Raw genomic sequence first — 71735 nt, 5'->3', positions numbered from 1 at the left:
TGGGACTGCTGGTGAGTGGAACACAGCTTCTGCTCCAGTCCAATCACGCGGGACCTGAGACTGCTTTGGTTGGGGAGGCAGAAATCCGGCCTACGTAGGGCCACAAGCCTCTTCCGGTCAGAAAAGCACCGGGGCAGCTAGGGCGCAGGGTCGGCTGACACTCGCCAGCTACCCACAACACCCGCCACAGGATCTTAAGACTTCTGGTGAGTGGAACACAGCTTCTGCTCCAATCCAATTGCACGCGGGACCAGAGACTGCATTAGTTAGGGAAGCAGAAAACCGGCCTAAGTAGGACCACAGGCCTCTTCCGGCTGGACCAGCACCGGGGTACCACCAGCTACCCACGACCCCCGCCCAGGATTTTGAGACTGCTGGTGAGTGGAACACAGCTTCTGCTCCAATCTTTAAACAGTGACAACGAAAACAACTAACCCCAGAGATTACCAGATGGCGAAAGGTAAACGTAATAATCTTACTAACAGAAACCAAGACCACTCACCATCATCAGAACACAGCACGCCCACTTCGCCCAGTCCAGGGCACCCCAACACACCGGAAAAGCTAGACATGGATCTAAAAGCATATCTCATGATGATGGTAGAGGACATCAAGAAGGACTTTAATAACTCACTTAAAGAATTACAGGAGAACATGGCTAAAGAGTTACAAGTCCTTAAAGAAAAATAGGATAACACAATCAAACAGGTAGAAGTCCTTAAAGAAAAACAGGAAAACACATCCAAACAGATGATGGAAATGAACAAAACCATACTAGACCTAAAAAGGGAAGTAGACACAATAAAGAAAACCCAAAATGAGGCAACACTGGAGATAGAAACCCTAGGAAAGAAATCTGGAACCATAGATGCGAGCATCAGCAACAGAATACAAGAGATGGAAGAGAGAATCTCAGGTGCAGAAGATTCCATAGAGAACATCGGCACAACAATCAAGGAAAATGTAAAATGCAAAAAGATCCTAACTCAAAACATCCAAGAAATACAGGACACAATGAGAAGACCAAACATACGGATAATAGGAGTGGATGAGAATGAAGATTTTCAACTCAAAGGACCAGCAAACATCTTCAACAAAATTATAGAAGAAAACTTCCCAAATCTAAAGAAAGAGATGCCCATGAACATACAAAAAGCCTACAGAACTCCAAATAGACTGGACCAGAAAAGAAATACCTCCCAACACACAATAATCAGAACAACAAATGCTCTAAATAAAGATAGAATACTAAAAGCAGTAAGAGAAAAAGGCCAAGTAACATATAAAGGCAAGCCTATCAGAATTACACCAGATTTTTCACCAGAGACTATGAAAGCCAGAAGATCCTGGACGGATGTTATACAGACACTAAAAGAACACAAATTCCAGCCCAGGCTACTATACCCAGCCAAACTCTCAATTAACATAGATGGAGAAACCAAAGTATTCTATGACAAAACCAAATTCACACATTATCTCTCCACGAATCCAGCCCTTCAAAGGATAATAACAGAAAAAAACCAATACAAGGACAGGAACCACGCCCTAGAAACAACAAGAAGGTAATCCCTCAACAAACCTAAAAGAAGACAGCCACAAGAACAGAATGCCAACTTGAACAACAAAAATAACAGGAAACAACAATTACTTTTCCTTAATATCTCTTAATATCAATGGACTCAACTCCCCGATAAAAAGACATAGACTAACAAACTGGCTACACAAACAAGACCCAACATTTTGCTGCTTATAGGAAACTCATCTCCTAGAAAAAGATAGACACTACCTCAGAATGAAAGGCTGGAAAACAATTTTCCAAGCAAATGGTAACAAGCTGGAGTAGCCATTCTAATATCTGATAAGATTGACTTCCAACCCAAAGTCATTAAAAAAGACAGGGAGGGACACTTCATACTCATCAAAGGTAAAATCCTCCAAGAGGAACTATCAATCCTGAATACCTATGCTCCAAATACAAAGGCAGCCACATTCATTAAAGAAACTTTAGTAAATCTCAAAGCACACATTGCACCTCATACAATAATAGTGGGAGACTTCAACACACCACTTTCACCAATGGACAGATCATGGAAACAGAAACTAAACAGGGACACAGTGAAACAAACAGAAATTATGAATCAAATGGATCTGGCAGATATCTACAGAACATTCTATCCTAAAACAAAAGGATATACCTTCTTTTCAGCACCTCATGGTACCTTCTCCAAAATTGACCACATAATTGGTCACAAAAAAGGCCTCAACAGATACAAAAATATTGAAATTGTCCCATGCATCCTATCAGATCACCATGGACTAAGGCTGATCTTCAATAACAAAATAAATAATAGAAAGCCAACCTTCACGTGGAAACTGAACAACACTCTTCTCAATGATACCTTGGTCAAGGAAGGAATAAAGAAAGAAATTAAGGACTTTCTAGAGTTCAATGAAAATGAAGCCACAACATACCCAAACTTATGGGATGCAATGAAAGCATTTCTAAGAGGAAAACTCATAGCTCTGAGTGCCTCCAAAAGGAAACTAGAGAGAGCACACATTAGCAGCTTGACAACATACCTAAAAGCACTAGAACAAAAGGAAGCAAATTCACCCAAGAGGAGTAGACGGCAGGAAATAATCAAACTCAGCGGCGAAATCAACCAAGTGGAAACAAGAAGAACTATTCAAAGAATCAACCAATCAAGGAGCTGGTTCTTTGAGAAAATCAACAAGATAGATAAACCCTTAGCCAGACTCACTAGAGGGCACAGGGAAAGCATCCTAATTAACAAAATCAGAAATGAAAAAGGAGACATAACAACAGATCCTGAAGACATCCAAAACACCATCAGATCCTTCTACCAAAGGCTATACTCAACAAAACTGGAGAACCTGGATGAAATGGAGAAGTTCCTAGACAGATACCATGTACCAAAGTTGAATCAAGATCAGGTTAATGATCTAAACAGCCCTATATCCCCCAAAGAAATAGAAGCAGTCATTAATAGTCTCCCAACTAAAAAAAGCCCAGGACCAGATGGGTTTAGTGCAGAGTTCTATCAGACCTTCAAAGAAGATCTAATCCCAGTTCTTCACAAACTATTCCACAAAATAGAAACAGAAGGTACTCTACCCAACTCATTCTATGAAGCCACAATTACTCTGATACCTAAAGCACAAAAAGACCCAACAAAGATAGAAAACTTCAGACCAATATCCCTTATGAATATTGATGCAAAAATCCTCAATAAAGTTCTTGCTAACCGAATCCAAGAACACATCAAAACAATCATCCATCCTGACCAAGTAGGTTTCATCCCAGGGATGCAGGGATGGTTCAATATACGGAAATCCATCAACGTAATCCAGTATATAAACAAACTCAAAGACAAAAACCACATGGTCATCTAGTTAGATGTGGAAAAAGCATTTGACAAGATCCAACACCCATTCATGATAAAAGTCTTGGAAAGATCAGGAATTCAAGGCCCATACCTAAACATGATAAAAGCAATCTACAGTAAACCAGTAGCCAACATCAAAGTAAATGGTGAGAAGCCTGAAGCAATCCCTCTAAAATCAGGGAATAGACAAGGCTGTCCACTTTCCCCATACCTATTCAACATTGTACTTGAAGTCCTAGCCAGAGCAATTCGACAACAAAAGGAGATCAAAGGGATACAAATTGGAAAAGATGAAGTCAAAATATCACTTTTTGCAGATGATATGATAGTATATATAAGTGACCCTAAAAATTCCACCAGAGAACTCCTAAACCTGATAAACAGCTTCGGTGGAGTAGCTGGATATAAAATTAACTCAAATCAATGGCCTTTCCCTACACAAAGAATAAACAGACTGAGAAAGAAATTAGGGAAACAACACCCTTCTCAATAGTCACAAATAATATAAAATATCTTGGCGTGACTCTAACTAAGGAAGTGAAAGATCTGTATAATAAAAACTTCAAGTCTCTGAAGAAAGAAATTCTAGAAGATCTCAGAAGATGGAAAGATCTCCCATGCTCATGGATTGGCAGGATCAACATTGTAAAAATGGCTATCTTGCCAAAAGCAATCTACAGATTCAATGCAATCCCCATCAAAATTCCAACTCAATTCTTCAACGAATTACAAAGTGCAATCTGCAAATTCATCTGGAATAACAAAAAACCTAGGATAGCAAAAACTCTTCTCAAGGATAAAAGAACCTCTGGTGGAATCACCATGCCGGACCTAAAGCTTTACTACAGAGCAATTGTGATAAAAACTGCATGGTACTGGTATAGTGACAAACAAATAGACCAATGGAATAGAATTGAAGACCCAGAAATGAACCCACACACCTACAGTCACTTGATCTTCGACAAGGGAGCTAAAAACATCCAGTGCAAGAAAGATAGCATTTTCAACAAATGGTGCTGGCACAACTGGTTGTTAACATGTAGAAGAATGTGAATCGATCCATTCCTATCTCCTTGTACTAAGGTCAAGTCTAAGTGGATCAAGGAACTTCACATAAAACCAGAGACACTGAAACTTATAGAGGAGAAAGTGGGGAAAAGCCTTGAAGATATGGGCACAGGGGAAAAATTCTTGAATAGAACAACAATGGCTTGTGCTGTAAGATCGAGAATTGACAAGTTGGACCTCATGAAACTGCAAAGCTTCTGCAAGGCAAAAGATACCATCAATAAGACAAAAAAAAACCACCAACAGATTGGGAAAGGATCTTCACCTATCCTAAATCAGATAAGGGACTAATATCCAATATATATATATAAAGAACTCAAGAAGGTGGACTCCAGAAAGTCAAATAACCCCATTAAAAAATGGGGCTCAGAACTGAACAAAGAATTCTCACCTGAGGAATACCGAATGGCAGAGAAGCACCTGAAAAAAATGTTCAACATCCTTAATCATCAGGGAAATGCAAATCAAAACAACCCTGAGATTCCACCTCACACCAGTCAGAATGGGTAAGATCAAAAATTCAGGTGACAGCAGATGCTAGCAAAGATGTGGAGAAAGAGGAACACTCCTCCATTGTTGGTGGGATTGCAAGCCTGTACAACCACTCTGGAAGTCAGTGTGGCGGTTCCTCAGAAAATTGGACATAGTACTACCGGAGGATCCCATAATACCTCTCCTGGGCATATATCCAGAAGATGTCCCAACCGGTAAAAAGGACACATGCTCCACTATGTTCATAGCAGCCCTATTTGTAATAGCCAGAAGCTGGAAAGAACCCAGATGTCCCTCAACAGAGGAATGGATACAGAAATTATGGTACATTTACACAATGGAGTACTACTCAGCTATTAAAAAGAATGAATTTATGAAATTCCTAGCCAAATGGATGGACCTGGAGGGCATCATCTTGAGTGAGGTAACACAATCACAAAAGAACTCACACAATATGTATTCACTGATAAGTGGATATTAGCCCAAAACTTAGGATACCCAAGATATAAGATACAATTTGCTAAACGCATGAAACTCAAGAAGAATGAAGACCAAAGTGTGGACACTGTGCCCCTTCTTAGAATTGGGAACAAACACCCAGGGAAGGAGTTACAGAGACAAAATTCGTAGCTGTGATGAAAGGATGGACCATTTAGAGACTGCCGTATCCAGGGATCCATCCCATAATCAGCTTCTAAATGCTGACACCATTGCATACACTAGCAAGATTTTGCTGAAAGGACCCAAATATAGCTGTCTCTTGTGAGACGATGCCGGGGCCTAGCAAACACAGGAGTGGATGCTCACAGTCAGCTATTGGATGTATCACAGGGCTCCCAATGGAGAAGCTAGAGAAAGTACCCAAGGAGCTAAAGGGATCTGCACCCTATTGTTGGAACAACATGATGTACTAACCAGTACCCCGGAGCTCTTGTCTCTAGCTGCATATGTATTGAAAGATGGCCTAGTCGGCCATCACTGGAAAGAGAGGCCCATTGGACTTGCAAACTTTATATGCCCCAATATAGGGGAATGCCAGGGCCAAAAGAATGGGAATGGGTGGGTAGGGAAGTGGGGGGCGCTATGGGGGACTTTTGGGATAGCATTGGAAATGTAATTGAGGAAAATATGTAATAAAAATATTAAAAATTAAAAAAAAAACAACAGTTCCTGAAGAAATCCAAAACACCATCAGATCCTTCTACAAAAGGCTATACTCAACAAAACTGGAAAACCTGGATGAAATGGACACATTTCTTGACAGATACCAGGTACCAAAGTTAAATCAGGTTCAGGTTAATGACCTAAACAGTCCTATATCCCCTAAAGAAATAGAAGCAGTCATTAATATTCTCCCAACCAAAAAATATCCCAGGACCAGATGGGTATAGTGCAGAGTTCTATCAGACCTTTGAAGTAGATCTAATTCCAGTTCTGCACAAACTATTCCACAAAATAGAAGCAGAAGGTACTCTACCCAATTCATTCTATGAAGCCAGAATTGCTCTGATACCTAAACCACGGAAAGACCCAACAAAGATAGAGAACTTCAGACCAATTTCCCTTATAATATCGATGCAAAAATACTCAATAAAATTCTTTCTAACCGAATCCAAGAACATGTCAAAACAATCATCCTTCCTGACCAAGTAAGTTTCATTCCAGGGATGCAGGGACGATTGAATATACGGAGATCCATCAAGTAATCCACTATATGAACAAACTCAAAGACAAAAACCACATGATCATCTCGTTAGATGCTGAAAAAGCATTTGACAAAAGTCAACAACCATTCATGATAAAAGTCTTGGAAAGATCAGGAATCCAATGCCCATACCTAAACATGATAAAAGCAATCTACAGCAAACCAGTAGCTAACATCAAAGTAAATGGTGAGAAACTGGAAGCATTCCCACTAAAATCAGGGACCAGACAAGGCTGCCCAATTTCTCCCTACCTATTCAACATTGTACTTGAATCCTAGCCAGAGCAATTCGACAAGAAAAGGAGATCAAGGGGATACAAATTGGAAAGGAAGAAGTCAAAATATCACTTTTTGCAGATGATATGATAGTACATATAAGTGACCTTAAAAATTCCAGAGAACTCCTAAACCTGATAAACAGATTCAGTGAAGTAGTTGGATATAAAATTAACTCAAACAAGTCAATGGCCTTTCTCTACACAAAGGATAAACAGGCTGAGAAAGAAATTAGGGAAACAACACCCTTCTCAATAGTCACAAATAATATAAAATACCTTGGCATGACTCTAAGGAAGTGAAAGATCTATAGGATAAGAACTTCAAGTCTCTGAAGAAAGAAATTAAAGAAGATATCAGAAGATGGAATGATCATCTCCCATGCTCATGGATTGGCAGGATCAATATAGTCAAAATGCTTACCTTGTCAAAAGCAATCTACAAATTCAATGCAATCCCCATCAAAATTCCAACTCAATTCTTCAACGAATTAGAAAGGGCAATCTGCAAATTCATCTGGAATAACAAAAAATCTAGGGTAGCAAAAACTCTTCTCAAGGATAAAAGAACCTCAGGTGGAATCACCATGAATGACCTAAAGCTGTACTACAGAGCAATTGTGAAAAAAACTGCATGGTACTGGTTTAACGACAGACAAGTAGACCAATGGAATGGAATTGAATACCCAGAAATGAACCCACACACCTATGGTCACTTGATTTTTGACAAGGGAGCTAAAACCATCCAGTGGAAAAAAGACAGCAATTTCAACAAATGGTCCTGGCACAAATGGAGGTTATCATGTAGAAGAATGCGAATTGATCTGTTCCTATCTCCTTGTACTGGGGTCAAATCTAAGTGGATCAAGGAACTCCACATAAAACCAGAGACAGTGAAACTTATAGAGGAGAAAGTGGGGGAAAGCCTCGAAGATATCAGCACAGAGGAAAAATTTCTGAATAGAACAGCAATGACTTGTGCTGTATGATCGAGAATCGACAAATGGGACCTCATAAAATTGCAAGGTTTCTGTAAGGCAAAAGACACAGTCAATAAGACAAAAAGACCACTAACAGATTGGGAAAGGATCTTTACCTATCCTAAATCAGATAGGGGACTAATATCCAATATATATAAAGAACTCAAGAAGGTGGACTCCAGAAAATCAAATAACCCCATTAAAAAATGTGGCTCAGAGCTAAACAAAGAATTCTCAACTGAGGAATACCGAATGGCTGAGAAGCACCTGAAAAAAATGTTCAGCATCCTTAATCATCAGGGAAATGCAAATCAAAACAACCCTGAGATTCCACCTCACACCAGTCAGAATGGGTAAGATCAAAAATTCAGGTGACAGCAGATGCTAGCAAGGATGTGGAGAAAGAGGAACACTCCTCCATTGTTGGTGGGATTGCAAGCCTGTACAACCACTCTGGAAGTCAGTGTGGCGGTTCCTCAGAAAATTGGACATAGTACTACCGGAGGATCCCATAATACCTCTCCTGGGCATATATCCAGAAGATGTTCCAACCAGTAAGAAGGACACATGCTCCACTATGTTCATAGCAGCCTTATTTATAATAGCCAGAAGCTGAAAAGAACCCAGATGCCCCTCAACAGAGGAATGGATACAGAAAATGTGGTACATTTACACAATGGAGTACTACTCAGTTATTAAAAACAATGAATTCATGAAATTCCTAGGCAAATGGATGGACCTGGAGGGCATCATCTTGAGTGAGGTAACTCAATCACAAAAGAACTCACATGAAATGTATTCACTGATAAGTGGATATTAGCCCAGAAACTTAGAATACCCAAGATATAGGATACAATTTGTGACGCACATGAGACTCAGGAGGAAAGAAGACCTGGGTGTGGAAGCTTTGCCCCTTCTTAGAATTGGGAGCAGAACGCCCATGGAGGGAGTTGCAGAGACTAAGTTTGGAGCCTAGACAAAGGTGTGGACCATCTAGAGACTGCCATATCCGGGGATCCATCCCATAATCAGCCTCCAAACGCTGACACCATTGCATACACTAGCAAGATTTTGCTGAAAGGACCCTGATATAACAGGGTCTTGTGAGACTATGCCGGGGCCTGGCAAACGCACAAGTGGATGCTCACAGTCAGCTATTGGATAGATCACAGGGCCCCCAATGGAGGAGCTAGAGAGTGTACCCAAGGAGCTGAGGGGATCTGCAACCCTATGGGTGGAACAACAATGTGAACTAACCAGTGCCCCCCTGAGCTCATGTCTCTAGCTGCATATGTATCAGAGGATGGCCTGGTCGGCCATCAGTGGAAAGAGAGGCCCATTGGTAATGCAGACTTTTTATGCCTTGGTACAGGGAATGCCAGGGCCAGGAAGTGGGAGTGGGTGGGTGGAGGAGTAGGGAGAAGGGTGTGGGGACTTTTGGGATAGCACTGGAGATGTGAATGAAGAAAGTACGTAATAAAAAAAATGAAAAAAAAAAAAGAATGCATCCATGGCATCTAGGAAAGAGATATGAGAAGCCCCTGAGGGGATAGGGAATTAGAGTGTATAAAGATTAGCTACAAGAGGATTGACAGAAACCACTGTCGAATTAATGCCCCTGAGATCTTGAACTAGGTGATAAGTTCCATTAGGTTTCTTATCTGCTAGTAAATTGATGTTAAAGGGTGAAGAGGTAGGATGGAGGCGTTTTTCTCTTAAAAGATCAGAGTTGATAGGCTTAAGTCTCCTGAGGGTCTGGAGAGGAGTGTATTGAACTTGGGTGATGTAGCAGGAATAGTCCAATAATTGAATGAAAACAGAATGATGTTTAGGAACTGAGGGGTTCTGGACACCCCAGATTCTGGAGTCTACCTGAGAAGCTGGCAAAGGAAACTTGTTAGTGTTAGTAGGGTAAATGACTAGGAGGTTGAAGGGAGGTGCTGCATGTAAGCCTGGGTTTAGCCTAATGGGGTCAAAAGAAATAGAAGACCCATCTTAGCTAGAAGATCCATTCCCCAAAAGGGGTCAGGACACATTGGCACTATCAAAAAGGAATGGGTGAGACAAAGACCCCTAAAAGTGCAACTAAGTGGTGGGGCTTTGTGAGCAAGGTAAGCTTGTCCTCTTCACCTCATAATAGGGGAACAAGAAGGAGAGGTGGGTTCAAAAATTCTGCCAGAACCAAGTAAGTGGCCCAAGTGTCCATGAGGAAGGAGATGGGTCACCCAGATACCATGATGACTACCCAGGTCTCCCTGCTGGTGATCGATGTAGTCTTGTCAAGGGAGCTTGGACCTCTTCTGTTGTCCATAGCCAAGCCTAGAATGGCAGCTGGAGGGCTACCTGGGAGTGATGTCTCCTGTCTTGAGTGGCTTAATGGCTATCAATATCATAATAACCCTCCTACTAGCACCTTGGACATGGCCCTTTTGTCTTGAGTGGGTTTGGGCAAACCCTTGCCCAATGACCTTGTTGGCCCCATGTGTAGCAGGAACCTGGTGCTACCTGATTGAATCTTTGAAGACCAGGAAGCCTGGACAGTGGCTGGGACTTGTCACACAGCTTTGCCAGCATATGGTATTTTTGTCTGCAGCGTTTTTCATATCTCTGATTGTATACTTTGAAGGCCAGTGCCAAGACTTCTGCCTGTGGAATTGGAAGTTCCCTCTCTTAGTCTCTAAATTTGGCTTTAATGTCAGAAGAGTTCTGGGGAAAGATGTAGGTCATCAGGAGTTTCTTACCTTCTGGGTTTTCAGTGCCTAAGTTAGTGTATTGTAATAGGGCCTTTGTAAAGCACTAGAAAAGTTGAGACAAATTTTGTGGTTTTTCCTGGATGACCTCTTGGAGGTTTTCAAAATTTACTGCTTTTAGGGCTGGCCTACAGAGACTGGCCAGGAGACAGATTCTGAATCTATTTCTGGCTAACGTACTACTGGGGAATTTTAATTCTTTTGAGGATCCTAGTCAGCTACCATCTCAGGTCCAATTGGATCTGTTTAATGAGTCTTATCTGCATGTATTCTTGCCTGTTGTCAAACTTGCCTGTACTGGTCAGGAAGTAAATTATTAGTGAGAATCATATGTACATTAGGGAAAAGTAATAAGATTGAGTAATATACTGAAATTCTTTATTAAAGGCAGAGGATTAGAGGTATAGGATCCCAGTCTGTTTTCTTAGAAAGTTCACTTAGTGAGAAAGGGACATGCACTTTGATTAGACCATCTAACCCAGCAACCCTTAAAGGAAGAATTGATGCTGGGTTAGAATGGGCGGGAGGGAGAATTAGGTGGTTTAGCTGTAGACTTAGAATGAGTGGTGAGACGGCTGAAATTGGTTGCCAGTGCAGGATGATTGGAGTGGCCTGGTCTAGGAGAAGGGGAGGAGTCTGGAGAGGTTGAGCAAGGAGGCTCTGAGGAGGTCTGCTGAGAAGAGGAATCTGAGGAGAGTGGGGTTTTACAAGTTGTAGAGACAAGTGTGTAGCTGTAAGGGGGCCATTGTTAGCTGGATCTAGGACTGTAGTGTCATCTGGTAGAGGTTTCATATAGTGAAAAAGTTGAGTTGGGGAACGAGAAGAACAGAGAGAAGGTTTGATACAAAGATAGGTAAAAGCTTTGGCATAAGGGATGTCTTTCCACTTGCATTATACATGAAGATCCCTTAAAATGGCAGAACCAAATGTCCCATTAAGTGGTCATTTGGAGCCATTGTCTAATGGGTACTGAATCTAGACTTTATTGCAAAAGCCAGTAAAGAACATGCTTCCATGGCTTCTGCATCAGCTCCTGCTTTCTGACCTGCTTGAGTTCCAGTCCTGACTTCCCTTGGTGATAAATATCACATGTTAGTTTTAGAAATTTGAGATTTTCCAGGAGACATTCCAGAGGGGAACCTCAGAAAAGGCTGAAGACAACAAGATGCCCATTGGGTGGTGAGGATGTTATAGAAGTGTCTTAGTCAGGGTTTCTTTTTTTATTTTTTTAAGATTTTTTTTATTTTTTTTAATTTTTAATATTTTTATTACATATTTTCCTCAATTACATTTCCAATGCTATCCCAAAAGTCCCCCATAGCGCCCCCCACTTCCCTACCCACCCATTCCCATTCTTTTGGCCCTGGCATTCCCCTATATTGGGGCATATAAAGTTTGCAAGTCCAATGGGCCTCTCTTTCCAGTGATGGCCGACTAGGCCATCTTTCGATACATATGCAGCTAGAGACAAGAGCTCCGGGGTACTGGTTAGTTCATCATGTTGTTCCAACTATAGGGTTGCAGATCCCTTTAGCTCCTTGGGTACTTTCTCTAGCTTCTCCATTGGGATTAGTCAGGGTTTCTATTCCTGCACAAACATCATGACCAAGAAGCAAGTTGGGGAGGAAAAGGTTCATTCGGCTTACACTTCCATACTGTTTATCACCAAGGGAAGTCAGGACTAGAACTCAAGCAGGTCAGAAAGCAGGAGCTGATGCAGAAGCCATGGAGGCATGTTCTTTACTGGCTTGCTTCCCCTGGCTTGCTCAGTCTGCTCTCTTATAGAACCAAGACTACCAGCCCAGAGATGGTCCCACCCACAAGGGGCCTTTGCCCCTTGATCACTAATTGAGAAAATGCCTTACAGTTGGATCTCATGGAGGCATTTCCTCAACTGAAGCTCCTTTCTCTGTGATAACTCCAGCTGTGTCAAGTTGACACAAAACTAGCCAGTACAAGAAGTATTGGTACTTGCCAGCCGAGAAAAAATTCAATAACTAATAAATAGCAGCCAGGTCCAGATGAACTGGGTCTTCAAGCATATGCTAGTGGCTAGTGAGTCCATGACCAATAGGAAAAAAAAAAAGTTTAGCTATGCTTAGGATTTCTGTAAGGCAGCCAGAGGAAACTTCTGAGATCAGAAAAGATCAGTGTGCTCTCAGGGATGGCCAGAGAGGGAGGGGTCACCAAAACGGCTTCAGAGAAAGAGAGAAAATCACCCTAGGGTCGAAGTCCTAAACTGGGGCATCAGCTAGGAGGCACTCAGAGGGAACTTAGAATGTTCATCCCCTATGCCTGTTGAGGGTGTCCAAACCTTTTTGGGCCCTGCCCATAGAACAGAATGAACCTTAAGAAATCTATGGATGCTTGTGCAAATATTTTGGCGATCCGCTGGCAGGAAAAGTGAGATTGTATAGCTGGCAGACCTGTTGGGATGAGGTCCGGTCTGTGGGGCTTAACCCACGTGGCAATAGCCATCTGCCATGGTGGAGTTCCCTGTGCCCCACAGCAGCAGCTGCAGTGTGGGCTATGGAGGCACAGACCTTCCTGTGTGGTCACTAGCACGTCCCAGGTTTCAGCACCAATGATAATTGAAAACAGCATATTCCTGGACAGATCATGCCAAAGCAGGATAGTTCACACTTTGGGGGGTCTTTATTAAAAGACGGGAAGAAGAGAGAGAGACAGAGAGAGAGAGACAGAGAGAGAGAGAGAGAGAGAGAGAGAGAGAGAGAGAGATCAGGTTCCTGTCTTTTATTCAAGCCTTGACATAGGTAATGCAGGGGATGACTTGCAAATGATGCAGGTAAAGCAAGAGGGTGTGTGATTGTTGCCGTGGCAATGGACACAGGAGGGTACTGTCCCATAGGGATGACATCATTGATGAATTAAGAGGCTGTCCGTGATCAGTTTCTGATGCTAACACAGCCCAGCTTCAGTGTTGCTCAGCTATGTATCCACTCCCTGTCTCCATTGATGTACTGCTCAGTGTGCACAAATGCAGCTGTTTCTATCAGAAAGCCAAAAGGACCTTACATTCTGAAAGGTGCAAAGCCATTTAGCGTTTTCTTGCTTTTATCCACTTTAACTTTAAGGGTCTTGCCTTCAAAAAGCAAAATATCCATTAAAGTCTTTTCACAGACAAGGGAATTTGCTACAAACCCCTAGCGAGTCCTGCCAACTTCTAGAAGATCCAGAATGATGCTTCTCTTGCGGGACTAAACTTCATGTCATTCCTACAACATTCACCAGTGATCTTGAGCATCATCCAAAAACAAGTTTATAATACATAAAAATATGGATTATTAAAAATAGTTGTTTGAGGACAGGGTCTGAGGAGCCCAGCATCAAAATGAAGTGTGTTGATTTCATGGTACAATTAATAGGTCAAATGCTATCCTTGGATAATCATCAAATAATTATTACTTGTGGATATTTTAAATCATTTTCATATGTGTGTATGCATGTTAAATATCATTTGATTATATTAATACATAGATACATGTGTGTAAAGGGTGAAGGTAAAGTGTTTTCTTCAATGACTCTATTTTAAAATTATAATTATTATAATTTAATTATATTTATTTTATGTGTATGGTGTTTTTCCTCTATGTACTATGTATATGGTGCTATAAAAATCAAAAGAAGGTACTATATCCAAGGGAACTGAAGTTTGAAAAGGTAATCAAAGAACTTTAATTTGATTTGTTTTGTGCATCTTCATGGAGAAGCAAATCCAGGAATTTTTTCTCTCATTGGTTCTTGGTCTTTTTATCTATGTTTTCTCGCAGCATCTGACTTTAGGAAGACCACAATTGCTGATCAGTTTAAAACCGCTAGTGCATGCACTCCAGGCATATGCCTCCACTGGTCACGCATGTTACTGGATTGTTGATTTTTTGGGGCAAAGGCTGGAAGATAAGTAAGAAAAACACATGTTTAGAGCTGAAAGCCACAGATCAGAAATACAGTCCAGTATGCTATTATCTTGGGAAAATCCCCAGCAGCCTTCCTCCTGTCCTCAAAACTGGGATATCTGTTTGAGCAGGACTGAATCCAGTTCTGGCCAGTGATGCTGTGTAAAGGAGTGCTGGTTTCCCTAGGACCCAAATGATGAAGGGTCTGTTCCACCGCTGACTGATTCGAACTTTCAGGTCCATCAGGCTAGATCTCAGTAAGGATTCTCTGTGAGTCCTCAGCTGCTTCACAGCAGCCCTGCCTCTACTTCTCCACTGCTACTATCAGAAACAGCCACTGGGTATGAATGTGTAAGACCATTTGTGCCATTTGTGCAGACACATACAGAGGCTAGAGGTTGGCATAAGTTGTGCTCATCAATTGTTCTCTGCCTCACTTTTTGAAACAGAGTCTCTCACTGAACCTGGAACACACTGAGTGGGTTTGTCTGGCTGGTTGGCCAGTGTGCCTCTGGGAGCCTTCTTAGTGCTAGCATCACAGATGTGCACCAGAAGCTCTCTCTGCTTCTTCATGAACACCGGGATCCAAAGTCAGATCTTCATACTTGCACAACAAGCACCTTTGGTCTCTGAGCCATCTTCCTATTTTTAACTAAGGCATTTGAACTTCCAGGTACCTATTTTAAATGAAGTATTTGACCCAAACTCGCTGTATAGGAGTTGCTTAATTATAACGATACCTAAGTAACTTACAATGGAAATCAAAAGTAAAAATGAACTTTTAAAACAGTTTTTAATATCTAAAATTAGGTCTTAATCTCATCTTTCCTTCTTCTCTGCTCCCTCCTTCTTTACATTTATATAAATGTCAGACAGAGTAAGTGTTTAGGTATCTCATGGACACAGATGCGCCTCTGTAAACCTGAACCCACTAACAGAATTAGTGAAATTATGTTTTGATCTCTATAACTTCTGTTTGATGCAGCTTCAAACATTTGCTTCATGTTCTCTCTTACTTGTTTAGCTCCCTCCCTTGAGCTATGAATCCCTTTTTCTCTGATTGCCTAATGTCAAGGATGAAATACAACATGGAGCCTAGAAACACAGCTCAGCTATTAGGAGTGCATACCACTCCTGCAGAAGACCTGAGATAAGTTCTTATTACCATATCAGGCAGCCCATATGTGCCTACAGCCCTTTCTCTGAGAGATTAGATGTCCTTTTATGGTCTATGTGAGTAAAGTATTGATTGGCACATACCCATACACAGATCCATATAGGTACACATAATTTAAAAGACTATAACTCTTTTCCACAAAATAAAATTTAGGGACAGTTTGGGAAGCTGTAATCCAATGCCTCCCTGCACTCTGAGCCTCATTACCCCTATAGACAGTGTGTGCTTCAGGGTCGACCATAGTGGTAGGGGGAGAGGACATTCTCAAAAAGAGCCTAGGCTGGTTATTCTGAAGGAATCTCTAGAGTGATTAGAGACTCTACTCTTTAAAAATAAAGGCTTCTAAATGAATACTTTTTTTCCATAAGAAACATTCTTCATGTTATTGTTTTTGAACTACCTATAAGAAACCCATTTTATAATCTTAAGCTGAGCACCAGGAGTTAGGAAATTGAAGCCATGTGACTCAGTTCAGCTGAAACTGAGTCTACCTTAGACTCCTTTAAGGTCAAAAGAAAGATTCCTTGGTTTGTATTTGCAGTCACACAATATACATTGTCTAAAATATGCTTTGAAGAAATAGAAAAAGGGGAAAATAAGAAGGGTAGAAGGAAAAATATAAACACACACAGATACAGACAGAGACAGAGACCAAGACAGACACAGAGAGATGGCCCATACACAGAGAGACATGCATTCACTCACACACACACACACACACACACACACACACACACACACGCACGCACGAACGCACGCACGCAAGCACGAGCTCGCGTGTGCGCACACACACATACACACATGCACAGATAGAGAGAGACAAACAGACAGACAGACACAGACACAGAGACATAAAGACACAAAGTCACAGAGAGAGATGCAAACACAGAGAAACAGAGAAAGGTACATAGAGAGGGAGACACCAGAGACAAACACAGAGATACACAGGCACACACAAGATGTAAGGTACTGTCTCTCATTTCAGTGTGGGATCACCCTGTTCCCCTGACTCACCTGCAAGTGGAGACAGCAGCACCAGGAGAAATATGAAGAGAAGGCAATGGATCCTCATGACTGAAGCCTGGTGAGGTGCAGAGATGCAGAGGGACTTGAGCTCAGTGTCTTATACAGTGCCAGGATTCTACACCAACTAGCATCCAAGGAATTACAATTATGAAATACACAGCACCTTATCTCTCTTGTCAAAGTGGCCCTTTGAGAGCACACTCAGAGTCTCTTATGCAAATGTGAGGGTCCCCAGATGATTTCTTCCTGCATTGCTCACCAAGAGCAGCTTCCTGCCCTACTTCTTAGGTGAGAGGGACCCATGCTGTCCTGGAACAGACTTACTGGTTACAATTGGACCTTATTTGCCTATACCTCAGACATTTGACTTAGTCATCTCAGAGTCTGGCAATAGGCTTAGTCCTCAGAGGGACTAATTTCACATAGATCCATTAGGTCTTGGGCACAGTCAGCTGGTGGATGCACAGAAAGTGAGCCAAGTCAAGGTTCCCCTTTTTGACGGTAGTACATGGGTGTAGTCTCGTAGATTTCTCCAAGTTACTGCTCAATATTGAAGTTCATGTACTACTAAAAACCTCAAGCAATTCACTATCCACCCAACATGATGGACATGGAGTCAGATATGTGTGCGGTTTCTTGTTTCAGATAAAACAATGAGTTGTTAACATGTTGCCTGAACATGGGACCCCATTTTCATGTAAAAAAAAACCAAAATAAAACAGTGAATAGCTAGTTCTAATCACAAGATGATGGGCAACTGTGGAACTTGCTAGCCTTTGTGCCTGTGGTTTGCCACTGTCTGAAATAAAGTGGGTATCAGAGGTGAGGGGTCAAGATGCTTTTTGGAATCGTCTTTAAGAATCCACAACAGTGGAACTCCAGTCCTTTACACCATCTCCCTGTTTCTCCTGCTCAAACCTCAAACCTGAGGGAGGCCATGTGGCTTGACTCTGAGTGAGGTCTCTTGTAAATTCCATAACCCAGCTATTTATTTTTATCCTAGAAAACCACTGACAGTTATCAAGCCATAATTCATGGCAAGAGCTGAGGATCTTGTAAGGGAAAATATGTTACATGAATCAGGATTTCTTGTTCCCTACAGGAAGATTAAACAAATAACCACATAAGCAGATAGCTATAATTTATGAACAGTCTGTTCTATGGAATTCGCAAAAAAAAGAGATTTGAAAATGGAGAGTGAAGAGTTTGGAACCACAGTAGAAAGTCCTACTCCCACCAGTGTGCTCTGAAAACCCACTGTATTGGGCTTGATAGCTTTTTTTGAAGTTTGTAGAACATGATTTTAATATTTTCAACTATTAATATTCAAACAAACAGAAAGATTATTTAAGATACATTTCATTTTATGTCTCCCTTTCCCATTTCTGATTTTATTAATTTGGATAATGTCTTTGTGGCTTCTGGTTATTGTGGCTAAGGGTTTATCTATCTTGTTGATCTTCTCAAAGAACCAGACCCTGGTTTTGTTGATTCTTTGTATAGTTGCTTTTGTTTCTATTTGGTTGATTTCAACCCTGAATTTGACTATTTCCTGCCATCTATTCCTCTTGAGTGTATTTGCTTCTTTTTGTTTAGAGCTTTCAGGTGTGTTGTCAAGCTGCTAGTGTAAGCACTCTCCCGTTTCTTTTTTAACGCACTTAGAGCTATGAGTTTTCCTCTTACCATTGCTTTCATTTTGTCCCATAAGTTTTTGTATGATGTGTTGCTATATTCATTTCTAAAAAGCCTTTACTTTCTTTATTTCTTCCTTAATCAAGTTACCATTGAGTAGTGTGTTGTTCAGCTTCCATGTGTATGTGTGATTTCTGTTGTTTTTGTTGGTATTTAAGACCAGCCTTAGTCAGTGGTGATATGATAGGGTGCATGGGATTACTTCAGTCTTCTTGTATCTGTTGAGACCTGTTTTGTGGTCAACTTTGGTGAAGGTGCCATGAGTTGCTGAGAAGAAGGTATATTCTTTTGCTTTAGAACATTTTGAAATGTTCTATAAATATCTGTTAGATCCATTTGGTTCACAACTTCTATTAGTTTTCCCATGTCTCTGCTTGCTTTCTGTTTCCATGATCTGTCCATTGCTGAGAGTGGGGTGTTGAAGTCTCCCACTATTTTTGTGTGGGATATGATGTATGCTTTGAATTTTAGTAAAGTTTCTTTTATGAATGTGGGTGCGCTTGCATTTGGAGCATAAATGTTCAGAATTGAGAGTTCATCTTGGTAGATTTTTCTATGACCAGAATGAAGTGTCCTTCCTTATCTTTTCTAATAAGTTTTAATTGAAAGTTGATTTTATGCAATATTAGAATTTCTACTTCAGCTTGTTTCTTGGGATCATTTACTTGGAAAATTGTTTTCCAACCTTTTACTCTGAAATAGTGTGTATCTTTGTCACTGAAGTACATTTCCACTTTGGAGCAAAATGCGGGGCCCTGTTAATATATCAAGTCTGTTAGTCTATGTCTTTTTATTGGGGAAGTGAATCCATTGATGTTAAGAGATATTAAAGAAAAGTGATTGTTACTTCCTTTTACTTTTATTTTTAGAGGTGGAATTATGATTGTGTGGCAATCTTCTTTTGGATTTGTTGAAAGATTATTTTCTTGCTCTTTCTAGGGTTTAGTTTCTCTCCTTGTGTTGATGTTTTCCATCTATTATTCTTTGTAGGGCTGGATTTATGGAAATATATTGTAGTATAAATTTGTTTTTGTCATGACATATCTTGGTTTCTCTGTCTATGATAATTGAGTTTTTTGTTGGATATAGTAGCCTGGGCTGGCATTTGTATTCTCTTAGGGTCTGTATGACATCTGCCCAGGATCTTCTGGCTTTCATAGGCTCTTTTGGGAAGTCTGGTGTAATTCTGATAGGGTCTGCCTTTATATGTTACTTGACCTGTTTCCCTTACTGCTTTTAGTATTCTTTCTTTGTTTGTGCATTGGGTATTTTGACTGTTTTGTGACAGGAGGAATTTCTTTTCTGGTCCAATGTATTTGGAGTTCTGTAGGCTTCTTGTAGGTTTATGTGCATCTCTTACTTTAGGTTAGGGAAGTTTCTTCTATATTTTTTAAAGATATTTACTGGCCCTTTAAGTTGGGAATCTTCACTCTCTTCTATACCTATTATCCTTAGCTTTGGTCTTCTCATTGTGTCCTGGATTTCCTGGATGTTTTGGGTAAGGAGCTTTTTGCTTTTTACATTTTGTCTGACTATTTTGACACTTTCTAATGGTATCTTCTGCACCAGAAATTCTCTCTTCTATCTGTTATATTCTATTGGGGATACTTGCATCTGAGACTCCTGATCTCTTTCCTAGATATTCTAACTCCAGGGCTGTCTCTTTTTGTGATTTCATTATTGTTTCAATTTCTATTTTTAGATCTTGGATGGTTTAGTTCATTTCTTCGCCCTGTTTGGTTGTGTTTTCCTGTGATTCTTTAAGGGACTTTTATGTTTCCTCTTTAAGGGCTGCTAGCTGTTTACCTACGTTCTCCAGTATTTCTTTAAGGGAGTCATTTATGTCCTTCTTTGTTAATTTTTTTTTAAATTAGATATTTTCTTCATTTACATTTAAATGCTATCCCGAAAATCCCCTAACCCTCCCCCAACTGTGCTCCCCAACCCACTCAATCCCACTTCTTGGTCCTGGCATTCTCCTGTACTGGGGCATATAATTTTCACAAGACCAAGGGCCTCTCCTTCCAATGATGGCCAACTAGGCCATCTTCTGCTACATATACAGCTAGAGACATGAGCTCTGGGGGGTACTGGTTACTTCATATTGTTGTTCCTTCTAGAGGGTTGCAGACCCCTTCATCTCCTTGGGTACTTGCTCAAGCTCCTCCATTGGGGTCGCTATGTTCCATCCAATAGATGACTGTAAGCATCCAATTCTGTATTTTCCAGACACTGGCATAGCCTCACAAGAGACAGCTGTATCAGAATCCAGTCAGCAAAATCTTGCTGGCATATGAAATAGTGTCTGAGTTTGGTGATTGTTTAAGGGATGGATCCCCGAGTGGGGCAGTCTCTGGATGGTCCTTCCTTCCATCTCAGCTCCGAATTTTGTCTCTGTAATTCCTTCCATGAATATTTTGTTCCCCATTCTAAGGAGGAAAAAGTATCCACACTTCGGTCTTCCTTCTTCTTGATTTTCAGGTGTTTTGCAAATTGTATCTTGGGTATTCTAAGTTTGGGGGCTAATATCCACATATCAGTGAGTACATATCATATGAGCTCTTTAGTGATTGGGTTACCTCACTCAGGATGATGCCTTCCAGAACCATCCATTTACCTAAGAATTTCATAGATTCATTGTTTTTAATAGCTGAGTAGTACTCCATTGTGTAAATGTAGCACATTTTCTGTATCCATTCTTCTGTTGAGGGAAATCTGGATTCTTTCGAGCTTCTGGCATTATAAATAAGGTTGCTTTGAACATAGTAGAGTATGTGTATTTATTACAAGTTGGAACAGCTTCTAGTTATATGCCCAGAAGTATTGCTGTATCTTCCGGTAGTACTATGTCCAATTTTCTGAGGAACCTCCAGACTGACTTCCAGAGTGGTTGTACAAGCTTGCAATCCCACCAACAATAGAGGAGTATGCCTCTTTATCCAAATCCTTGTCAGCATCTGCTGTCACCTGAATTTTTAATCTTAGCCATTTCTGACTGGTGTGAGGTGAAATCTCAGGGTTGTTTTGATTTCCATTTCACAAATGATTAAGGATATTAAATGTGTTTTAAGGTGCTTCTCAGCCATTCAGTATTCCTCAGTTGAGAATTCTTTGTTTGGCTCTGAACCCCATTATTTAATGGAGTTATTTGATTTTTTGGAGTCTATATTCTTGAGTTCTTTGTATATATTGGATATTAATACCCTATCAGATTTAGGATTGGTAAAGATCCTTTCTCAATCTGTTGGTGGCCTTATTGTCTTATTGACAGTATCTTTTGCCTTACAGAAGCTTTGCAATTTTATGAGGTCCCATTTGTTGATTCTTGATCTTACAGCACAAGCCATTGGTGTTCTGTTCAGGAATCTTTCCCCTGTGCCCATATCTTTGAAGATTTTCCCCACTTTCTTCTCTATATGTTTCAGTGCCTCTGGTTTTATGTGGAGTTCCTTGATCCACTTCGACTTGAGCTTTGTACAAGGAAATAAGAATGGATCAATTCACATTCTTCTACATGCTAACTGCCAGTTGAGCCAGCACCATTTCTTGAAAATGCTGTCTTTTTTTTTCCCACTGGATGGTTTTAGCTCCTTTGTCAAAGATCAAGTAACCATAGGTGTGTGGGTTCATCTCTGGGTCTTCAATTCTATTCCATTGATCTACCTGTCTGTCACTGTACCAGTACAATGCAGTTTTTATCACAATTGCTCTGTTGTACAGCTTTAGGCCAGAGATGGTGATTCAAACAGAGGGTCTTTTAGTGTTGGGAAGAGTTTTTGCTATCCTAGGTTTTTTGTTATTCTGGATGAATTTGAACATTGCCCTTTCTAATTCTGTGAAGAATTGAGTTGGAATTTTGATGGGAATTGCATTGAATCTGTGGAATGCTTTTGGCAAGATAGTCATCTTCACTCTATCAATTCTGCCAATCCATGAGCATGGAATATTTTTCCATCTTCTGAGATGTTCTTCGATTTCTTTCTTCAGAGACTTGAAGTTTTTTTTTTTATATTTTTATTACATATTTTCCTCAATTACATTTCCAATACTATCCCAAAAGTCCCCCATAGCGCCCCCCACTTCCCTACCCACCCATTCCCATTCTTTTGGCCCTGGCATTCCCCTATATTGGGGCATATAAAGTTTGCAAGTCCAATGGGCCTCTCTTTCCATTGATGGCCGACTAGGCCATCTTTGGATACATATGCAGCTAGAGACAAGAGCTCCAGGGTTCTGGTTAGTACATCATGTTGTTCCAACAATAGGGTTGCAGATCCCTTTAGCTCCTTGGGTACTTTCTCTAGCTTCTCCATTGGGAGCCCTGTGATACATCCAATAGCTGACTGTGAACATCCACTCCTGTGTTTGCTAGGCCCCGGCATCGTCTCACAAGAGACAGCTATATTTGGGTCCTTTCAGCAAAATCTTGCTAGTGTATGCAATGGTGTCAGCGTTTAGAAGCTGATTATGGGACGGATCCCTGGATACAGCAGTCTCTAAATGGTCCATCCTTTCATCACAGCTACGAACTTTGTCTCTGTAACTCCTTCCCTGGGTGTTTTGTTCCCAATTCTAAGAAGGTGCACAGTGTCCACACTTTGGTCTTCATTCTTCTTGAGTTTCATGCATTTATCAAATTGTATCTTATATCTTGGGTATCCTAAGTTTTGGGCTAATATCCACTTATCAATGAATACATATTGTGTGAGTTCAATACCTCTCCTGGGCATATATCCAGAAGATGTCCCAACCGGTAAAAAGGACACATGCTCCACTATGTTCATAGCAGCCCTATTTATAATAGCCAGAAGCTGGAAAGAACCCAGATGTCCCTCAACAGAGGAATGGATACAGAAATTATGGTACATTTACACAATGGAGTACTACTCAGCTATTAAAAAGAATGAATTTATGAAATTCCTAGCCAAATGGATGGACCTGGAGGGCATCATCTTGAGTGAAGTAACACAATCACAAGAGACTTGAAGTTCTTATCATACAGATCTTTCACTTCCTTAGTTAGAGTCACACTACGGTATTTTATATTATTTGTGACTATTGTCAAGAGTGTTGTTTCCCTAATTTCTTTCTCAGCCTGTTTATCCTTTGTGTAGAGAAAGGCCAATGATTCGTTTGAGTTAATTTTATAACCAGCTATTGCACTGAAGCTGTTTATCAGGTTTAGGAGTTCTCTGGTGGAATTTTTTAGGATCACTTATATATATACTATCATATCATCTGCAAAAAGTGATATTTTGACTTCTTCCTTTCCAATTTGTATCCCGTTGATCTCCTTTTGTTATCTAATTGCTCTGGCTAAGACTTCAAGTCCTATGTTGAATAGGTAGGGGAAAAGTGGGCACCCTTGTATAGTCCCTGATTTTCGTGGGATTGCTTGAACTTTCCCTTCATGTAGTTTGAGGTTGGCTACTGGTTTGTTGTATATTGCTTTTCTTGTTTTTAGGTATGGACCTTTAATTCCTGATCTGTCCAAGACTTCTATAATTAATGAGTGTTGCATTAGTCAAATGCTTTTTCTGCATCTAATCAGATGATCATGTGGTTTTTGTCTTTGAGTTTGTTTATATAGTGGATTACATTGATGTATTTCCGTATATTAAACCATCCCTGCATCCCTTGGATGAAGCCTACTTGATCATGTTGGATTATTTTTTTGATTTGTACTTGGATTGGGTTTGTGAGAATTTTATTGAGTATTTTTGTATCGGTATTCATAAAGGAAATTGGTCTGAAGTACTCTTTCTTTGTTGGGTCTTTATGTGCTTTAGATAACAGAGTAATTGTGGCTTCATAGAATGACTTGGGTAGAGTACCTTCTGTTTCTATTTTGTGGGATAGTTTGAGGAGAATTGGAATTAGGTCTTCTTTGAAAGTCTGATAGAACTCTGCTCTAAACCCATCTGGTCCTGTGATTTTTTTGGTTGGGAGACTATTAATGACTACTTTTATTTCTTTAGGGGATATGGGACAGTTTAGATCATTATTCTGATCCTGATTTAACTTTGGTACCTGGTATCTGTCTAGGAAACTGTCCATTTCATCCAGGTTTTTCAGTTTTGTTAAGTATAGCCTTTTGTAATAGGATCTGATGATGGTTTGGATTTCCTCAGGTTCTGTTGTTATGTCTCCTTTTTCATTTCTGATTTTGTTAATTAGGATACTGTCCCTGTGCCCTCTAGTTACTCTGGCTAAGGGTTTATTTATCTTAATGATTTTCTCAAAGAACCATCTACAGGTTTGGTTGATTCTTTGTATAGTTGCTTTTGTTTCTATTTGGTTGATTTCAGCCTTAAGTTTGAATATTTCCTGACATCTACTCCTCTTGAGTGTATTTCCTTCTTTTTGTTCTAGAGCTTTCAGGTGTGCTGTCAAGCTGCTAGTGTATGCTCTCTCCAGTTTCTCTTTGGACATACTTAGAGCTATGATATTTCCTCTTACCATTCACTGCTTTCATTGTGTCCCATAAGTTTTGGTATGATGTGTTGTAATTTTCATTAAATTCTAAAAAGCCTTTACTCTCTTTCTATATTTCTTCCTTTATCAAGTTATCATTGCTAGAGCATTGTTAAGCTTCCTTGTGTATGTGTGTTTTCTGTTGTTTTTGTTGGTATTTAAGACCAGTTTTAGTCAGTGTTGATCTGATAGAATGCCTGGGATAATTTCAATCTTTTTGCATCTGTTGAGGCCTATTTTGTGACCAATTATATGGTCAATATTGGAGAAGGTACCATGAGGTGCTGAGAAGAAGGTATGTCCTTTTGTTTTAGGATAAAATGTTCTGTAGATACCTGTTAAATCCATTTGCTTCACAATATTTGTTAGTTTCAGTGTGTCTCTGTTTAGTTTCTGTTTCCAGGATCTGTCCATTGATGATAGTGGAGTGTTGAAGTCTCCCACTATTATTGTGTGGGGTACAATGTGTGCTTGGAACTTTACTAAAGTTTCCTTAATGAATGTTGATGCCCTTGCATTTGGAGCATAGATATTCAGAACTGAGAGTTCATCTTGGAAGATTTTATCTTTGATGTGTATGAAGTGCCCCTCCTTGTCTTTCTTGATAACTTTGGGTTGGAAGTCATTTTTGTTCAATATTAGAATGGCTACTCCAGCTTGTTTCTTCGGACAGTTTGCTTAGAAAATTGTTTTCTAGTCTTTTACTCTGAGGTAATGTCTGTCTTTGTCTCTGACGTGGGTTTCCTGTATGCAGCAAAATGTTGAGTCCTGTTTATGTAGCCAGTCTGTTAGTCTATGTGTTTTTATTGGGGAATTGAGTCCATTCATATTAAGAGATGTTAAGGAAAAGTAATTGTTGCTTCCTATTATTTTGTTGTTAGAGTTGGGCTTCTGTTCCTGCAGCTATATTCTTTTATGTTTGTTGAAGGATTACCTTTTGTTTTTCTGGGGCATAATTTCCCTACTTGTGTTGGAGTTTTCCCTTTATTATCCTTTGAAGGGCTGGATTCATGGAAAGATATTGTGTGAATTTGGTTTTGTCATATAATACTTTGGTTTCTCCATCTATGGTAATTGAAAGTTTTGTTGGGTATAGTAGCCTGGACTGGCATTTGTGTTCTCTTAGGGTCTGCATAACATCTGTCCAGGATATTCTGGCTTTAATAGTCTCTGGTGAGAAGTCTGGTGTAATTTGGATAGGCTTACCTTTATATGTTACTTGACTTTTTTTCCCTTACTGCTTTTAATATTCTATCTTTATTTAGTGCATTTGTTGTTATGATTATTATGTGTCGGGACGAATTTCTTTTCTGGTCCAGTTTATTTCGAGTTCTGTAACCTTCTTCTATGTTCATGGGCATCTCTTTCTGTAGGTTAAAAACGTTTTGTTCTATAATATTGTTGAAGATATTTACTGTCCCTTTAAGTTGAAAATCTTCATTTTCATCTATACCTATTATGCTTAGGTTTGGTCTTCTCATTGTGTCCTAGATTTCCTGGATGTTTTGGGTTAGAATCTTTTTGCATTTTGCATTTTCTTTGATTGTGGTGTCCATTTTTTCTATGGAATCTTTTGTATCTGAGATTCTCTCTTCCTGAGATTCTCTTGTATTCTGTTGCTAATGCTCGTATCTATGGTTCCTGATTTCTTTCCTAGGATTTCTATCTCCAGATTTATCTCTCTTTGGGTTTTCTTTATTGTTTCTGCTTCCATTTTTAGATCTTGGATGGTTTTGTTCAATTCTATCACCTATTTGGTTGTGTTTTCCTGTAATACTTTTAGGGATTTTTGTGTTTTCTCTTTAAGGACCTGTTTAGGACCTGTTTAGCAGTGTTTTCCTGTAATTCTTTAAGGGATTTCTGTGCTTCCTCTTTAAGGACTTCTACCTGTTTAGCAGTGTTTTCCTGTAATTCTTTAAGTGACTTATTAATGTCCTTCTTAAAATCCTCTACCAGCATCGTGAGATATGATTTTAAATCAGAATCTTGCTTTTCTGATGTGTTAGAGTATCCATGACTCACTGTGATGGGAGTAATGGGTTCTGATGATGCTGAGCTGTCTTGGTTTCTGTTAGTAAGATTCTTATGTTTGCCTTTTTGCCATCTGGTAATCTCTGGTGTTAGATGTTCTAGCTGTCTCTGGCTGGAGGTCGTTCCTCCTCTGATTCTGTTAGCCTCTGTCAGCACTCCTTGAAATTCAACTCTCCAGAGTACCAGTGGTCAGAGCACTCTCTGCAGGCAAGCTCTCCTCTTGTAGGGAAGGTGCACAGAGGTCTGGAGCTCTGATCCACCTCCTGGCTGAAGATGAAGGCCCGAAGGGACCCTGTCCAAGAAGCTCTGTTGCTTCTGTGGCCCATGTGCTCTCCTGTGGGGACTGGTCTCTGAGAGACCCAGGTACAAGATGGCACTCTCACCTGAGTCCCAGGGTCAGAGCCCTCTTTGGAGGCCAACTCTCCTCAGTGATCCTAAGATCCTGGGTGTGCTAGGGTGCCTGAAGCATGGAGAGTCCTCTGAGGACTGGGGACCATCCACAGAGTTCGTGCCCAAGACGGCCCATTTATGTCCTTTAAAGTCCTGTATCATCATCATGAGAAGTGATTTTAAATCCAAACCTTGCTTTTACAGTGAGAAGGTATCTCCTCACCTTGCTCTGGTAGGAGAATTGGGTTCTGATGATGCCAAGTAACCATGGTTTCTGAGGCTTATATTCTTACACTTGCCTCCAGCCATCTGGTTATCTCTAGTGCTACCTGCCCTCGCTATATCTGACTGGAGCCTGTCCTCCCTGTGATCCTGGTTGTGTCAGAACTCCTCAGAGTCAAGCTGTCTCTGGGATGTTGTGATTCTGAGATCCTAGGTGTGTCAGAGATCCTGGGAGTCAAGGTGCCTCTGGGACCCTGAGATCCTGGTTTGACCAAGTTCCTGGCATCAAGTGATTCTGTGATCCTGGACATGTTAGAGCACCTGGGAGTAGAGCTTCCTTTGGGTGTTTTGGGACTGGCTATGGAGTTCATGTCCAAGACTGATTAGGACATCAGCCCAGACTAGAAGAAACTTGTGCCACTGGTTGGGAAAACGATTGGTGTATTTCACTGTTTCCTCAAATTTGGGGAAAAAAAGCATTTCACAAACTGTAACTCAAAGCCTAGTGATAGGCATGCCTAAACATTATGAAGTATCTGCCCCTGATCCTCATGAGACCTTATGGGTCTGAACCCATAGAGAATATGGAACTGGCATTTATCAAAGTTATTAGATAGAAAGAATGTTATAATAAACCCCCAATGTGGTTTAATATTTCCAATAAATGTGAGTCATTGATTGGTCAGGGAATCAATCAAACATTGAGCAAAAGGAGATGTCCATAGGCCTTCGGCAATCAGAAGCAGACCAGTCCAGACAGCATATCAAGAAGTTAGCTTTAGCTGAAGTTACATTGGCAATAGAAAATATTGGGACAGGATCAGGATTTTGAACAAGTGTTATTTCTCATGTTAAGACTCCTAATCATTTATTAATTAGCCATGTTAAAATTACTTTTGTTTCTTCTACAGGATTTGATGTAAGTTGTGTTGATTGCACAATTTCTCATTTTGTTAGTGTATTGAAATATGGCGTGTTGGTAATGGTTATTTATCAACCAGCTTTTGTACTATTGCTTGTGAATATTTCAGGATCCTAGTATTCTGAAAAAGGCTTCCAAGTACTGGAAGAAATGAGTCAGGCTTTAAGCAAAAGTGGGCTTGTTTATTGCTTATTGATTATTGCTGTTTAAGCAGTGTTATTTGCATTAATACCTAGTACCACTGCTTCTGCAATGGCTTTGACACAAGAAGATAAGATAGCTACTTTTGGTAATCATTTAGCAAAACCTATTACTAATATTCTGAGTATTCCAGAGGATTTAGATAGGCTTTTGGAACAACAGATTTATGCTCTTTATGATACTATTCAAATTATTGGTGAGGAGGTTCAGAGTTTAAGAGTAAGACACCATCTCAAGTGTTATGCTAAATACCAACAGATTTGTGTTACTTCTAAACTTTACAACGATAGTCACTATAATCAAGAAAAAGCTCAAAGATACTTGCAGGGTATTTGGCACAATTCTAACACCTGTCTGGATACTTTAACTTTGCATACCAAGATTATGAATTTAAAGGATATTGCTCTGTTAAGCTTTGATGCTGCAGATATTACTGATAAATTTATTTGTGGCATGAAGTCAGTATTTCAATCTTGGTCAAGCTTCAAGGATGGCATATATAGCTTGATCATGCTAGCCCTTCATGTCCTGGGAATACTTTTATTCCTTCCCATTGTGATAAAACTTGCCTTTAACAACATCAATATGTTGGCAGCTAAAATACATGGCTTGAAACTATAAAATGGATCCCAATACAGAATTATTAACAGGCTGGCAGCTAAGGACAGGTAAGATTCTGTACAGAGCCTTACCAACCTAAAACAGAATATTTTTAATAATATTTAAGAATATATTGATAATGTGTATTCCATGACAGGTAAAGAAGGCATTCTTGTCAGAATGACCTAAGACAGGTGCAGTCTTGTTTATGGAATATAAAAGGGGGAGATATGGAGAACTTTTTGTGAGCACTTCTACACATTTGATGGGAATTTGACATCAGACCAGGACAAAGGAACTAAGTTCATGTTGGGAATCTGACTTTGGACCACAACTCAGGAAATAGGCCCAGATTAAGAACATTTATATTTGAGTTAATGCAAAGCTCAGAGCAGGCTCAGCTGAGGCATGTGTGGCATTCCTTTTGTCTTGGTCATCCTGACTAGCCCCTAGAAAGGTGTTTATGGGATTTTGTTTATTACCTTGCTTGTTCTTTTACCCAGAACTGATCTTATTTTGCATGTTCTTAAGATGGTTTAAAAGCAGACTGGAAAAAAATAAATCCACTTCAGCCTAATAACTGGCTAGGGTCATGCTACAGTGTTGTATAATTGTCTTTTTTCTTTTTAATCCTCTTCCTGCCCTGGAGAACCTGTTGAGTGAGCTTGCTTGGCCAGGTGAATGCATGTATATATGTATGCGAAGTCCGAAGGCAAAGTATTTTTTCAGTGACTTTATTTTTAAAATTATAATTATTACTATTATTATAATTTCATATGTATGGTATTTTTTTCTGTATGTATTCTGAAAATGGTTGTTATAAAGGTCAAAAGAAGGTGTGCATCCTAGAACTGGAGTTAGAGAAAGTAATCAAAGAACTTTAATTAGGTTTGATTTGTGCATCTTCATGGAGGAGCAAATTCTGGCAATTTATTCATCTTGCTGGTTCTTCATCTTTTTATCTATCTTATCTTACAGCATCTGAATTTAAAATGGCCACAATTGCCAACCTGTCGCAAAGTGGTAGGGCACGGACCCCAGCATATGCCTCCATTGGTCATGCATGTTATTGGATTGTTGATGATTTGGGAAAAGGCTGGAATAAGTAAGAAAAACACATGTTAGAGTTGAAAGCCTCAAGTCAGAAATACAGTCCAGTGTGCTATTATCTTGAGTACATCCCAGCAGGCTCCCCATGCCCCCAAAACTGGATTGTCTGTTTTAGCAGAACTGAATCCAGTTCTGGCCACTGATGCTGTATAAAGGGGTGCTAGTTTTCCTAGGTCCCAAATGTTGAAGGGTCTGCTCTACCCCTGACTGATGGGAATTTTCAGGTCCATCAGGCTAGACCTCGGTAAGGATTCTGAGTCTTCAGCCTCTTCACAGCAGCCCTGCCTCTCCTTTTCCACATAAAAGATCCTTGGTTTTGTATCAGAAACAGCTGTTGGGTATGAATGTGTATGAACATGTGTGCAGGCACATATAGAGGCCAGAGGTTGTTATAAGATACGTTCGTCAATTCTTCTCTGCCTCAATTTTTGATATAGAGTGTCTCAGTGAACTGGAACTCATTGAGAGGTCTGGCTGGCTGGCTGGCCTGTGTGCCTGTGGGATCATTCTTTGTGCTAGCATTACAAATATGCACCAGAAGCTCTCTATGCTTCTGCAAGGACACTGGGATCCAAATTCAGATCTTCATACTTGCACAGCATGCACTTTTTATCACTGAGCCATCTTCCCATTTTTAATTAAGGTATTTTAACTTCCTGGTACCTGTTTTAAATGAAGTATTGGCCCCAAACCTTCATTATAAGACTTGCTTAATGATAACTTGATTCCTAAGTAATTTACAATAGAAATCAAAAGTAAAAATCTTATTTTTGATAGTTTCTAATGTCTAAAATCCAGTCTTAACGTCATCCTTCCATCTTCTCCCCTCCTCCCTTGTTCTTTACATTCATCTAAATGTCAGACAGAGTATTTGTGTATCTCATGGAACACAGATGCTCCTTTGCAAACCAGAACCCTTCAACAAAATTAGTGAAATTATTTTCTTCTCTATATCATTTCTGTCTGATGCACTTTGAGGTCAATGCTTTATTCATTCATTCATTCATTCATTCATTTCACATTCTCTCTTACTTGTTTAGCTCCCTCTCTTGAGTTGTGAATCCCTTTGTTTTGTTTGCCTATTGTCAAGGATGAAATACAATCTGGAGCCTAGAAAGATGCCTCAGCAGTTAGGAGACTCTATACTCATTAAATATAAAGATTTCTAAATGAATAACTTTTTCAGATAAGAATCAAACATTCTTCATGTTATAAATTTTAAGCTACCTATAAGACACTCATTTCATAATCTTAAGCTTAGCACCAGGAATTAGAAAATGGAAGTCAGGCACTGCAGATCAGCTCAGAGTGAGTCTAAATTAGGCTTCTTCAAGTTAAAAATGAAAGAGTCCTTGGTTTGTTTCAGCAATCACACAATACATACTGTTAAAATGTGCTTAGAAGAAAGAATGAAAAAAAAGGAGGACAATAAGTAGATTAGAGATAGACAGACAGAGACAAAGATGAAGACAGACACACACTGAGAGAGAGAGAGAGAGAGAGAGAGAGAGAGAGAGAGAGAGAGAGAGAGAGAGAGAGAGGAGAATGGAGAATGGAGAGATGGCTCAGTGGTTAAGAGCACTTGACTGCTCTTCCAGAGGTCCTGAGTTCAATTCCCAGCAACCACATGATGGCTTACAACCATCTGTAATGAGATCTAGTGCCTCTGGTGTATCTGAAGAATGTACTCACATACATAAAATAAATAAATCTTGAAAGGAAGGAAGGAAGGAAGGAAGGAAGGAAGGAAGGAAGGAAGGAAGGAAAGAAAGAAAGAAAGAAAGAAAGAAAGAAAGAAAGAAAGAAAGAAAGAAAGAAAGAAAGGAAGGAAGAAAGAAAGGAAGGAAGGAAGAAAGACAAAGAGGCACACACAGAGACACATAAAGCTACACACACACACACACACACACACACACACACACACCGGGTAGGGTGCTGTCTTTCATATCAGTGTGGGACCACCCTATTCCCCTGACTCACCTGCAAGTGGAGACAGAAGCACCAGAAGAAATGTGAAGAGAAGGTAATGGATCCTCATGACTGAAGCCTGGTGAGATGCAGAGATGCAGAGGGACTTGAGCTCAGTGCCTTATATAGTGCCAGGTGCTGCCCCCTGCATTGGAATCCACACTGACTAGAACCCCCAGTAATTACTATTGTGAAACACAGAGCACCTGTCTCTTGTCAAGGAGTGGCCCTTTGAGAGCACATTCAGTGTGATAATTTCCTCCTGCACTGCTCACCAAGAGCAGCTTTCTGCTCTACTTCTTAGGTGGGAGAGACCCATGCTGTTCTGGGACAGACTTACTGGTTACAATTGGAGCTTATTTGCCTATATCTCAGACATTTGACTTGACCATCTCAGAGTCTGGCAACAGGCTTAGGACTCAGTGGGCACTAAATTCACCTAGATCTCTCTAGTCTTGGGCACATTCAGCTGCTGGATACAACAGAATGTGAGCCAAGTCAAGGTTCCCCAAGCTTTTTGAGGGTAGTACATGGGTCTAGTCTCAGATTTCTCCAAGTTACTGCTCAATGTTGAAGTTCATTTGCTACTAAAAATCTCAAGCAACTCACCATCCACCCAATGTGATGGACATGGAGTCAGATAGGTGTGCTGTTTCCTGTCTCAGAGAAAGCAATGCATTGGTAACATCTTATCTGAACATAGGACCCCATGCCCACCTAGAAGAAACTTGTGAGTACCTGTTTCTAGCCACCAGGTGATGAGCATATAGAGGATCTCAACCAAGCCAAGTATAGCAGTGAATATCCAGTAATCTCACCTACTCAGAAGGCCTAGGCAGGAGGGCCATTTGAACTACACAATTGCTTTTGTAGACACCCTGAGCAAACTTGTGAAACCATATCTCAAACTGGTATGAGGTCAAGGCATTCTAGAAGAGGTCTTCTGTTAGATAGCACTTGCCTATCACACACTAGGCTCATGGGTCACTCCCTAGTATCATGGGAAAAACATTTTTATTTTTGAGACACAGTTTCTTTGTGCAGTCCAGGCTGTCATGGAACTTACTCTGTAGACCAGGCTGGCCTCCAATTCAGAGATCCACCTGTTTGCCTTCTGGGTCCTGGAATCAAAGGTGTGCACCACCACCTGGTGATTTTTTTTTTTTAATCCTGAATCACAGAACTTCAACAAACCTTTCCCTAGTTATGTCATCCTATGTTTCTTTAGGGAAAATTACCTCGTACAGCACAGACCTGTTTATATATGTGAAAAAGTATCTGGCCAGCATTTGTATACCTCCATTTTTACAAATGGGGTCTCAGTAGCCATTGATTTTTCTCCCCCCTGCGTCATTTTAAATCTAAACACACACTTTGAATTAGGTTAGTGTGACCATTTATTCATAGATTTCATTTTACTTTTGAACAAGCAATCTTAAGGAACTCCCATAATGTAGAGGAGAGGCTTTATTGGGCTTAGAGGTTGCAAGAAGGTAGTGGTTCCTAAATGAGCATGCTTAGCATTAATTCTAACTCATCCTTTTCTGGATGACTCAACTGCCTCCAATTACTATTAAAACAATGCTCTGTCATTTAAAGATCCACCCATGCGAGTGTGGTTTTTCCCATAAAGTCCTGTTGCAATCCCAGGGAACAGACAGTAGCACTTTCCTGGATGCTGTCTATACTGATTTGAACTCATTGAATGAGGTAGGCTGAAGCAAAGATAATCTGAAATACTTGGTGTGAGGGGAGGGGAAGGGAGGGAGTAGGCAGTGCCCTTTCCCCTCTCCTTTTGAGGACAAGTACATCAAAGAGATGGTGACAGCAGCCTAGCTATTGGGAATGGTGAGCTGAATGTCTCTTCAAGAACTCTTATGGCTGCAGCTCATGCTTCTCTCATTCCATGAGCTAAGGTGACTTCTTATTTCTGTATTCATCGTACTAAGTCCATGTGAAAGAAATCTCCAGAATGGATTTTTTCCCCTCAAAGGCAGAATGACCAGTGGTAATTCTGGAAGACCACACAACCATCATAAAAAAAGACCCCTCACCAAAACCTAGAGATAAGATTATGCAGCTTTTGGAGTGAGGACATGTGCAAACCTAAATGAGTTTTAATTTCCTATGAGCTTCATGCAGTGGGTACAATGGTAACTGACAAAGCTTGTCAGAAGATGAGTTCTATAAACTTTGTGAGGTAGGATGGTTCTTCTGCCCCTGCTGAAAGCTTGGCTATCCTGTCTGTGTGCCCCCTCTAACAGGGTGCTCCCCACCAAGAGCCTAGCTATTGTCTCTAACTGCATGGTGCTGTCAGGGAAGAAGACTACTGACTGGGTTATCTGAATCACTCTGTATCAACATCTAGAGAACAGCAAATAAAGTGAAAGCAGCTCTAAGCTGTATGAATGTCTTTTGACTCAAAGCATGCTTGTTAACCAGTTGCATGGTCAAGGTACTAAATGTCTAGAAATAGAAATCAAGTCTGTGCTGTTAAGAATTAAGAACCATACAACAAAATGTGGAAGGTGGCGATATATGAATGTCCACAGATCAAAAACAACTGAAGGCTTTTGGTGAGGGTGTGAGTGGCAGAGGACTCAGTTTTCTTTAAGAGTCTGGATACTGGAAGTTTGACCATGCTTAAGTGAGTATACAGGCAGCCCAAATTGGACTTGTATATCTCATTTTCCTCCCCCTCCTCCTTCATCATCATCATCTTTTTGGGGGGATCACAAGGATGTGGGCAAACCTGGGAGGGCTGGGAAGTGAATATGATTGAGGTACATAATGTCACATTCCCAAATAATCAATAAAATCATCATCTTGAAAAAATAAAAACAAGCAGGAGTCATAGATAGAGGACTTAGACGTCGCAGCAGGCACATCTAGGGAAAGACTGCTCCTAATTGGGAAACTTGCTGTTTTGAGGAAGAAGAGACTACAAGACAGCTCCTAGAAGGGGGGGGGTACACTATAGTTAAGAAATGTGTGGGTAGAGTGTGTACCAGCAGGAAGTACCAGAGTAAATGCCAGAGCAGCAGAAAATCCTATTTTTCTGAACAAAAGTTTCAGAAGGGGTTAAGGTTGACCTGGGGTGAACTAACATTTTAGTTTCAGGAAAATGCACCTGGGGAGAAGGCCAGAAAGTTGAAAACATCTATAGTTAAGATTCAAAGGGTGTATTTAAAGAGATAATAACTCCACTTTCAATGGAGTATAAAATTATAGATTGTACATTCTATATGTATGTACATTCCATATATCTACAATATTTATGTACATGTTACACACACATATGCATTTACACTCATGCAAGCACTCTTCTCACACACATGCATACACACACATGCACACATATCCTATTGGCATCCTTTCCCTTGGGATATGAGCTTAGGTATCTTGTAGACTGCTGCAGAGATGCTGCTTCATTCAAATCAGACTGAGTCTAGTGTCATTCTTAGTTGTGTATTTGTTAACAATGACCAGAATGTTCAAAGAGATTAAGCTACTAGTTTTTAAAAAATATATAATAACTTGATTTTCCTTTTATACATTCCCAGAAGGACCTCCCCCACCCTCACCCTGCATATTCTAAGTCTGAGTCAGGGTCTTCTACTTCTTCTTTCGGCAGCATTTTCGACCGCTATTAGAACATCGACCTATTTGTTCTTCCTTTGCAAGGCAGTTAAGTACAGCACACCGGCCACCTCTTATTCTGCAGAAAAATTTTCGGAGGGTTTTTGGTATGAATGCGTCCCCTGCAAGAGTAAAAGAAAAGAATATTTTAGGAAAAGAGTGTTAGAAAGGCACTGGATCTAGCAAACTGTGCACCACTGAAACAGTTTCATTTTCCATTTGTCTCTCTTTTCCTATAAAATCACAAGTAAAGTTAAAGGAGATCTAAGGAGGAAACAAACAAATGTCTCTATGGGCTACATCTCAGCTGTGAACATACAATGGCCTGGTCTCTAAACCTCCCATAAGAACTAGGAATTGACCAGTACAGGGGAATGCCAGGGCCAAAAAGTGGGAGTGGGTGGGTAGGGGAGTGGGGGGGAGGGTATGGGGGACTTTTGGGATAGCATTGGAAATGTAAATGAGGAAAATACCTAATAAAAATATTTAAAAAATACAAAACTCAAAAAAAAAAAAAAAAGAACTGGGAATTGAGGCTACCATCGTCTCTAGTACCTTTGTAGAGCAGCCCAGCGTGTCTCTCTCTACCTCCAACCACTAAGCCCATTGGAATACATAGTGGTTTTGGGTACCAGACTAAACTGTTCATTTCTGTCAGAATTAAAATCTCACATCAGTTTTCTATGGTCTCATTAATAGTATTCCAGTGATGAGGCAGGTGGAGATTTGGCATCTGTGGCAGTATTTAGTCTTTTAAGAGTGTTACAGGACAGACACAGAAGCCTGCTTTCAGGCTCTTACTGATTGTTGTTGAAAGAAACCATTGGTGATGTTTGCTTTTCATTCAGCAAATCCACCTGATTTCATGCTCACCCAGAAGAACAGAGAAGATCAGACTAAATTACATGTTATGAACCCTTTCCACCCCTTATTTCCCAACCCCTCTTACCTGGAGCAGGCACCAAGAACAAGATGAAGAATACAAATAGCAGATAATGAAGCCTCATAGTTGACTGCTACCCAACAAGCTGAGACTGGGCCAAAACGTGTGCTTATCCACCTATATAACAAGGTAAGCCATGAGTACAATTCTTGTAATGTCACCATGATGACAGCATGACATATTTCCTGACGTGTCTTTCCAGTGTCTCTCACCGCAAAAAACACACATACTCACTCAGGCATTTGCAAGCCTGAGGGGTGTAGTCAAACTTGTTGCAACTCTCTTGAGGTCATCCAGGTCCTGAGCATGTTTCCAGATCAATTTCTGGCTGTGGGTAGAGATAGAACTGATAAGGAAAAGATAGCCAAGATATTTCTTTTTAGGGGTATAGCCCCAGGACATGTAGCTTGGGACTGAATTGCCTTTGAATACAATCCTATACTTTCTATAGCTATCTAAAATCCCAAAAGAGACTTAAGAGTCTTCTGAGAACCAAATCAGTTAAGCTTTGAATGTATTCAGAATTAAGAGACAGAACTAGAATTCAGATAGTAAAGACAAGAAGAAACTTGGACTATATAGAAAAGCCTTTGTTATAGGTGTTCTCTAGTCTAAATAAAACCTGTCTTGTACTTCACCATTGTCCAAAAACTACCTAGATTCAGGAGTTGAGGTGTTTCATTTTACATTTAAAAGGAGAGGGAGAGGGAGAGGGAGAGGGAGAGGGAGAGGGAGAGGGAGAGGGAGAGGGAGAGGGAGAGGGAGAGGGAGAGGGAGAGGGAGAGGGAGAGGGAGAGGGAGAGGGAGAGGGAGAGGGAGAGGGAGAGGGAGAGGGAGAGGGAGAGGGAGAGGGAGAGGGAGAGGAGAGTATATCATAATGGTAAGTATTCATCTTTTCTTTGTACCAGAGAGGCTTACAAAAAGCATGGAGGACTTCTAGGTATTTTTTACCTATGAGCTTTTAAAGAAGGCCAATGTTCAGTTAATTCTACTAGATATCAATTCAGTAGCTGAAGGGTCAATAGATTCTTGACTAATACACTTAAATGTTGAGGAATCCTATCACTTTGTATGTGTATTGATAATCTATTCAGTCAGATGATCATGCCACCAAGAGATCCCAGTTGTTGCAATGTGTCAATGCAACTATAGTGAATCCTAGGTCCTGAGTGTGTTAGTTCTAGGAAGAAATGGGTTCAAAATACTGGGATACCTAGGATGGGAAGAGGGACAAATCTTGATTTCTTCTCTCAGGGATCTTAAAGTGGGCTCAAGTCTATGAGCAGGTGTTCAATTATAGCACAGGTGATAACAAGAAAAAATAGCACATACTCAAGACAGGACTGTACAAATGTAGAAACTAGTGGCTCATGCTGAGAAGTAGATTCAGATCTATAGATTTAGGAATACTTAGGACCTATAGACACTGTCTTTTTAAAATCTAGTTTTCCTCTTACATGGTATACACTCTGTCCTCACCTTCTCTCTCTGCCTGAGATAGTAGATGGAGAACAATATCAGTGGCCAAAATTCATTGGTGATTAAGGCATAGAGGCTTCAGTGTTTATTCCTACATACAAGATACAAAACCTCTGAAAAGCCTTCGGTCTGACGATGACACCGGCTGTAGGAAATGTTTTGAAATGGAGGAAGTAGATGAGTGTTGGCGTGGCAGCATACTATGTCTTATATATTACAAAAGACACAGGCACTGCCTTGGGTGTCAGAGAATGACCATATCTCAACCACATGTCACTGGGCCTTCCCATCACTCCACTAAAAGTGGAGGTGCCTCACTTTTCCATGTGGAAAACAGATTCCACAGGTGAACCTTAGGCTATGGCATGGGCCATTGAACATTGAAGTCTGAGAAGCCTTTCTAAGGTGCCACCATTGTTTCAGAAGAGGTTCATTCAAAATAGAAGTCACTTTTCCTTGTTAACCCCTGTACAAGTTCTGTTTGTTCTGCTTTGTGTTTTCCTGTGGTCTCATATCTCTCAATGATATCTTGGCTGTGCTTGAAGCTTTAGAAGATACTATCTTCCCTTTAAGGTACAGTTGGAAAGCTAACTCACAATAGCAGAGGCAGATTAGGGAGAGCATGGGTCTTGTTTCACACTGGTAATTGTGTGACAACACCAGGCTATATGAACCAACAGCTTGTGCCATCATCAGACTAAAGGCTTTTCAGAGGTTTTATATCTTGTACATAGGCCTACTCGTCCGCCCGTGGCTCAATGGCTTAAACACCACTGGATTTTGAACACTGATATTGTTCTTCATCCATTATATCAGTGTGAAAGAAGCAGAGAGAGAAGGTGAGGGTGTAGTGTCCAAAGCAGGGATAAAACTTTACCACAAAGGATCCCTGGCTCATCCTGAGTCATAGGACTCACTTTATGGTAGAGTCAATAGTGCAGGCAGTCACATGGGTATGATTTGTCCTCAGAAGCAAGATCACAGAGGTGGGAAGTGCAGAAGCATTTGGGGAAACAGTGAATAGTGGCCAAGATTTGGGACACGTCTGTATTTGATTTAGTTAACAAAGCTTAGTATGGTGGGACTAAAGCTAAGATTCAAGTTACCTAGAATTCTGATCTAACCAATAATTCCTTACATGGAGACAAAGAAGATGACCAGTGCACACAACTTAGTCAATGAATCTTAAAAATTAAAAATTAAAAAAGACTTGTATTTACATAATCTCCCTGTAAATAATGCTATCCAATGACTGTTGGAGCTTGACCACTGTGGGATGTTCGACTCAACCTAGAAACATTCACTGGGTCTAAAACATTCTGCCTGCTGGTCCTCACAGCAAAATCATGGTCTAGAGCAGAGTCTCACAGCTTAAGAACTTCTGTTAGGAATAACAGCCCTACACAGGCAGGGCAGGTCCTCTAGCTCTTGTTAAGGTTGTGGTCAAGCCCATTCATGTGACGTAGCAGTCTCACAGAGAGTCAACGAGGCTCAGGCTTCGTAGAATACTATAGTTTTCCTCTATTACCACTTCTGATCCTCTTCTTATAAGAGTGAATGCACTTAATCTGAAGAGCTGGCATTTTCAGGGCGGATCACTTGGAATCGTATAAACAACTGGAGGACTTTTTATTCAAGGAAGACTATTTTCCTCTACTCTTAGAATTCCTTAGTTGTCTGTAATTCTTAGTCTAGGGTTGGATCCCCATGAAATTTTTCCCTTGCATGTTAGCATCTGTGTTGGTGTTGCCTTTATTCAAATCTTGTCTGGATATCTATATTGTTGAGACTTCACTGATAGCTTCTCTGTTCTTTCTACAAGTGAGATTATGTTTAATCCTTTCAAGTTTCCATGCACCCACAATATCCTACTGTGATAGCAGACACTTATGCTGCTTGGCTTCCAGATGAGAGATGAGATTAACAAAACTAACTTACATTCACACTGGTCACCAACTCCACAGGTTGCCAGATCACCTACCCAAACCCTCAAATTGCCCTCATGGCTGCCTTTCCAGAAAGCATCATGCTTAGCTTCTAATGCCTGATTAAGTCACTACAGGAAGAACAGTGAAAACCAAAACTGCATGGAGAGATGTGGCCTCCAGGGATTAGAAGAAGTAGAATCTGAAGACTGTGTTGTCCAGAGGTCAAGACTTAAGCCAGTGAATACTATGTACAGAGATGAGAGACCAGATCACTGTAGAGAAGATCCAAGATTCCCTGGGAAATCTGGGCAAGGGCATATTATGGTTTATATGCACACTCAAGATTGTTTCTATCAGAAAAAAGAAATTAGTGTCCCCTGAGTTAATGTAGTGAGGAAACAGTTAATTCATAGGGCACAATTTTGAGAAAAGATGAAAAGGGTCTGTGCAGGCTTCTAAAAATTGGTTCCTTCTTTTTCTTCACTGGACAGGACTTGTGATCAAAATGAAACAGCAGAGGTTTGCCACATAGAAAAGGGATTAGGCATGCTTGATTCAAAATACTGGGAGATGAAGTGGTGCCAAGCCCCAGATTCACTCTGCAGCAGCTGCTTAAGCACTGTGTTTCTTGTAACAATAGAAGGGACCGGGTCCTACTGATAGATTCTGGAATTCAGAAGCCTTGGTGAATGTCAGAGGCCCCTGATGCATGCACAAAGAACAGATTCCGAGAAGCCCTGCCCAGGAACCCATGATTCCCCAGTCTTGGTATACACAGCTAATCCTGAATGCATCCACGGTTGGAATGCATTTCCTAGCACACTTTCTTTCTATGTGATTTAGCTTAACAGGGCTGAAACACACCACTGTTGCCCAGTAAATCTTCATATAGGCTCTTAGTCAAAAAAAAATTTTTTTTACCCATTCTTAATTCTGCTTGTCTCAGAGAATAATTTCCTTTTTCAGATGTGTTTCCATACCACAGGAACCCAACTCTGAACCACTGCTCCATTACTCCTTTGTTCAAATCTCAATCTCCCTCCCTCTCTTCCTCTCTCCCTCTCTCCCCCTCTCCCTCTCCCTTCCCCTCTCCCTCTCTCTTTCTCTCTCTCTCTCTCCATCTATAGAGGCCTTTACCCATAAGTTATATGTATGTACCTATCTTGTACTCACCCAATTACCCAAAAACCTACTATTTCCTGACATCAGTCTCAATAAACCATCCAAGTTTTCTTTTTAAACTTCACCAGTGTTTTTACATGTTCAATCCAATGGCTTTTTTGCCTAAGCACCTTACTTGGTCTCTTTACATCATATGACCTATGGGGTACCCCTCTACTTCAACTCAACACCCAGAAAACATGTAACATACCCTCTCTTGGGACCTTAGGGACTGAGACTGTACAAGGATCAAAAATAAATGTTATTCAGTATTTGGAATCTGTGTCCATCACTATTTTCAAGTTAGATGATAGAAAACCCACAGAGATTGAAGTGGTAAGGAAATACACTTTCCATTTTCTCCAGTCCTGGTTGCTGATTTTAATTCTTCATGGGCCATCTACTCTTTCTCCTATCACCAATCTTGATCAATGTTAACATCTTTAAGAATTTGAATCCTGCAGAGGCAGGCGGATTTCTGAGTTCGAGGCCAGCCTGGTCTACAAAGTGAGCTCCAGGACAGCCAGAGCTATAAAGAGAAACCCTGTCTCGAAAAACCAAAAAAAAAAAAAAAAAAAAAAAAAAAAAAAAAAAAAAAGAATTTGAATCCTTTTCTTCTTCCTGCTTTTGTCATCCTTGTCAGTCATTATCAAGTGCATACCATACACAACGCTAAGCAGTATAAATGCCTTGATTCCACTGGAATCATTCAGTAGGTTGGTAGAGTTAAATGTATTTTACAGATAATTAAATGGAGGCTTAGAGAAGATGATAAAATACCTCACTCTCTCAATTAGAGATGAGGTTTTCTATGATCCTCTCTTATTACCACACACATATTGGCATACGGTAGAGACTGTTTCCCAACTTTTCTGACTGTCTTCCACACCTGCTTGATAATCGGCAGCTTGGTATCTGGTGCCTCTCTTTTACTTTAGCTAGTGGTAAACCCTTTGTTCTTTTTGTTTGTTTGTATGTTTGTTTGTTTTTGAGTGACACTTGCACTTCCCAGTTTATGGAATCTGGAACTTCAAGCCCTTTTTAAAATCCTTCTTATTTTTCTAATTTTTCAAATGCAATCACTTACTGCATCCATACAACTGTTTCTGCATGATGGTTTGCACAATCTTCAGAGCCTGTCTGAAATATCAAGTCTTAATGGCTCCATCATCAAGATAAAAAGCCTCCCCACTCAGTACTGTGTGCTGACTCAGAGCACAGCTTGTATGGAAATTGAACCTTTTGCCAATTTCACAGTGGGTATATTATGTTACTTGTAACCATTTCTGATAATCTGTATAGATGTGGTCTTTTTGTTTGTTTCCTTAGATTCATGAGAAAGTAGCTTCCTATTTTTTCCCTTACTCTTTGAAATTCAGGAACATTTTGAAACCTCACACACTCCAAGGCAAATGTTATTGAGAACAACTAATTCCTAGGGAGGGTTGGGGGCAGGAGGAGGGTAAATGAAAGGATCTTATTCAGATAATGAAAATCACACAGAAAATTTACAGCAGTACATCATGTAGAAATAAGTTTACAGGTAAACTGATGTAGAAGGCAGGCTAGATGGTTGTGGAAATGAAGACCAGGAAACCAAGAAAATCGAGAAGTTGTCGTATTCCAATGCCAATGCAGCAAATTCATGAACGTGAGAGTTAGAGTCATGTAGAAGAAAGAAGCTTGAGTTGAAGTAATGGATGGAAGCAGGCTAGAAAGACTGCCTGGCTTCTATTCACAACACGGGGAAGACGAGTGTAGGAGGTACTGCTTCGAGTAAGCACTGGAGAAACCAAGATGTCAATCACGCAAAGGAAAGAGATGAATGGCTCCTGATCACCGGTTCAGCTGGAGTGGATGTGGTCTGACAACCCAGTGATCTTTTTGCTAGTCTATGGAGCCTGCCTTCCTGAATCTTCCAATATCCTGAGCATCGTTCAGGCCCTGATCCCGAGCTTTTGTCTCTCAGTGACTAGAAACCCTCAAGAGAGGCCTCGTGTAATTTGCATCCTCCACCAACAGTCTATCCTTATGCTCCTTACAAATCCTTCCTCCCGTGACCCTCGCCCTGCTCTCTGTTTATCAGCCAATAGAACCCATTCTTATTGTAAAGGTCACAGGTACTTTGCTACTTTGGTAGGAAGTTTCTAGGTCGCTATGCCTAAGCTTTGTTATGAGAGCCCGACCAAGTTTTCATTCTCATCTCTTCGAGTTTTGTTTCCCTGCTGGCCATGATACCTGCAGCGACGCTGTAAGAGATGAGGGTACCCTTGCAGAGGAGAATTGGGGTGACATGACAGACTGAGAGAGAGAGAGAGAGAGAGAGAGAGAGAGAGAGAGAGAGAGAGAATGAAGACACCCTCCTTATTTGTTGTTTGATAACTTGGCACACGCATAGAATGTATTTTGATTAACTCCATCCTTATCCCTCCACTATAATTCATATTTTCCTTTTTTTTTTTCAAAAACCACAGAATTCACTCAATGTTGCCAATATGTGCATGGGTAAACGGCCACCTACTGGAGCACGGACTTTCTCTAAGGTGCTCCAACTCTGAAGATAACTGACACGCCTCTTCTGGTAACCATCAACTGCCAAGAGCAAGTCAGCTTGAGGTGGAACTTAGTGACTGCCTCACTCATGTGTGCTGAGATTTTTATCTGGCGTGATCTTGCACAGTCTTTCTGTATGCAGTCACAGCCACTTTTAACATGTTCAAACTAGTTTAAGAATTTGAACTTAGCAGTGATATAGATATGTCATAGTTTACAAAATCACATCCAACTCCACAGGGATTGACTTCTGACTCTTAAGACTGAAATTAAGTGAGGGATAAAACACCAAATTCTATATAAGGTTGACCCTAGGACGTTCTTCCATACATCTACCAGGGATCGGATCAGGCCCAGGGGGGACGAATACACAGTGGTACTTTTTGGTTTGGTCTGTCTCTCATCAGGTCATCCAGCTGCATTTCATAACACAGCCCCAAAGAGACCTCACCATGAAGCAATTTTTGCCAACAGCCTACACATCCATAGAAAGAAGGCAGGAGATCGTGTGTGTGTGTGTGTGTGTGTGTGTGTGTGTGTGTGTGTGTGTGTGTGTGTGAATTCTCAAGAAGTCAGGAGATTTAAAGGCATAAATGTTTCTTATGAATTGATCTTGAAGTCAACTCATTAATAGGCTGAGGTCTGAGATCAAGAAAATCATGTATCCAAAAGGTGGGAGCCCTGAGATTATTTTTATTTAAATTATTTAATTTTAATATGTTTTAATGGGAATAGAATTATATAACTTTCCCCTTGACATTCCTACCTCTAGCTTCTCCAAGATACCTTCCCTTGAATTCCACTTTCAGGTTGACAGCTTCTTTTTATTTGATTATTGCTATTATTGTGTATTATACATATATGTGTGTTTATGTATGTGTGTTCACAATATACATAAACAGAATTCTCTGAATCTGTTTTTGTTGGTGGTGTGTATATAGTTTCAAGGTTGACCATTCTGCTTTTAATTAACTCATAAAGGGTACATCTCTCAGAGAGGTTAATTCTTCTCTCCTAGCAATCATTAGTTGCCTGTAGTTTTGTCTAGTGGAAGGACCCCAAGAGAATTTCTCCCTTCTGTGTTAAAATGTCTATTGATATTGCCATTGGTCTGGTCTAGTTTATGCAGCCATTTCTAAGAAAGGCTATTTCATAGCAGACTTCCTGGTGTTCTGAGTCTTACAATCATACAGACATCTCTTCTGTGATACTCTCCATTTGTTTGAAAGAGAGACTTCATTGGTTGGGGTGGTTGCTGCACTAATTTATGGGCATGAGAATGAGATTTAGATTGTAGTATGGAAATTTGCTGGTCTAGCAAGTGACAGTGATATGTTCTTTTCTAAGGTCTGTGACCCCCATTAGACCTGCAAAGCTTGCTAGGTTTCCACGTCCGTCCGTCCGTTTATCTTGCCATACTGGTAATTTTCATGGTTCATAGATGTTGCAACTGAATAATTGTTTCTCTCTCTTGGCAGCTTGCATAGTATTTTCTGGAACCATAGAAGATAGACCATAGAAGAGAGACCTATGGCTCAGAGCCAGCATGAATCATTCCAGCTCCTCCTGTGGCCTAAGTGCATGTAGTGTCTTCAGCAATAGGCCTTCAACCAGGGTATTTTGGGAATCACTTGGACTGCCCCCCACAACCATTTGAAAGTAGGTTTCTCATGCCTGGGGTTTATAGTTTATAGCTTTACAGGGAACATTGTCAGCCTAAGTAAGTGGCTTATATATAGTATGATTTTAGGTAAATATTAAATGATGCAACTCCTTGTGGATTTATCAAATAATCCAGTGTTTGTTAGTCATTCATGCTTCCTTCTTCTTATATATTTGTCTCCTTTCTGCCTCCCCAAAATGGAGTCCTATTCATGTTATCCCATTTTCCATATTATCGACCTAAAACATATCCTGCTATCCCTCTCCCAAATCCTCTCCCCCTAAAGTCGCTTTATACTTTCCTAGTTTCTATGGTTACTCCATGTTGTATATGCACTGTACTGGCTAGTATTCTATAAACTTGATACAAGCTAGACTCATGAGAGGAGAGACCCTCAATCGAGAAAAATGACTCCACAATAGTAAGCTGTAGTTGAGCTATTAGGGCATTCTCTTGGTTAGTAAATTATAAAAAGGCTCCCATCCCATTATGAGTGGGGCCATCCTGGCTGATGACTCTAGATTCTATAAGTAAACAGTCTGAACAAACTATGAAGAACAAGTCAGTAAGTAGCACTCCTCCATAGCCTCTGCATCTGCTCCTGGCTCCAGGTTCCTGCCCTGCTTGAATTCCTGTCCTGACTTCCTTTGATGATGAACTGTGATGTAGAAGTATAATCTGAATAAACCCTTTCCTCCCCTAAGTTGTGCTTTGGTCATGGTGCTTCACTGCAGTAATAGAAAGCCTAGCAAAGACATTTACATCCAAGAATTTAGAGCTAGAAACTACCGATGAGAGGAAACATATGGTATTTGTCCTTCTGGAACCGAGTTTTTCAATGTCAATTTTTTTCTGGTCCATCTATTTACCTGCAAAATTTATAATTTTATTTTCCTTTGCAGCTGAATCGTGCATATTCTCATTATCCATTCATCTGTTTCCATTTCCTAGCTATTGAGAATAGAGCAGCAACAAATATGCCTGAGAAAATATTTGTGGAGTAGAATTTCACACCATTTTGGCATGTGTGAAGGGTTAGTATACCTGGGTCATATGGTTGATTTAGTTTTAGTTTTTTGAGGATTCTCTACACTAGTTTCCAAAGTGGCTACACCAATGTGTATTCCCACCAATAGTCGAGGAGGGTTCTCCTTTTCCCATATGCCCCAGCATTCATTGTTGGTTGACTTTGGCCATTATGACTGGGGTGAGTTGAATTTTTAAAAAGTTATTTTGTTTTGAATTTTCCTAGTTACTAAGTAACTTTTAGAAGAAAAAGTTCATTGGGCTTGCAGTTTCAGAGAATGATCATCATGATCATCATGAGGAGCCACATGTCAACAGGCAAGCAGGCATGGCACTGGAGCAGTAGCTGTGAGCTCACATGTGACCCGCAAACATGGGGTGTGGTTGGGGAAGAAGGGATAGCTGTCTGAGGATGGATGGGATATGAAACTCCAAAGCCTACCCCCCAGAGCATACCTCCTCCAACAAGGCCACATCTTCTAATTCTTCCCAAACAGTTCCACCAACTAGGGACCAAATATTTACACATAATGAGTCTTTGGACAGGCTAGCATCTTATTCAAACTATCACACTAAGGATGATGAACACCTTTTTTTTGATGAACACTTTTTAAATGTAATTTTTAGCAAATTTTATTTCTTCTATTTAGAACTCTCTGTTTAGATCCATGGCTCATTTTTTTAAAATTGGGTCATTGTTTCCTTGACTTTTGTTGTTGTTGTTGTTGTTCTTCCTCCTCCTCCTCCTCCTCCTCCTCCTCCTCCTCCTCCTCCTTCTTCTTCTTCTTCTTCTTCTTCTTCTTCTTCTTCTTCTTCTTCTTCTTCTTCTTCTTCTTTGTATATTCTACATATAAATCCTCCAGTGGATATATAGCTGGCAAAGATTCTTTCCCACTCTTTGAGTTTCTTCTTCACTTTACTGCTTCCTTATCTGCACAGAAGCTTTTAGTTCTATGATGGCTGGGTTGTCAACTATTGACTGTAATTCCTTGGTTAATGGAATCTTATTCAGAAAATCTTTTCCTACATTTATATCTTATGGGGACTATCTTTGTTTTCTTCTAACAATTTTGTGTTTCAAGTTTCAAATTGAGGTCTTTGATGTAATTGGCTCTAACTTCTTCAGGTAGATATGGGTCTAATTTTATTCTTCTGCATGTAGTCATCCAATTTCTCCGGCACCATTAATTATAAAAGCTATCTTTTTCTAGCATATGTTTTGATTTTTGTTTGATTTGGTTTGGGTTGGGTTTTGGGGGTTTTTGTTTTGGTTTTGGTTTTTGTTTTTTGTTTGTTTGTTTGTTTGTTTGTTTGCCTCTTCATCAAATGTCTCTTGGTTGCAGTTATAAGTACTCATGTTTGGGTATTCTATTTAATTCCATTAGTCTACATGAATATCTTATGCCATACCATATTCTTTTTTATTAATATAACTCTATGATATATATTGAAGTCTAGAATAGCACATTCTCCAGGGTTTTTCTTTTTGCTTAGTGTTTATTTAGTTATCCAGAATATTTTCTGGTTCTACATGAATTTTAAGATGGTGCTCTTGGGTATTTTGATTGGCATTGCATTGAATCTGTAACTTTCCTTTGGTAGGATGGTCATTTTCACAATATAAATTCTACTAATCCATGACTATGAGATAGCTTCTGCTTTCTAGTGTCTATATCAATCTCTTTTTCAAAGATTTGAAGTTTTTAATGTAGGTCTTTCACCTCCATGGTTAGATTTATTCCCAGATATTTTATTGTCTTTGATGCTACTATATAGATAGCATACTAACTGATTGCTCAGATTTGATGCTACTGTAAATGGGGGTATGCCCATAATCTCTTTCTCAGTGTGTTTGTTAGTGGTCTATACAAAGCCTACTGATTTTTGTAAGTTGATTTTATACCCTACTATTTTGCTGAAATAGTTGGTTGTTTCTAGAAGTTCTGATGAAAATTTTAGAATCTCTTAGGTATAATATATGGTATATCATCTGCAAAGAGAGATAATTTAACTTATTGTTTTCCTATTCATATCCCCAGGGGTTATTTTTTAATATAGTGTCTGACATAATCATGTAATTAGAACTGGTTATTTAAATGAACTTATTAACTAATGGTGCAATGGGCAAGGGCAACACATTGACTGTTTATGATGACTGGTACCCAACAGAGCTGTGACTATATACCCAACACTGTAGTAGCTGAAACTTTCCTTTTAATTTGAATTTAAAGGCATGGCCCAAATGATGTGAAGATAATATTGTAATCTGCATTGCAAGAAGAATGAGACTAAAGTTTTGAGCTCAAATTTGGAGGCCAAGATAGATGAATCTAAAATCCCCCTTTACTACTTGAGCTCCCCTTTTGTTTTTATACCCATCCAGAAGTTCATTTTCTTAATGGAAAGACCAGTGACTGTGAGTTGTGGACTATGAATGAAAGCGATTGAGGACCTGAAGACATGCCTCACATATTCAATAGATCACAGAGCAATTCTGGTTTTGAGAATTTACAGCTAACCCCTTATCAAAGTACAGGCTGTGGCACTGAAGAGAAATTTACTCATGGTGTCTCAACCATGAGATGGCCTCTCATCTGTATTCTTCACAGTTGAGCAATTTCATCCATTAGGAATCAGCAAGTCTTCTCTATCAAGGTTAGACAGACTTTCAGGTTTTCCTGACCACATAACTTCTATTGCAACTACTTGACTTTACAGGTATAATACAAAGTGTATCAGAAACAAGAAGCAAATCCTTATGGCTCTATCCCAATAAAACACTATCTACATAAACAGGCAGCATCTAGACTTAACTGCTAGGCTGTAGCTTGCTGAACTCCACTGTACATTCAGGAGAAAATGGGTCTGGCACACAGTTTCAATGATGGTTTCAGTATCCTTGCCACCTAATATCCATGCTATGTATTCTGTTTCTTCAATCGGAGGCTGGCCTCACTAGAACTTCCCTGACCAAGAGTTCAATTCCCAGCACCTACATACAAGCTAGGGAGAGTGGCACATGCCTGTAATCAACCAATGTCAGTGCTACATATCTTTTATATGTCAGAATTATGGGTTACTCATGCCATCAGACATGCCAGCAGCCAAAACCATGTTTTAGATTTTCTCCAAAATATACTGGGGTCTGCCTTTTAAGGAGAAGGCTGTGGAATGGAAACCAATAATCTGGCATCCCTCTCAAGCTCTGCCGATTTTTCACATCAGCAGTGGCATGGGGATGCTGCAGAGCTCCCCTTATCATCAAGAGACAGGCTTTACCCAAAGGGAGAAGCCTTTTTCTTTACACGTGTTTTTATTTCTATACATTATCTCTCTACATATTTTATTTCAATTTAGTTACATTAAGTAAGGTGTTAGATTGTCTTATGCCCTACATTTTATTTCCTGTTTTCTGAATGTCTGAACCTCCTTTGTTCACCTTCCTAAGGAAGATGCAACCATTTCATTGGCTCCTAACTGCAAGAATCAATGTTACCACCTCCAATACAAAGGGAGAACAAACTGTGTGTCTTAAATGTCCCCACACATTATAAGGTGGAATGCAGAAGACACCAAATGCATCTCCCAGGCTCTGGGAAAAGAGGAATGGTTTAGCAATGAGGACATCATTCCCCTTGTCATCCTCATTATGGCTGTACTATCCTGAAAGGCAGATGCCCATCCTAAAGAGCAATGCACTCTGCCCAGCAGGATTGTGATATAAAGAGATGAGCTTATCCACACTCATGCTAGAAAGCACACAGGAGGGAGCCCAAGGTATTGGACCAATGCTATCCTAGACAGAGTGCCATTGAGATCCCAGTTCCATCATCGTTCATCCTCCCTGGCGCAGGCATCACTATACACCCACAGCTGTCCTGCTGCTCCTCATGATGAGTGACACAGTCTAGTGATTTAAAAGAGTCTTCAGATAGTCATTCCTGAACAGAGTCAGAAATGGAATTTCTGAGAGTAAATGGGAGAAAAAGAATGGATGGAGCAGGAGCATGAATAGCTTTGGGCAAGAGACTGAGCCTGGAGCACATCAGACAGCACTTCTAAAAACCAGCTTTTTAGAAGGCTCAGGCAGGGGTATTTTATTTTAGAATCAAAAGAAGTTGTATACATGCTTGGCTTCAGCTTTTTACCATCTCTAAGCAAAGACTGGAGATATTTCTGTTCATATCTGACATGTTCAGGGCAGGTGTGTTAGGGAGTTTGAGGACCTGAGGCAAAGAGAGATGATTATGACTGTCCACAGTGAGCTGTTGCTGAAGCTGTTGACACCATCAACCTCCTGTGAGCCACAGAACAGCAGTGCTGTGGGATACTCATGAGCTGCTAAAGAGGAACTAGAATTCCACGGCGTAGGTGGTGTCAGTCACCTCGAGATATAAAAGCGGTGCCTTTCCAGTATCTTGATAAAATAGTCAAATGAGCTACAGCACTTGCATAGGTCAGATCCCAGTAAAGGGAACTGGGTATAATAGTAATTTCAAAGCTCCAAAGATGGGATGAGCATCATAGCATTGGAGGAATTTGATTCCTGAAGGGTGAGGGCATGTGAGCAGTGGACAGACAAGCCTTGCCTCGTAAGTGGCAGGAAGAACCTGCGTCCTTCCAGCCTCCTCCCCGTGACACCACAGGGAGGGCGGCAGTGAAACGAGGCACTTTCTGGTTCCTATGTTTATGCTCACCTGTGACATTCGCCACACCCAGCCTCAAGCATTACAGTGCAGTCAACTGAAGGAGTCATCATGACTCTCACAGCTTCCAACTGTTTTGACAAATGTGGGTTCAGGAAGCCCTGGGTTGACTCATCAATGCCTTCCATCCACTGGGAAAGGCCCGGGTCTGTACTGTCTGACAGTGCTTATCTGCAGCCAGGTTGCTACCATCCACAGTGCCTTCCTTGCCATAAGGGGTGGCACACGTGTGAAAGGAGTGGGAAGGAGAGACACTCCCTCTATAGAGGAACACGATGACTCAGAAATGTTTCCTTCGAGAACTTCCATAGTAACCTGTACCCTGGTCCACCATCCAGAGACTAGGAGTGTTTCCTCCTTAACTGTCTCTCTCTCTCACTGGTTGCCCTGCCACCTGGTCTGGCATTCATTACTTCTTCCTTAGGTTCCTTCATCCTACTGCTGGGGAATGAGCCAAAAAGAACACAGGAAGAACAACCAGTGCTTGTTGACTGTTCCCACAGTTTGAAGGGTCTTATCTATCTGGATGCCAGTCTGTGGTGTGTGTGTGTGTGTGTGTGTGTGTGTGTGTGTGTGTGTAACTCCCATTGTTTCTTCTTTTCCTCCTCCGTTCCTTCCCTCCCTTCCTCTCCCTTCCCCTCTCCTCCTTCCTTTCTTCCATGCCCTTCTCTCCTTCCCTTTCTTTCTTCTGTCCAAAAGTAAAATACCAGTTTAGGATGGAAGAAAGAATGGTCCAACTCTGAGTTTCTGGACAGGTAGCAGCTGGTCCAAAGCGGCAGATAGCTACTTTTGGTGTGTGCTACCACTGAGAATGGTGGTTAAAGAGGATGTCTGGCCAATACATTGGAAAGTTCAAAAGTACACTGGGCATGGGAAACAGAAGCACAAAATCTGGGAAAGAAATGGTATAGAAGGTTAAGAAATCTGAAATGTGTTGTGCTGATTAAAAAACTGAATAAAACTGAATTTAGGATTTGACATGAGGAGTCTCAGAGACCATGTTGGGGAACTTAGGTATAACTATCAAAATGGATTCTTAGAGATTCCCAAGACATGAGAGAGATAAGGGAGTGTGTCCTTCTTGCCTGTTTCCCATTGGCTCCACCCCTGTAGCAGGCACATGCCAGAAGGTCTGTGCTTCAGTTCCTCTCTGTTGTTGTTCAAGTAATGGGCTCAAGCCCTCGTTGGAAGTTCACATATCAGGGTAAGATGGCTGCTTGTGTGAGTGTGGGGAATTTGGGTTAAAATCACTTGCCAACCACTCCTGCTGCCAGGCAATAATAGGAGAAAATTTCCAGTGTTCCTGGACCACCTTGAGTCCTGTCTGTTTCCTTCTTGTCTTCCAAGATAGGGCAAGAGTTCCTTGGCTCTTACTCTAAAGCAGTTTGAGGTGGTTTTCCAGGTTCATTTCCAGCCTTGCAAATCCAGAAACACCCAAAATCTGGCAGAAATACCAAAGCCCTTTCACAGACACCCACCAAAGGGGGACGGCAGGTTGGTCCTGTTTTGCATCGTGATTAGCTCCCAGCCATGAACTGCTTTCCTGACTGAGGCATCCATCTTCCTGCCCTGGGATCTGTGGCTGACTCATTTGTCTTCAGAGTCAGGCACATCTATGAAACATTGACTTCCAAAGGGTCATAGCTATATGCCTTTCTTCCTTTCTTTCTTTCTTCCTTCCTTCTTCCTTCCTTCTTTTTTCTTTCCTTCTTTCTTTCATGTGTGTGTGTTGGTGTGTGTGTGTGTGTGTGTGAGTGTGTGTGTGTGTGTATTTTGTGGGTTGATTTAGACAAATTCATTCTCTCCAGTAGTGGTGAGAATCAAACTGGTATTCTGCCCTTAACCATACAGAAACCTTGGGCAATCTACCAACTCAACTATATCTACTGACAACCAGCATGCCCAGTTATGAGTCAGGTATCTCGAGTTATGGCTTTCTTTTGCCTGTAAAGACCTAAAAGTTTTAGACTTCGTTGTCACATGTTGCACCTACCTGGCTCAGTCAGTTTAAGATGAAGACAACAATAGACAATATAAAAATAAACGAGTGTGTTGCATTCTGGTTGTTAAAAATATGAGGTGTGCTAAATTGGTTTCAACATACGCTTTAATATAATCACACTAATTCTAAGAAGGGGAAAAGTGTCCACATTTTGGTCTTCGTTCTTCTTCAGTTTCATGTGTTTTGCAAATTGTATCTTATATCTCGGGTATACTAAGTTTCTGGGCTAATATCCACTTATCAGTGAGTACATATCATTTGAGTTCTTTTGTGATTGTGTTACCTCACTCAAGATGATGCCCTCCAGATCCATCCATTTGCCTAGGAATTTCATAAATTCATTCTTTTTAATAGCTGAGTAGTACTCCATTGTGTAAATGTACCACATTTTTTTATCCATTCCTCTGTTGAGGGGCATCTGGGTTCTTTCCAGCTTCTGGCTATTATAAATAAGGCTGCTATGAACATAGTGGAGCATGTGCCCTTCTTACCAGTTGGGACATATTCTGGATATATGCCCAGGAGAGGTATTGTGGGATCCTCCGGTAGTACTATGTCCAATTATCTGAGGAACCGCCAGACTGATTTCCAGAGTGGTTGTACAAGCTTGCAATCCCACCAACAATGGAGGAGTGTTCCTCTTTCTCCACATCCTCCACAGCATCTGCTGCCACCTGAATTTTTGATCTTAGCCATTCTGACTGGTGTGAGATGGAATCTCAGGGTTGTTTTGATTTGCATTTCTCTGATGATTAAGGATGTTGAACATTTTTTCAGGTGCTTCTCAGCCATTTGGTATTCCTCAGGTGAGAATTCTTTGTTTAGCTCTGAGCCCCATTTTTAATGGGGTTATTTGATTTTCTGGAGTCCACCCTCTTGAGTTCTTTATGCTCACAGTCAGCTATTGGATGGATCACAGGGCCCCCAATGGAGGAGCTAGAGAAAGTATCCAAGGAGCTAAAGAGATATGCAACCCTGTAGGTGCAACAACATTATGAACTAACCAGTACCCCAGAGCTCTAGACTCTAGCTGCATATGTATCAAAAGATGGCCTAGTCGGCCATCACTGGAAAGAGAAGCCCATTGGACACGCAAATTTTATATGCCCCAGTACAGGGGAACGCCAGGGCCAAAAAATGGGAATGGGTGGGTAGGGAAGTGGGGGGGGAGGGTATGGGGGACTTTTGGGATAGCATTGGAAATGTAATTGAGGAAAATACGTAATAAAAAATACATATATATATATATATATATATATATATATATAAAATCACACTAAAAGTCTCTGCAGACTCCTTGACAGATCAGAAATGAGCTTGCTCACAGAGAAGCTCTGCAACTGTGGGTAAGGGACTCCACGTGTCTGAAACTTAGGCATCCTGTCTGCATCGCAGACGAGTTCACGTCACTCTGTAGATGAGCTGAGGAAGGTTGTGGGAAGTGCTTAGCACAGAAACTGTAGCAGAAAGGGCTTCGATAAGCCATGAGTGACTAATGCTTCCCACCCCCGGAGCTGGAAGGTGATCAAGGATCAGGGCCAGTACGGTGCTGTTGGGAGATAGTGGACCCTTTGGGATAGTGAGACTAGTGAGAGGGTCTTAGTGTAAGGGCCATGCCTCTGAGGAGACTGGCTGTTCTCATCACTTTTCTTTTCCCCTCCTCCTCCCCTTCCTCCTCCTCCACCTCACACTCTTCCTCCTCTTCCTTCTCCTCACCCTTACCTCTTCATATTCCTCCGTCCTCCTCACCTTCTTCCTCACCCTCCTCCTCTTTCTAATCCCTGTCCTGTCCTCTCCCCCTGCCTTTGCTTCCTATGTTCCTTGCTGTCTTACCTCTCTGTAGGAACAAAAATATCAAAGCCTCAGCTCCAAATGCCTGAGCCCAGATAACCCCTCTCTCTTCAAAGGCCGAGTCTCTTAGACTTACTCCTCATGTTTTCCTCTAGTGGTTAAAACTAGAAAAGAGGCCAGAGAGAGTAAAACTAGTGGAAGAGGAAGGATGAGGTGCTCAGAGGAGAAGACAATAGGAGGAAGGTTACATGGAGGAATCAGGGCAGCAGGGATGAGTGAGAAGGGGGAAGAGACTCTCTAAAAGACTATGTCTGAAATGTCACAGTAATACTCCATATGCTAAATAATAACAAATGGACAGAAGTTACGTGCCCTGGGTGTTTTGTCATAGTGACAAACAGCAGATATGGGGTGAAGCTGGGTGTGCTTTGGAATGCTACCAGGTCTTTGGGGCATTCCTTACCAGAATTCATCTGCACCTGGCTGGGAAGACCTCATCTGAGTTTTGCATCGTGCTGGGTCCGGCCACACTGATGTTCTTTGCTCCCTGTGCATAGTACAGAAACCACCAGCCCTGGCTGCTCTGCTCATGGGAAGAGCGCCCTGTGAATTCTCAGACTCAGCTGAAGGAAGCACATTTCCTCGTGGGCATGACACATGACAGCCTCCAACGGAGTCACCTGCAGAGCAACCTGTAAGCTCACACATACTGGGTGTCTCCCAGGAAGCTTGGGAACCTGGCAGGTTCGCCTGGCCTCCAGCCACCCCGATGACTCAGGAACTTAGAGATCCTTTCAGTGTCTGTGGGCTGACAACGATCTGCTTTTCCTTGGAGGGAAGAAAATGGCAGAGGACTGTGGTAGACCTCCTAGCTTCTAGAGACTTGGATTCCTTTGGAAGAGAAGTTGTGTGGTCTTGCTAAACCAGATTCTAGGCAGGAGAAGACTTTTTGTTGGCCTGTTATGTGGAAGGACTCTGAAGACAGTTCCAAAAATAAACAAATAAATAAATAAACTTGATGTTTTGACATGTTGTGATACTGCTGATAAAGTTATCTTCTGGATCCCATTGGGAATGTTTTGACCATTTCTTTTATAAATGTGTGTCTCATCTGGCTCCAAGAGAGTTGTATTGGATGACTATGTTTCAGCATCAGGAGGTAGGGTTTGGCTTGGAAAGGTGTCTGGTGGGGCTAATACTATAATCTCTCCCACTATAGCAGGGTAATGGGTGGAAAGAAATAGCAAGTCACCCCTGGGGACACTAGGGGACCACCCTTCGTGTCTTTCTGATCCTCTAAGGCAGTGATTCTCAACCTGCAGGTCACAAATCATATTACGATTTCTAACAGTAGCAAAATTACAGTTATGAAGTAGCAATGAAGATAATTTTTATGACTGGGGGTCACCACAACATGAAGAACTGTATTAAAGGGCCACAGCATTAGGAAGGCTGAGAACCCCTGCCAAGGATGCGACTTCACGCACAGCAGACTCTAGGTGAACCATCAGAGGAGCCGAGCTTTGAAGGAGACCTGTGTTCAGGCTTGGATTAATTAGTTCAAGAATTCACATGTATTTGTCTTTAGTTAGTAAAAGTGTAAAATGGTAGTGTTTATAACGGCCAGACCCTTTATATATCCACCGGGCCTTTAAATTCAAAATCTAATGAGAATAACATTCCTGGAAACAGATTTTGGGGGCAAAAGGCTGAGTCCTATAACAGGGGTGCCTGGAAGGCACAAGGAATAAAGAGACAGAGTAACCGACCATGACCATGCTCAGCAGTGACTTGGGAGGGGAACCTGGAGTGGGTAACTGTGAACGCCACCCTTGAGCATGAGAGGGAACAGCCGGCCCCACGACTGACTGTGCCATCACCATAGAGGAAGCCAGAGTCCCCTACAGGTTACCTGAACAGCTGTGCAGACTCTGAGGATTTGGCAATGGTTTCTTGCATCAAGCCTGACCCCTAAGGCACCTTGACTGTTTCCAGAGTCAATAGAAGGGGCCCTGTCAGGCTCATCAAGAGGACTACGCACATCTCTTACTTTTCCCAGCGTCCCTTACGGCTGCTTCCAGGGTCCCGGCACAAGCACATGGCAGGTAAATCTTAGTTGAAAGTGTGTTGGGACTTGAAGGCAGCACAGTCAAGGCCACAGCTGACCTCCACCTCATACACACTTTGAAGTTCTCAAGATCTGGTATAATCCCTCCATGGAGGCATCGGTGCAGCACATCTCTGCTGCTGGCCAAGGCTGTAAGAACCCACAAACCCTACGCTGAACCAGCGCTGGGGACCTTGTGTACCTGCTGCCTTGGACCTGCCCCCTGGTTGCTGAACATTAAATGAAGGACCCTGCTGGTCACAGCCACGGGACACAGATGGACTATTGGTTTGTTATCTGAAGCTTTGGCTGGACCCCACTTTCAAACAGGATATTCGAGGAGATGCTTTGATAAATATCCCAATGAATCAGTCTGAACTGAATTCCTTCTCATTCCCTAGAGTGACCTAGAGTAAATGGCTAACCTGTGAAGACCAGAGATAAAGTACATCACAGTTAGTATTAAGAAATCCAGGCTAGAAATGAAATTATTTCTGAATCCTACAAAAATCCAGAGGATTTTTCCTTAACCATGCGACCAGCTTCCGTGGAGAAAATAAATACAATATAAATTAAAACCAAAACCAAAAAGCCCTTCTTCAGTCATTAGCAGTGACGGCCCGCCCTCTTGTGGTCATTATTGGTATTGACGCGCGGCCCACCAGCACCTAGCGTAATACTGGGCCGGGAGGACTGTTTAGGTCCAAAATGCTTCCATTTAATAATAATAGAAAACATATGATATGGAGAAGGGAAATAGATGCTGTCCTCGGCACTCATTAGGCAGTCTAAACCGATCCCTCCAGAGTCCAGAGGCACCTTTTACAGTAGAACACTTGTAGGAACCGAATAACTCCAGTGTGGTGGTGCACACCTGGAACCCCAGCTCTTGGTTTGTGAGTATCAGGAGCCCAAGATCAGCCTGAACTACATGAAAAAATGTCCACATAAATAAAATAAACAGCAACCAAACACACTTTAAAACATGCCGTGCAGTGAGCAATATATTCTACAGTGTGAGTATATAATATGGATTTATGAAATCGTCTGGCCTGGCTCTCAACTGCTCTTGCTGCCTGTTTAGAATGTGTGGTGGAATGAGGGAGAAAGAGGAGTTTTTCCTCATCGCTTTACTTGTGGAGAGTCCCACCCAGAGCCACCAAAGGCAGGGTCATTCTGACCTGGATAGCTGGTAGTGTCTTGTGCTGGGGCCTCAGCTTTCTAGCCCAGCTTCTTCTAAGCTTGAGAAGTGTTAAGACCAGGAACGCCTCTTCTGCGAGGGAGCAACCAGGCTCCGGATCCTGCTCTGATCTCGGCACCCGTTGCCACTTCCGGTTTATTGTTACCAGTTCTGCTGAGCTTGGAGAGGTGACTCTCCTGTTGTGGGCAGGAGTTTCACAACCTCAGAGCAGAGGCTGAACCTGGAGCCAGCGCCCTCCCCAGACAGGCGTTCACATGATGGGCACACGTGTTCTACTCTCTGTGGGAACGAGAGAGGCTGGTGTGTCTGACCGAGGCTTCCTTTTGTGCAGTTCCAGGAATGATATTTAGAAAAATAAATAAAGAATACACGGAGAAGAGGCTGAAGAATGGCCAAGCCAGAATGTCGAGTGTTCTTTGTCACTTGGGATGAGAATCAGGCAGGAACCCTGAAGGAGGTTCAGCTGGTTCGCAAGCAAAGTAGATTCAATCAGTATGCAGAAACGCGGACAATCAGTATGCAGAAACGCGGACAATCAGTATGCAGAAACGCGGACAATCAGTATGCAGAAACGCGGAAAGAAAGGATTTTTATCTGCTAATCTAGAGAAAGCTTGGCATGGGGTCTCTGATTCAGCGTTTCCCTTAGTGAGCCTCTGCACCCCTCACCTTCATTAGTTCCCTTCATTAATTCTTAGGTATTAAGAATACCTGTTCCCCCACAGTGGAACAGCCTGCAGAGAAGAACGGCAAACTCCCCACTGTTAGGAAATTTCACACAAGGGGTCCCACAGAGCTTTGAGTGTTCAGGAACACATTCTTTTAAAATAGCAGAATGGGTTTGGGAGGTGGGGTCAGCCAATGAAACCACTGGCTGCAGAGATCTGGTGACCTGGGGTCTACTCTAACATCCATGAGGGAAGGAGAGAACCCATCCCCAATTTTTCTTGCCTCCATATGTGCACATGGCATGAGCAGGTGTACACACTCACTACACACACACACACAGACACCATACACATAAACACATCCACAAACACACTGTACACACACAAATACACCATACATATAATACCCATAAACATACTGGATACACACAAACACAACACACACACAAATTAACAAACCAACATTTAAAGACAAATGTAACAGAATGAACACTCTTACAGGCACTTCAAGAGTCCTGTTTATGGATTTCTGATTTGGAGCAATTTGATTGGCCTCATGAGGTTTTTTTGGATTGTTTGTTTGTTTTCATTTTTCTCAAATCTTAAACCTTACTATATTCTCTATAAGACGACAAGGTCTCCATGTCACTAAGTTGGGAGAACCTCAGAGTAAATGCTGAAAGGCTACAAAGTTCTACTCAGGTGTTGGTGTGACAGTGTGAGAAGGCTCTGGAAATGGAGCAGGAGCCCTGGAGGCCTGAGCAAGAGGACAGAAGTCAATGCCGGCTTTGATGTGCTGAACGCCATAGAGGACACACAGCCAGTGAGTCAGCCATTCCTGTCGCTTTGCAAACAGCGTTCAGAGCCGAGCTTGGTTTCTGCTTGCCCTATTCCTGAGTATGTAAGAGACATTACCTGTGACAGAGAAAAGACAAAGTAGATAAATAGCAAATTAACACCTTTTTCCATAAAATCCTTTCCTAGGACCTTTGCCTCGGTGATAGATTTATTCAGCAAGTGTTTATTGAGTATGCACCGTCAGCCACACAGACTCAAAGCCTTTGGGGCATTTCCAAGTCTCCACCCTTCAGTAGCTTGCGCCCCACATTCCAGATCTCCCAACCTCAGTCTTCTATCTTCTGTCTTTAACAGAATAGGGGACACAGCATCTGTTCCACGGGTCGGAGCAGATATCCCCTTTTCTCTCACCAGAACGGCACATGAAGAGCCTGCAGTGGCCCTGTTGCATGAGGCACACGGTGTTTCTGATTCCCGGTGGTATGTCCCCTGTGGATACAACAGAGGGAGATAAACAGAGACTCCAGCCCTCAGCGAAGAATCTGCTCCACTCTTAACAAAGCTTGGTCTCAGCGCCACTGAGTTTTTCGTCCTTAGCTTTCAATAGCAATCATTTATATCTCGTGGTGTTTCCAGGAGGGCATGACAGGCTGTGTGTGGAATCACCTGGCCCACTGTAGGCCCTGGTCCAGCAGAGTCCTTTAGCTGCCTGGAGATAGAAGTATACTGTGGGGATGGGAGCATGGCATTTAAGAAAACAGAATAACAGGAGGAAGGTCTCAGGTTGTAGAAAAAATCAGGACTGGGTCAGCCTCTCAGCTTGTGGCCAGATTTTTCACTCTTACTACAATAAAAAGAAGAAAAGTTAAAATGTCTCTTGAATTGCCTTCTAGGTAAAAATATAACCAACTAGAGTCTCCAGAAAGAAAGCACTGTGGGAAAGAGATGGTGAAAAAAAGAGGCCTTTCACCCTTCTAAGATGCCCCAGTGTAGGGTAATGCCAGGGCAGTAGGCTAGGCTGGGAGTGGTTGGATGGGTGGGGGAGCATCCTCAAAGAGGCTTTTTAAAACACACTCTGTGTTTAAAAGCAACAGCAACATAATGTATGCCTGACATGTTTAGAAAAATAGTCTCCTGCAATAGTCAGATTTCTGAAAGGGACTGATATATGATTCTGTGTTCATCAAGTCTACCATGGTTTGGAGGGGACATGGCGATGTGGGGGTAGTCCACCTTGACAGAAGAGCCAATAATTCAAAGGTTTCAGAATCTGGACTCTAGCTTTCTTAAGGTAAGCTATTTTCTCTCATCTGAAAATTCATTTAAAGGGTACATCTGGGTTTTTGTGGATATAATAGGTTATATGCAAAAACTAGGGAAGTGCCGTAGATGTGAATACCCTCTCTGCTCACAACGTGGCAGTAATCTTACCCTTTGTCCCAGCTCCCGCTCTGACACATGTGTGACTGTAATTCTGTCCTGAATAAACTATCTCAGATTGCAATCATGTCTTTCTATTTGTCTTGGAGAAAATAGGCCTCTATGTCTTGTGCTGTAAAATTGACAACTCTCAACAAACAAACAAACAAACAAAACTCTTCATTATGAAAGTGGTCCAGCCCTGAGTCTCAGAGTGGTCCAACTCTGTGTGCCAGATGCTTATACCTGGACACACCTCAGTGCTGTCTACAAACTGAAAAAGAGTCCTGCCTTCTCCAGGGCTGCTCAGAAGACATTTACCTGAGTTTCCTTGGACAAAGCAGAAGAAGACAGCAAAGAGTAACAAGACCTTCATGTTTTACGGCTCACTCTCTGTGCAGGAAAGCAGGTGTGACTGATGACTGAGTTAATCCAGGTTTGAAAGGACAAACAAGAGACCTTTATAGTTTTGGAGAATGCTACTCAGGAATGAGTATATTTATCTGCTCTACTGAGTTAGGCTGTGGGCAGATGGTACCAGGTAATCTCTCTTTTTTACCTAAAAATAGACAGGCATTCCTGATATTCCCCAGAGGCAGAGATTGGCCAATGTAGCATGTGAAACCTGAAAGGAAAGAAATTGCCATTGGGGACATTGGTGACTGGCTACATTGCACCAAGCCCTGGTGCTGTGGTAAGGTGGTAGGTGACAGAGACTCAACTCAGTAAAGATGCGTCCTTGGCTTTCAAAGTATTCAACTGGCCAGGATCCACCTCAGTTGAGAACGCCACAAAGACTGTGACCAGAAGCCACTCCCAGATATCTGCCCAAAGAAACAAAGTCCCGTGTGAACCTAAGAGGGTGTAAAAGAACATACAGGGTAGTGTTACTCATCATAGTCTCTAGTCAAAATGTGAGTGGCACATTACAACACCATGAAACAAATCAGTAATCTCCATCACAGCAATGAGAACAGGAAAACATGACGAAGACTGCCACACCCCAGGAATGGAAAGTCGGCAGAAGGCCAGCTAGAACACACCAAACTCACAGATTTGCAAAATCAACCTGTCAGAAGCCAGAATATTGTCCACAATGGGAGAGGAAGGCATGTCTCATATGCCTCAAGGATCTCCCCACTTGAAGAAGTTAGTTGGAGGGGTCAGGGAGCCTCCAGGGATTTGGAGCTGTGCTGATGTGTATCTAGAGAGAGATTTATAGGGCTTTGTGGGCACAGAATAGAGACTCCATTTGGATTTTGGAGACAGAAAGCAATCATTAGAAGGAGTGATTCTGAAGTAGAATCTAGGGCAGATTTCCCATGAAGGTTTACTGGGCCTGAAACAAGTAGATGGTTACCTTGTCCTTATTTTAGTCTTTGGCCAATTGGATTCGTTTCTCTTAAGATTGTAATAAAAACTGAAAGGACTTTGTTCTTGAATCCACAGTGGCTGGGGTTACCTGCACAAGCTTGGGCTGGCCAACATCCTGCCAAGGAGAAGGGAAGAGACTCAAAGCCTAGTGCAGTGAATAGTTGCTGGAAGACTGAGGGACATTTTATTCAGTGGTGTCAACACAGCTAAGGTCTCCATGCTCCTGTCAAGAACCCTTCATCGCCGGGCGTGGTGGCGCACGCCTTTAATCCCAGCACTCGGGAGGCAGAGGCAGGCGGATTTCTGAGTTCGAGGCCAGCCTGGTCTACAAAGTGAGTTCCAGGACAGCCAAGGCTACACAGAGAAACCCTGTCTCGAAAAACCAAAAAAAAAAAAAAAAAAAAAAAAAGAACCCTTCATCACTGTCTCTGTAAGTAACCCTAAAATCACCCAAGGCCAGTTAAATACATGAAAGTGGGACATCAGGGAGTGGACTAAGTTATTTGGAAGTAGGAGGGGATACAAGAGAGCAATGGGTGTGAACGTGACCAAAATATAAAGTGTATATGCATTAAACTGTCATATTCAAACTCAGTATACATAATTAATGTGTATCAACTATAAATCAAAGAGTAAAACAAAAAAATAAGTCTTCTATCCTCAATACTTCAATGAAAATTCTAATAGTTCTCATTAGCCTCTCCAGTAGCTTCTAGTTTGTAAGTAGGTGTATATGCATTTATATCCTCCTTGCTACCTAAACAGCAGACTTCATACATTATTCTGGACCTTAATATTCATATGTACATTCTGGACTTGGCATATATTGAAGAGATGTTTTAAGTGGGAACATGGAAAGCTTCCTCAGTTTTATAACAGCTCCATAATGTTCTTGTCAACTGACCTCCATCCCAATTAACTAGTCTACAACACACATATTTGAACTCCAGCCTGAGAAAAAGAGGGTTTTGAAAAAAGAAGAGTCAAACAGGACACCAAATAATGTGTAACTGAACTGTGAGTTTCCTCTGCAGAGAGGACAAAGTGTTCATCAGACATCTCTAGCTTTACGACAATGATCAAAGTCCGAGGACCCCAGCAATCGGACCCTGAGGTACAGGACTTTCTGTCCTTCGTAAAAGTACAGAAAGTTGCCAACTAGGATCAAAACGAACTGGGCAAAAATTTCCAAGAATTGATTTTAAAATGTGAAAAAAAAACCCAAAGTACCAATGAAAATATAACTTTAGGGTGAATGGGACCATGAAATGGCTACTGTGTCCTCATTCAATCAACCAACCATAAAAATGAGTGAAAATAGAATGGGTCATTGCACTAAGGGATACTTATGGATTAAGGATGTAAAAGAGATATGAACTATATGCATGTGTGAAGATCAAACTCACACTGATAACAATGCTGTGTGTAGGAACAAACTAGACTAGACTCCTTACAGCCTTACAGTATCTGTACAAACTGCATCTATGCTGGGGTATTGGAGAGAGCAGTCAGTGAAATTGATTTCTTAGTTCTGTCCTCAATCTCCAGATAGACTTCACAATTCTCACTTGACAGTCACTGTCACAATCTCTTCCCTGGAAACAGACTCAACCCTGGAGGAGAAGAAGTAGAATAAACATGGATGCTATTCATTTATTTCTGCCACCAATAAGTTGATTTTTCAATCCAGGTCATGAAGTTATCAAACTGTACTGAAGGTTTTTTTTTTTTTAATATAAATTCATAGCTGTCTTATTAGTGGCATTTAATGGATCTATTTTATATAAATGTGTACAAAGACACTGTATTGTGGTTACATTCACCCACCCTTCTTATCCCCCACACTCTGAACGCTTTCCTTTCAACTACTCCCCCCTACTATCAATACTTTTTCATAATAACCATAAACTTCACTCCTAACCCCTAGCCCCTAACCCTAACCATTTCACCATTTTCTAAAACATAAAAACAAAAAGAAGTAATTACTCAGAGAATATAAGGAAACTGAAGTGTTCAAACACTTTGGAGTACAGCTATAAAACAGTGAGGCAGTTGTCTTACTACATGGTAAGATCTCTCACACATACACACACACACTACCTAATTTTTTTTCACTTTTTAAAATTTTTTATTTGTTATTTTATTCATTTACATTTCAAATATTGTCCCCTTTCCTAGTTTCCCCTCCAAAAAAAATCCCCTATTCCCTATCCCCTTCCCCTGCTCCCCAACCCACCCACTCCCATTCATGATCCAGGCATTCCCCTATACTGGGGCATAGAACCTTCACAGGACCTAGGGCATCTCCTCCCATTGATGACTGACTAGGCTGCTGCAGACCCTCTTGGTCCCTGTCTGCATAGAATGGGTCTCTGATTGCAGGTGGACAAGGAGTCAGCAAAATGAATGACAGACAGACGCAACACAGGAGATTGTGTAGAATCTGAACGTAATTTTTCAAGTCGAGCATCTAATTTTTTATACAGAAGAGTGACAAGAAACAAGGCGAGATACATCCTCTGAGTTACAGTGACACAATATAAAAGAAATGTATACATCAAAAGAAGGTGGGGACCAGCCCACTGCCACTAAGAAGGGAGCCAGGTGTAAAGCTAGTCTATTGTTAAGCCCACCACCAGGAGTTCTTAGTAAATGCCTGATTATGCTGTTTCTTTGGGCCTAGTGAAGAAACCTGTCTCAGGGGGATTCCCTAACTCTTTCATGGTAAACCCACCTATTCACTAGGCCATTGTGTCTTCCCTTGTCTGGGTAAGACTGGCTATTGTCTCAAACACTCTGCAGACCAGCCCTGAGCTATTCCAGCTCCCTTCTTTGTAATGCCTAATTAGTTTCACTGTCTCTACTAGAAGTAAATTTGAATGTTACTGAATAGGTAACCTTCTTACTGAATTCCAAGTTTGCTGGCTTCAAGGATTTTCTGGGACTTTGGAACACTGGAGAAGGCTTAGCTATGTCAGGATTCCATCTTAAAAGGTACTTATAATAAAATAATACTAAAAGAGAGCACGTGGATCCATATACCAGACTAATGCAGGGACAGGATATGAGTATACGGGTTATGAGAACGCCAAGATTCCAAGAGGTGAGTTTCTCTGAAACTCTTTGCCTCCTGAGTGCTTCCAGGCTTCTCGGCCTGTCAAGCAGACTACACTGGGGTGTGCGTAGCACTAGGCCATCCTCTGCTACATATACAGCTGGAAAGTTCCAACATGTGTTTTCTTTGATTGGTGGTTTAGTTCCAAGGAGCTCTGAGGGTACTGGTTAGTTCATACTGATGTTCTTCTTATGGGGCTTCAAACCCCTTCAGCTCCTTGGGTACTTTTTCTAGCTCCTTCATTAGGGACCTTCTGCTCTGTCCAATGGATGATTGTGAGCATCCACTTCTGTATTTTCCAGGCAGTGACAGAGCCCCTCAAGAGACAGCTATATTAAGCTCCTGACAGGAAGCTCTTGTTGGAATCTACTATAGTGTCTGAGTTTGGTGGTTGTTTATTGGATAGATACCCAAGTGGGGCAGTCTCTGGATGGTCGTACCTTCAGTCTCTGATCCGAACTTTGTCTGTGTAACTTCTTCGATGGATATTTTGGCCCCCTTCTAAGAAGGATTCTGAGCTTCTGGGCTAATATCCACTTATCAGTGAGTGCATACCATGTGTGTTCTTTTGTGATTGGGTTACCTAACTTAGGATGATAGCCTCCAGAACCATCCATTTGTCCTAAGAATTTCATAAATTCATTGTTTTTAATCTACACACTCCATTGTGTAAATGTACCACATTTTCTGTATCCATTTCTCTGTTGAGGGACATCTGGGTTCTTTCCAGCTTCTGGCTATTATAAATAAGGCTGCTATGAACATAGTGGAGCATGTGTTCTTATTACATGTTGGAGCATCTTCAGGGTATAAGCCCAGGAGTGGTATTGCTGGATCTTCAGGTAGAACTATGTCCAATTTTTTGAGGAGCTGCCATACTGATTTCCATAGTGGTTGTACCAGCTTTCAGTCCCACCAGCAATGGAGGAGTGTTCCTCTTCACATCCTCGCCAGCATCTGCTGTCACCTGAAGTTTTGATCTTAGCCATTCTGACTGGTGTAAGGTAGAATCTCAGGGTTGTTTTGATTTGCATTTCCCTGATGATTAAAGATGTTGAACATCTTTAGGTGCTTCTCAGCCATTCAGTATTCCTCAGTTGAGAATCCTTTGTTTAGCTCTGTACCCCATTTTTATTAGGGTTATTTGATTTTCTGAAGTCTATCTTCTTGAGTTCTTTATTAGTATTGGATATTATGTATATCCTATCAGATTTAAGATTGCTAAAGATCTTTTACCAATCTGATGGTTGCCTTTTGGTATTATTGACAGTGTCCTTTGCCTTAAAGAAGCTTTGTAATTTTATGAGGTCCCATTTATCAATTCTTGATCTTGTAACACAAGCCATTGGTGTTCTGTTCAGGAATCTTTCCTCTGTGCCCATATCTTTTAGGCTCTTCCCCACTTTCTCCTCTATAAGTTTCAGTGTCTCTGGTTTTATGTGGAGTTCCTTGATCCACTTAGACTTGACCTAAGTACAAGGAGCTAAGAGTGGATCAATTCGCATTCTTCTACATGATAACCGCCAGTTGAGCCAGCACCATTTGTTAAAGATGCTGTCTTCTTTCAACTGAATGGTTTTAGCTCCTTTGTCAAAGATAAAGTGACCATAGTTGTGTGGGTTCATTTCTGGTTCTTCAGTTCTGTTCCATTGATCTACCTGTCTGTCACTGTACCAGTACCATGCAGTTTTTATCACAATTGCTCTATTGTACAGCTTGAGATCAAGGATAGTGATTCTTTGCTATCCTAGGATTTTTGTTTTTTCAGATGAATTTGCAAATTTCACTTTCTAACTCTGTGAAGAATTGAGTTGGAATTTTGATGGGGATTGCATTGAGTCTGTAGATAGCCATTTTCACTCTATTAATTCTGCCAATCCATGCGCATGGAATATTTTTCCATCTTCTGAGATGTTCTTCGATTTCTTTCTTCAGAGACTTGAAGTTCATATCATACAGATCTTTCACTTCCTTAGTTAGAGTCACGCCAAGGTATTTTATATTATTTGTGACTATTGTGAAGGGTGTTGTTTCCCTAATTTCTTTCTCAGCGGTTTTTTTTTTCCCTTTGTGTAGAGAAAGGCCACTGATTTGTTTGAGTTAACTTTATATCCAGCTTCTGCACTGAAGTTGTTTATCAGGTTTAGGAATTCTCTGGTGGAATTTTGGAGTCAGTCATATATACTATCATATCATCTGCAAATAGTGATATTTTGACTTCTTCCTTTCCAATTTGTATTCCTTTGATTTCCTTCTGTTGTCTACTTGTTCTGGCTAGGACTTCAAGTACTATTTTGAATGGATAGGAAGAGAGTGGGCAGCCTTGTCTAGTCCTAGATTTTAGTGGGATTGCTTTGAGTTTCTCTCCATTTAGTTTGATGTTGGCTACTGTTTTGCTGTAGATTGCTTTTATTATGTTTAGGTATGGGCCTTGAATTCCTGATCTTTCCAAGACTTTTATCATAAATGGGTGTTGGATTTTGTCAAATGCTTTCTCAGCATCTAATGAGATGATCACATGGTGTTTGTCTTTGAGTTTGTTTATATAGTGGATTACGTTGATGGATTTCCGTATATTAAACCGTCCCTGCATCCCTGGAATGAATCCTACTTGATCATGGTGGATGATCGTTTTGATGTGTCCTTGGATTCACCTTGAGAGAATTTTATTGGTATATTTGCATCAATACTCATAAGGGAAATTGATCTGAAGTTCTCTTTCTTTGTTGGGTCTTTGTGTGGTTTAGGTATCAGAGTAATTGTGGCTACATAGAATGTCTTGGGTAGAATGCCGTCTGTTTCAAGTTTGTGGTATAATTTGAGGAGTACTGGAATTAGGTCTTCTTTGATGGTCTGATAGAACTCTGCACTAAACCCATCTGGTCCTGGGCTTTTTGGGGGGTAGGGGAGACTATTAATGACTGTTTCTATTTTTTAGGGGATATGGGACTGTTTAGGTCATTAATCTGATGCTCATTTAACTTTCGTACCTGGTATCTGTCTAGAAATTTGTCCATTTCATCCAGGTTTTCCAGTTTTGTTGAGTATAGCCTTTTGTAGAAGGATCTGATGGTGTTTTGGATTTCTTCAGGATCTGTTGTTATGTCTCCCTTTTCATTTCTAATTTTGTTAATTAGGATGCTTTCTCTGTGCAGTCTAGTGAGCTTGGCTAAGGGTTTATCTATCTTGTTGATTTTCTCAAAGAACCACCTCCTGGTTTGGTTGATTCTTTGAATAGTTCTGGTTTCCACTTGGTTGATTTCAGCCCTGAGTTTGATTATTTCCTGTCTTCTACTCCTCTTGGGTGAATTTGCTTCTTTTTGTTCTAGAGCTTTTAGTTGTGCTGTCAGCTGCTAGTGTATGCTCACTCCAGTTTCTTTTAGAGGCACTCAGAGCTATGAGTTTTCCTCTGAGGACTACTTTCATCATGTCCCATAAGTTTGATTATGTTGTGGCTTCATTTTTATTAAACCCTAAAAAGCCTTTAATTTCTTTCTTTATTTCTTCCTTGATCAAGTTATCAATGAGTAAAGTGTTGTTCAGCTTCCACATACATGTGGGCTTTCTATTATTTATGTTGTTATTAAAGATCAGCCTTAGTCCATGGTGATCTGTTAGGGTGTATGGGATTATTTCAATATTTTTGTATCTGTTGAGACCTGTTTGGTCAGTTTTGGAGAAGGTACCATGAGGAGCTGAGAAGAAGGTAAATCCTTTTGTTTTAGGATGAAATGTTCTATAGATATCTGTTAAATCCACTTGTTTCATAACTTCTGTTAGTTTCACTGTGTCTCTGTTTAGTTTCTGTTTCCAGGATCTGTCCATTGGTGAGAGTGGGGTGTTGAAGTCTCCCATTATTATTTTGTGAGGTGTAATGTGTGCTTTGAGTTTTAGAAAAGTTTCTTTAATGAATGTGGGTGCCCTTACATTTGGAACTTAGATGTTCAGAATTGAGAGTTCATCTTGGAAGATTTTACCATTGATGAATAAGAAGTGTCCCTCATTATCATTTTTGAGAACTTTAGGTTGAAAGTCAATTTTATTCGATATTAGAATGGCTACTCTAGCTTGTTTCTTGGGACCATTTGCTTGGGAAATTATTTTCCAGCCTTTTACTCTAAGGTAGTGTCTGTCTTTGTCCCTGAGGTGGGTTTCCTATATGCAGTAGTAAGTTGGGTCCTGTTTATGTAACCAGTCTGTTACTCTATGTCTTTTTAATGGGGAATTGAGTCCATTGATATTAAGAGATATTAAGGAAAAGTCGTTGTTGCTTCCTGTTATTTTTGTTGTTAGAGTTAAAATTCTGTTCATGTGGCTATCTTCTTTAGATTTGTTGAAAGATTACTTTTTTGCTTTTTCTCCAGTTTAGTTTCCCTCTTTGTGTTGGAGTTTTCCCTTTATTATTCTGTGAAGGGCTGGATTTGTGAAAAGATATTGTGTAAATTTGGTTTTGTCATGGAATATCTTGACTTCTCCATCTATGGTAATTGAGAGTTTTACTGGGTATAGTAGCCTGGGCTGGTATTTATGTTCTCTTAGGGTCTGTATGATATCTGCCCAGGATCTTCTGGCTTTCATAGTCTCTGGGGAGAAGTCTGGTATAATTCTGATAGGTCTGCCTCTATATGTTACTTGACCTTTTTCCCTTACTACTTTTAATATTCTTTCTTTGTTTTGTACATTTGGTGTTTTGATTATTATGTGACAGGAGGAATTTCTTTTCTGGTCCAAACTATTTGGAGTTCTGCAGGTTTCTTGTATGTTCATGGAAATCTCTTTCTTTAGATTGGGGAAGTTTTCTTCTATAATTTTGTTGAAGATATTTACTGGCCCTTTAAGTTGGAATCTTCCTTCTCATCTATACCTATTATCTTTAGGTTTGGTCTTCTCATTGTGTCCTGGATTTCCTGGATGTTTTGGGTTAGGATCTTTTTGCATTTTGCATTTTCTTTGATTGTTGTGTTAATGTTTTCTATGGTGTCTTCTGCACCTGAGATTCTCTCTTCTATTTCTTGTATTCTGTTGATTATGCTCGCATCAAAGACTCCTGACTTCTTTCCTAGGTTTTCTATTTCCAGAGTGGTCTCCCTTTGTGATTTCTTTATTGTTTCTACTTCCATTTTTAGATACTGGATTTTTTTTTCAATTCTTTCACCTGTTTGGATGTGTTCTCCTATATTTCTTTAAGGAAGTTATTTATTTCCTTCATATAGTCCTCCATCGTCATCATGAAAAGTGACCTTAGATCTATATCTTGCATTTCTAGTATGATGGTGTATCTAGGACATGCTATGATGGGAGAGTTTGGTTCTGATGATGCCAAGTAACCTTTGTTTCTGTTGCTTCTGTTCTTATGCTTGCTATCTGATTATCTCAAGTGCTCGCTGCCCTCAATTGGAGCCTGTCCTTCCTATAATCCTGGTTGAGTCAGAACTCCTCAGAGTCCAGCTTTCTCTGTGATCCTGTGATTCCTACATCTCTGCTCCTGCTTGTACAGGCCCCTCACAATTGTTTTGTAACAGATGTTGCATTCCACTCACCATTGATCCCAAGATTCTGGGCATGCTAGGGTGGTGTGGGGAGTCCTCTGGGGACCGTGGGACTGTCAGCCAAGTTCGCACCCAAGGTGGCCAGCTGCCTAATTCTTAAGAATCAGAATTCAATCTTTATTAATTCTGCATTTGTCAGGAACTCCCCTTTCATGGAGTAACTAAACACTGACCTGCTTGCATTTTATCTTTGGATTCTGTATCAGT

General features: G+C 41.0%; 3 protein-coding genes and 1 pseudogene across 5 annotated transcripts; all 4 read right to left on the bottom strand.

Moving 5' to 3' along the window:
- Positions 1–14452: 14452 nt before the first annotated feature.
- On the bottom strand, positions 14453–16843 carry LOC110300140 (beta-defensin 4-like; annotated as a pseudogene).
- A 13448-nt stretch (positions 16844–30291) lies between these two features.
- On the bottom strand, positions 30292–32477 carry LOC110300661 (beta-defensin 4). Its single transcript, XM_021170916.2, has 2 exons — positions 32420–32477; positions 30292–30425 (listed from the first exon to the last, which is right to left on the bottom strand). Exons 1-2 carry the CDS (start codon positions 32475–32477, stop codon positions 30292–30294), a joined length of 192 nt encoding a protein of 63 aa, XP_021026575.1.
- Positions 32478–35919: 3442 nt separating this feature from the next.
- On the bottom strand, positions 35920–58744 carry LOC110300690 (beta-defensin 14). Of its 3 annotated transcripts, none has more exons than XM_029480842.1 (4): positions 58587–58744; positions 37202–37317; positions 36996–37106; positions 35920–36168 (listed from the first exon to the last, which is right to left on the bottom strand). In XM_029480842.1, exons 3-4 carry the CDS (start codon positions 37051–37053, stop codon positions 36023–36025), a joined length of 204 nt encoding a protein of 67 aa, XP_029336702.1. In that variant the 5' UTR covers positions 37054–37106; positions 37202–37317; positions 58587–58744; the 3' UTR covers positions 35920–36022. The 3 variants fall into 3 exon arrangements, with proteins under 3 accessions (XP_029336702.1, XP_021026607.1, XP_029336703.1); XM_021170948.2 differs by having other exon boundaries at positions 37224–37317; XM_029480843.1 differs by lacking the exon at positions 37202–37317.
- Positions 58745–60405: 1661 nt separating this feature from the next.
- LOC110300442 (sperm-associated antigen 11A) lies at positions 60406–61866 on the bottom strand. Its single transcript, XM_021170626.2, has 2 exons — positions 61812–61866; positions 60406–60560 (listed from the first exon to the last, which is right to left on the bottom strand). The coding sequence occupies exons 1-2, from the start codon at positions 61864–61866 to the stop codon at positions 60406–60408; spliced, it is 210 nt and encodes a 69-aa protein (XP_021026285.1).
- Between the last annotated feature and the right edge of the window lie 9869 nt (positions 61867–71735).

Source organism: Mus caroli, unplaced genomic scaffold (genome assembly GCF_978045245.1).
Source record: "Mus caroli unplaced genomic scaffold, Mus_caroli_1 scaffold_10, whole genome shotgun sequence".
In the NCBI taxonomy this organism is placed as follows: domain Eukaryota; kingdom Metazoa; phylum Chordata; class Mammalia; order Rodentia; family Muridae; genus Mus; species Mus caroli.
Note: the sequence above shows the minus strand (reverse complement) of the source record. Positions and strands in the feature narration are given on the sequence as shown.

What these genes read in the sequence shown, in the direction of transcription:
- LOC110300690 (XM_029480842.1), bottom strand. Translation starts at nt 37,053, where the DNA reads ATGAGGCTTCATTATCTGCTATTTGTATTCTTCATCTTGTTCTTGGTG. An exon ending in GTTCTTGGTGCCTGCTCCAG is followed by an intron (nt 36,169 to 36,995) that starts GTAAGAGGGGTT and finishes TTACTCTTGCAG; the next exon opens with GGGACGCATTCATACCAAAA.
- LOC110300442 (XM_021170626.2), bottom strand. Translation starts at nt 61,866, where the DNA reads ATGAAGGTCTTGTTACTCTTTGCTGTCTTCTTCTGCTTTGTCCAAGGA. An exon ending in CTTTGTCCAAGGAAACTCAG is followed by an intron (nt 60,561 to 61,811) that starts GTAAATGTCTTC and finishes TTGTATCCACAG; the next exon opens with GGGACATACCACCGGGAATC.
- LOC110300661 (XM_021170916.2), bottom strand. Translation starts at nt 32,477, where the DNA reads ATGAGGATCCATTACCTTCTCTTCACATTTCTTCTGGTGCTTCTGTCT. An exon ending in GCTTCTGTCTCCACTTGCAG is followed by an intron (nt 30,426 to 32,419) that starts GTGAGTCAGGGG and finishes TACTTATTCCAG; the next exon opens with CCTTTTCCCAAATCATCAAC.